At 37.5% G+C, this 72,089-nt stretch overlaps 2 protein-coding genes, 2 long non-coding RNA genes and 1 pseudogene across 5 annotated transcripts; 2 read left to right on the top strand and 3 right to left on the bottom strand.

Moving 5' to 3' along the window:
- Positions 1 to 6,368: 6,368 nt before the first annotated feature.
- On the bottom strand, positions 6,369 to 6,907 carry LOC133880553 (uncharacterized). The gene is made up of 2 exons (XR_009902326.1): positions 6,783 to 6,907; positions 6,369 to 6,704 (listed from the first exon to the last, which is right to left on the bottom strand). It is a non-coding gene; the product is annotated as an uncharacterized LOC133880553 (long non-coding RNA).
- A 20,965-nt stretch (positions 6,908 to 27,872) lies between these two features.
- Positions 27,873 to 37,429, top strand: LOC133880550 (putative disease resistance RPP13-like protein 1; annotated as a pseudogene).
- Positions 37,430 to 37,976: 547 nt separating this feature from the next.
- On the bottom strand, positions 37,977 to 40,141 carry LOC133880552 (uncharacterized). Its single transcript, XR_009902325.1, has 2 exons — positions 40,038 to 40,141; positions 37,977 to 38,779 (listed from the first exon to the last, which is right to left on the bottom strand). It is a non-coding gene; the product is annotated as an uncharacterized LOC133880552 (long non-coding RNA).
- Positions 40,142 to 40,678: 537 nt separating this feature from the next.
- On the top strand, positions 40,679 to 47,570 carry LOC133880549 (putative disease resistance RPP13-like protein 1). Its single transcript, XM_062319502.1, has 3 exons — positions 40,679 to 45,105; positions 45,193 to 45,426; positions 47,113 to 47,570. The coding sequence occupies exon 1, from the start codon at positions 40,763 to 40,765 to the stop codon at positions 45,047 to 45,049; it is 4,287 nt and encodes a 1,428-aa protein (XP_062175486.1). The 5' UTR covers positions 40,679 to 40,762; the 3' UTR covers positions 45,050 to 45,105; positions 45,193 to 45,426; positions 47,113 to 47,570.
- A 366-nt stretch (positions 47,571 to 47,936) lies between these two features.
- Positions 47,937 to 69,956, bottom strand: LOC133880551 (probable inactive purple acid phosphatase 27). Of its 2 annotated transcripts, XM_062319504.1 has the most exons (13): positions 69,607 to 69,956; positions 68,577 to 68,664; positions 52,303 to 52,569; positions 51,894 to 52,002; positions 51,283 to 51,397; positions 50,999 to 51,131; positions 50,712 to 50,899; positions 49,833 to 50,019; positions 49,670 to 49,737; positions 48,722 to 48,812; positions 48,428 to 48,616; positions 48,263 to 48,343; positions 47,937 to 48,184 (listed from the first exon to the last, which is right to left on the bottom strand). In XM_062319504.1, exons 1-13 carry the CDS (start codon positions 69,939 to 69,941, stop codon positions 48,116 to 48,118), a joined length of 1,920 nt encoding a protein of 639 aa, XP_062175488.1. In that variant the 5' UTR covers positions 69,942 to 69,956; the 3' UTR covers positions 47,937 to 48,115. The 2 variants fall into 2 exon arrangements, with proteins under 2 accessions (XP_062175488.1, XP_062175489.1); XM_062319505.1 differs by lacking the exon at positions 48,428 to 48,616.
- Positions 69,957 to 72,089: the final 2,133 nt, after the last annotated feature.

Raw genomic sequence — 72,089 nt, 5'->3', positions numbered from 1 at the left:
GGATCAAAAGGAGTTGCCAACAAGAGCTACATTAGGCACTCTACCTTCGATAGCACATCAGGCTCCACGGCATCAACAGAGGTTTGCTCCTGCCAATCAGAGTGGCAAACCAAAGAAGAACAAATCAAGGCGCTACAAGAGAAAGCCACAGAAGCCCAATAGCAGCCATGGCTATGAAGCATTGTTGAGCCTAATACATGGTATGCTAAGGAGTATGGCCAACATGGGCAAAATCTGCAAGCTACCGCCACAGGTAAAGCAGGTATGGGTCAGGAAGGATGAGACCATTCACCCCTTGAGGGGAAGTTGACTCACCTAGTAGGTGATGTTTCCCATGCCTAGGATTTTGGTTCGTAAATCCTAGTGCATGTCAGGTATGTTTGCATTGCATTGTTTATCTTGTCATATCTTATTCATGCCTTCCATTCTGTTTGAGGAACCGTTTATTTTGTCCCCATATTTTCTCTTATTGTCTTGAGAAACATCTGCATATATTTTTGGGGATGACAATTAAAGCACGTCGGGTGGCTGCTTTTCTGTCTTGGTATTTCTAAACCTCTCTCCATGAGGACAGGTTTGGTTTTACCTTACATGCTGGGATTAGATGTCATTTCCTTTTCTAAGCATGTGTTTGTTGTTTTTTTGTTTATCGGTTTTCAACAAAAAAAAAAAAAAAAAAAAAAATTGGAGAGAATTTGCAGGACATTTTTTTCTTGGCTTTTCATATATAGTATGTGTTTTCACCTGATATCTCAATTTTGTTAGCATTAATTTACTCTGCTTGGATATAATTGAGAGTTTATGACTATATTGGCCAAGTGTTTTTCCTGTTTATGCAAAAGTAGGATAGCTTCTTTCCTCATGCAGTGAAAAAGTGCACTATCCCGAGCTCCCCTAAAGGTACATCTTTCCTTCTCTGATTCTTTGCTTTTGGAAATTTTGGATAAGAGAAGAAGTTCTTGATAAGATAGCCAAATTGACCACAGGCTAGTTGAACCTAGCATCTATAAACTCTGGCACTCCCTACAGTTTGCAGTACCATAAGATTCGAGCAGTAATTCATAAAAAGTTATGTTTAAATTTGTTTAATCACTACTTATGTGCTTAAACTTACCTTGCCCTCTATGAGCAAGTAAAAATTATATGTGCTGTATCTTAGGGGGAGTGTATCAGATGAGGGTGTCTAGGCCCTAGCAAGCTATAAGGTTTGACTTTTGGCTAATCTGTCTTTGATTTTCTCTCTTGTTTAGAAAATCTAGTTGCTCTTTGTCATGTCTTGGAAAGTCATACCTTGTGGGAAAAGAGTCTCCACGCACACACACACACGCATTGCTTGAGTTGAGTTGCCTATCTGAATTTTCTGTAATCAGGAAAAATTATTTTTGCTAATTGAAATCTCAACTCTCTTTCATATCTCTGTTTAGTTTTGAGATGCTCTCTGATTGTGCTATCAATGGATTATACATGCGTGTTCTGAAACTGACTTTGGAAAAATTATTTTTCTACAAATTTTCCTCAAGTTTCAGATTTTCAGTGTGAAGTATTTGGACAGACTTATTCTTACGTCCAAATGAGAGCAGTCTTGCCATATGCCGACCTAGCAATTGCACATCCGGTTAGGATCTCTATAGGTTTAAGACTTGCTTCTCTTTCTCTGCCATACACACATCTTTTCACTTTTATTTGATTTATCATGGCATATTGTGTGTTTTTCTCGTGGATCTCTCCTGAGATTTTGTCATTATTTGCACATCTCTTTTCATCCCATGATCTTCATTATGTCTTCCGTTATTCTTTTAAGTCTTTGTGCTTTTAGAATATTGGAATATTTGTTGAGATATTTTCTTGAGATATTGTGCATGAAAATCCTTTTCTGTCTGTGTGCTAGAATGATCTTTTATGCTTTATGAATAGCTGCATTGCTTATATTTCTCTTTGGCATCCATTTGACAGCTGTCTTAAATACCACAATATTTTTGGAACTAACAGGATCTAATGGTATTTTTGGAGATATTTCTGATTGGTTTTGACTCAGGAATATGACATCCAGCGGCTCCCAGCACAGTGATTGGCAGATGCATCCTTTGGAAAACTGACTATTGTTGAAGTCGGATGTTCAAATTCTAAAGGTCTTGGGATTTGATACTTGGAGGATTTCTATTGCTCTCTTTTGGGCCACTTGCAGACTTTTCTCTAGTTTCCTATTGCTTAGGGATTTAGAATGTGTTTTTGTCTGTAGATATTTTTACTCTGTTTACCCTTGTACTTTTGAAACATTGAGGGGGAGTAATTTTTATTTCAGTTGGTTGTTTTTATTACTCTGTTTACCCTTTGTCCCATTGTGACAAAATGGGGAGTAATTTTTATTTTTGGACCGGGAATGTATTTCCAAACCGGTCAAGTGATTTTTGTCCCAGAATGGCCAAAGGGGGAGTTTGTTAGTATTTTGGCCTTATTTTGTGTTTGGACAAAATCACTTATGTGTAAAAGATGCTGTAAACAGGGATTCCACTTTCAGAGTGATGTCAAGATTCGAAGAAATTCAAGTTCCCTGTCCGTCCGAACGATGTGTCATCCCGCCCGGATGCTCATCTGTCTACTGCTCCATACGTCCGGACGATGTGTTATCCCGTCCGAACGCTAGACAGTCCAGCATCATATGTCCGGACGACGTGCTTCTTCCGTCCGGACATTCTACTATATCGAGAAGTTTCTGTTCCAGCCTGCTCCGTCCGGACGTTTCAGCAGCAAGTCCGGACGCCCATCAGCACTCGATCAGTCACTAATTCTTTCCAAATTCCAAGGAAGGGAAGATCAATCAACCGTCCGGACGATGTGGTATCCCCTCCAGACACGTGTTTCCATAAGGCAAGAATCGCAGTTTAAATTTGACCGTCCGAACGCCTGACAGCTGTGGTCCGGACGATGGTGCATCATATATGGTAACTGACGATTCGACTTCAACCGTCCGGACGTTTGCTCCTCTTGGTCCGGACGCACGCACATCATATATGGAAATTGCGTGCTGAAGTTTAGCCGTCCGGATGCTCCTGCCCCCTGGTCCGAACATGCGAAGCCTGATATGGAAATAACTTGCAGCGGACGTGCGACCGTCTGGACGATCGAGCCATCCCGTCCGGACGATGTTCTTATACAGGAAAGATTTCTCCCCGGAAATTCCGAAAATATCCTGTCGCATAGTTGTCCGTCCAAACGTCCATGGTCCTCAGTCCGGACGGCTCCCAGGCAAATTATGCCTGACGCTCATTCTGACCCCCAGACTATAAATAGGGGTCCTTGGGCACTTAGACCTGCAAGAATTCGGTGTGAATTCCATTAGAGCTCAGAGACGTGATATCTCATCTGAAGCCGTTTTTCAAGTGTACTGCGCTACAAGTTGAAGTCTATCTTAGAGGTCGGCTCTAAGATAAGGAGTTTCATTGAAGACCCCTTCAGGTAGGTGAACCTGGTTGGGAAGCGTTCGTGTTGGGTTACACGTCAGAGATCAAGGTACGACCACTACATCTGTACATGTGAGTGTTACTATCTTGTATCTAGCTTTGTCTTCTGAATAGTGGAATTCTTGGGTTTGACTGCTCCGGAGTGGGTTTTCTCTTAACTGAGTTTCCACTTTGTCAACAAAAATCTCTGTGTCATTTACTTTTTGCTGTACCTTAATTTTTGTTGACACTTATGCACACACTTTATTTTTAGAAGTCATTTCAATTTTTCAACCTGCAACACTTAAACTCGTCGAGATTCGGTATTGTAGAATGCTGAAGTCAGTGGCGAAAAGCTTCCATCAGAACTCTTCTCTCGAAAAAATTCTCATTATGAGTTGTGAAAACCTTAAATCCTTACCGGACAGAGGATTGCTCCCATGCAACCTTAGACAGCTGTGGATTTTCTGTTGTGAGAAAATGCAGGCCCTACCAAACTGCATACACAGCATCACCTCTCTTCGAGAATTGAAGATAGTAAAATGTCCAGGTGTGGAATCCTTTCCGGGAGAAGGCTTTCCCACGAACCTAACATCACTTGAAATTAGAGATTGCGACATCACTGAAGCCTTGCTTGAGTGGGGTGTTGCAAAAGCTTACCTCTCTTCAAATTGATCGTAGGTTCATCTATGACCCAAAACCAGAAGAGTAGAATCGGCCCATGGATCAATACGACCTAGAGATTTTGTTTTACAAATAAATCCAAAGGTCAGTTTATTGCCACATCAGCTCTTTTTGTTGCGGCTGCTCTTTGATTTCCATTGCTTTCAACTAATTCAAGGTCTCCATCTCCAGAATAGGTGGCTCCTTTGTTTGTCTTTTGAGTGTTTGCGTTGGAAAGAGCCTCCTACTGCTGTTCCTGTTGGTTTGGTGAACGGCATCGTAAGTGTTTGTTCAAATGCTCAAGCGACCAAGCAGAGAGAGAAGGCTTTCGACCATTGAGTTTTTCATTACTAATTGCCATGTTGCTGATCGTTACAGATTTTCGAATCATTACAAAAAGGTATGTAATTAGATATTTTCTTCTTTGTATTGTTTCCTCCTCATTCAAAGAACATATAAATGACACAAAAATAGTAGACATTTTTCAAGTGAACTGAGATGGGTGAAATGTTTTTTGTGAGTGGTTTTACGCCAATAGATAGAGAAAATCATGTTATGATCAAGCTTTTCCCAATATGTTTGAGATTTGGACCAGAAAATGGAAAATATCTCATTCTGATCTTTCGTTTGTGCGCAAAATAATCAAATGCATTCCATTGCATTGGTATTATCAAATAAAATTTGAATAAATAACATCTTAATTATATTACGTGGTTCACTGCCTCTGTAATCTTATTGGAGGGAAAAGAATATTGACTGGATATTTGTTTTATCATTATATCATATTTTGAAAATTTTATATACAGACAAGTGTGTGTGTGATTGAACAAAAAATGTGTTCTATTTGAGTGACTCTTTGTTTGTGTGAAAAGTTATGATCGTCATTGATTTTTTAGATCAAGCTGACATTTGCAGGTGTTAAATTGCATATTGTTAGAGGTGTGAACTTAAGAAGCTAATATATCTCATCGAGGGCGACCTTAAATTGACATTTTGAAGCTGCCAAGACTGAGAGCATCAAAATAGCGTAAGCATTTTTATTTACAAAAGTGCATCACAAAGCCAAGTTTCTTTTTACCATATATATATAAATGTTGTGTGGGAGATTGAACCTTGTCTGATATATCATCATAATCATGATCACTTTGTGATGATTTGATTTCTCCCTCCATTCCAAAATGAATGTTCAGGTTTCAAATCCTGCATTTGGTATATGGTGTTGTGCTTGTTAGCCTTTTGGATTAAATAGTATATCTGTAAACTTCAATTTTTTTCTGATTGTATTTATTATTAGTTCTTTTATTTTTGCGGCATGCTACTTTTTGGAATGGGTTGGATTATTATTAGTGATGGTTTAACTGTTTAGAATGATGTAGACATTGCTTTTATTTATAGAAAGAAAAAACAATAGGTTGGATATGATGCTACACATTGTCTTGCTATTAGTTAGATTGCTAGAACATATAGAGTAAGAATCAACAATAGCTTCTTTATCCTACTAATCACCATCTCTTTAACTCTATCTTTTTACTAGGAGGAGGGCATTGGCGAATGAAAGGAGATGCTTAGGAGGCAGAGCAAAGATGTGATAGTCTAATTGCTAATTCTCTCGTACCAAACAAGGATTCATTGGTCTTGATTCTTGAAGCTTATTTTTAATGAAAGCAAAAGCAATAAGCAATTTATTGTCTCAACAAATATATCTCCCTTAGTTTGGGGCAGTTGAGTTTTGTTAATTCTCACGTACTAGACAAGGATTGATAGGCCCTAAAGCTTGTTTTTTATGAAAGCAAAAGCAATTTGCGATTCATTGGTTACAGTGGACCTTCATATTATGCAATGTAAATAAGATTGGCAATTTCTGTATGTATTGTAGAAAAAGCTTCTGATGTTAATCAGTGTTCTGTATATTGGTCAGGACTAGAAATTTATTTCACTTTCTTTAATGAAATGGTTGGGAAAGACAAGTTCCTAAACCAACCGATCTTATTCACTTCATTTTAGACATTGATGGCATGATTATCTTTTGTTTAACCATTGGAATTAAGGATGGCATTTTCGAACCAATTCAGCCATCATATCTGTTTGTAGATAAAATTGGACACAGAAATACAGAATGAGTCAAAGGCAAAAACGGTTTGAGATGCAAACATAAAAACATCCCTCCGTGGAGTTCATAAAAGGTGGAAATGAGAAAATTAAAGGTCTTGGAAGTTGGGTAGCCTTAATGAAATGTCTAACGAGAACGGCATATGGATTCAGCCATTGGAGAATTTTCACTTCCTATTATATGAGCTTAGAAGCTTATTGTTTCTTGATGAGAACAAAAGAGATGTAGCTCCCCTAGACACTTACGAAAATTGAATGAAATAATGAGTATGGATTTATATTCCATTGAAGCTCATCAAGTAATCAAAGAGTTGGGAAATATTTCCACAAAGCACATCAACATTTTTTTTTGTAAAGAAGTTGCAAGATATATTTTGCAGCGGGAGAAGGTGCTCCATCTCTTATCTCTGTAACCACAATCTTTCATGAGGAACCTTGAGTTTTGATGATGCGGAAGCTATCTTCAACTTTCTTTGTATCTGAATTTACAAACTGCAAAAGTGAAGGAAATGAGTGAGACAACTTATATGCATAAGGGTAGATTCTAGCTAGAAGTGCATGCATACCGACCTCTAAGTTTAATTCTTTCTTTGTTGCATGCCCTTTCAAATATCCATACTGAGAAATCCTAGATAGACTCCAACTATCCACCTGCGCCAATGGATAATACCAACTTCACTTATCAGACATATGCATACATGTGTAAATCTGAGAGCTAATCCAAGATCTACTCACAAGATTTGAGAACTCATCCAGGGTAAATCCAGCCATGCCAATAACTGCGTGCACTGGGGCACTATAATTGCCGTGTATCATATGTGTTGGAAACTAACAGGCACAATATAAATTATATTCCAACATCATGAGTTCACTTTCCTTTCTTTGAAAGGGAGATGTCTTGGATTCAACTCATAGGAACAGAGGGATTTTACGAGGATTTAACCTATATCTGAAAATAATTGTAAAAACATCAAGGCTTGCTATATTAAGGTGGTGTTCTAGCCTCTATATTAAAACTCATATGAAGACTCTCTCACGTGTTATCTGCCCAACACGTTGTAGTAGACTATTATGTGAGGCTGGGAGTGTCTTTCATCAAAACTGTTTGGATCCACGGTATCCACTTAATTAGTAATGTAGGCACCGTTAATTATACGAGGAAGAACAATACAACACTTCAGGTCTAGTAAATTTAGTTAGTAAGGGGTTCATTTCATAAATTTTGTTATAAAAATTGCAGGATTTGAATAATTTGGAATGTGGTGGAAAGTATTTGCCTATGATGCAGCAATAAGGCAAAGATGAACTCTTGTTGATTGGGTCAAGTCGAGCAAACTTTCACATATATGAGTAGGCTTGTTATATATGTACATTGCCTGCAAATTTTAATACAAACATGTATATGTACAGTTAGGATTCAATATACAGACTCTATACATCTATTAAGATTTATCTTTGTAAGGAAATATAGAACTGGCAATATCAAATAATCTCCTGATGGGTTCATCTAAATCATTAGTTTTTCTATGAATAGGAAAGAATATAATAATAAAGAAAAAACCAAAGGAACAATACACATGACAAGTTTTCCTTGCTAATAGCAGCAGCAGTGGCAGCCAACACAAGAAAAAAAAAAACCCATCACCACCACTAGCAGTCCTCTCCTTCGCCATCATCAGAATAAGGGAGTTTTGGTTTCTTTTTAACCGAAACTCACATATTCAGCTGAAGTTAAGTCAGGTTAGGGCTACAAATAGGTTGGTGGGCCTCCTTTGCCCTGAAACAACCCTTCAACCATCCATCAGGGGGGGCAGAAAATAGAATTCCGGCAGGAATCCGACCAAACTGGCCTGGGCCTTTCAAAATTGGAGGATTTTTTTTTCTCAAATTGATTGCATAGAGGCATGTTTTCTGATATGCTTTTTCATTATATGACGTCAATTGAGGTGATTTTGGTTGGATTAGGGTGAATTGAAAATTTTGAGGTTAGGGATTCAAGAGGCAAAAATTGGGGATTTTTATGATTTGGCCCTAATTAGTCAAAATAGAAGATTGAATTTCCTTATTGAATATTATAATTACATGTTGGATCATTCCATTTTATTGGGTTAAGATGAATTCGTTGAAATTTCAAAATTTGTACAATTGGGATTTATGTTTGGTCAAATTAAAGGTTGGGGATTTAGTATAGTTATATTCAGGATTCCTAAATTGATGGTTTATGCTGGAAATTGGAGCTTTTATTAGTCCCTTTTTTTGTCTCTCATGTACATTGTTGCATCACAGAAGAGGAATACAAGGAGAAATAGGATCATCCTAGAAAATAAAGGAAAGCAGAGAGGGAAAAAAATAACTTCGAAAAAGATTTAGATCTCATGCATTTCATGAGTAATGGATAGCGTCGAGTTAGAGAATACTTGGACTCCACCTACTCAGGCAGATGTCTGAACAATTTGAGCTCGAATGCCTTCTCATATGAGTATGAGGTTGCCCATTTAGGATAAATATTGACAGCAATTTTGTCGTCCAATTGCTGGCAATTCCAATAATAAATATTTGAGTCTTTATGGGGCTCCCTATCCAAACAAGTTTCACGTAATTCGCTTACCAACTTGAATATATAGGTAGGTCGATCCATAAAGACTCTATTATATATACTGCTTGAATTGCTAACAATCCAGACAATAGCTTACTGGATTTTATCTTGTTGAAATAGGTCATACACCGAAGCTTATAAAATTCTTGTGTTTGTTTTATTTTATCCCTCTATTCTTTTATATTTTCATTAGCATTATCTTTTCTTTCATGTACTATAGAAAAGCCTTTGAGAAGAACCATGGGACAGGAAGGAAGGTGCATGGTTGGAAACAGTTGAACAAAATTGCAGACTCTCTTTTGCATTTATAGCAAACAAATAGACATGACAAAATTGCAGGCTCTTTTTTGCTTATGCTTAACTTTATCTCTTTTTGAGTAGCTCTTTTGTTGCAAAAAAAATTCTAGATCTAGATATCGTCTCACACCCAAAGTTGAAACTCATTATTTATATGTATATATTACTCTTTAACCCCAAAAATAAAAAAATAAAAATAAAACTCTTAAAGTTTTCGTCAACGCGAACATTTTGGTAGACTTTTTTTTTTATTTTATTTTTTGAAGTAATTGGCAAGTCGTTATCAGAGGTGATAGGCAAGTTGCAACATTTTGTTATATTTCAGAAAATTAACAAAAACAAAATTTACAAATACGAGATATTTATAAGGGATAATTGCACCATTGGTCCTTGTGGTATGCCATAATTATTTTTCACTCCTTATGGTTTAAAAAGTTCATGGGAGGTCCCTGTGTTATGCAATAATTACGTTTTACTCCCTGGGTCGATTTTTCGTCCACCATTTTGACGGAATCTGTTACTCAACCCTATTTTCTGGATAGGGCATCAGCCACCCTATTTTCTACACCTTTCTTGTACTCAACCACAAAGTCATACCCCAATAATTTGGTAATCCGTTTCTGCTGGAATGGAGTTCCCACCTTCTGTTCCAGCAAAAATTTAAGACTCTGCTGGTCAGTTCTAACTACAAAGGACTGTCCCAACAAGTAGGGCCTCCATTTTTGTATAGCTGTGACTAAGGCGAATAATTCCATCTCATAAGTTAACATGTGGAGAGCCTTCCCTTTAAGGGCCTTACTAAGGAAGGCAATTGGGTGGTTATTCTGCATAAGGACAGCACCAATGCCACTACCACTCGCGTCACATTCTATGAGGAAGGGCTAGGAGAAATTAGGTAAAGCGAGGACTGGGGCTTGGGTGACAGCCACCTTGAGGGCCTGGAAGGCGTCTTGTGCCGAGTCTGTCCAAGAGAAGGCATTTTTCCTGAGCATTGCTGTGAGAGGAGCAGCTATGGAACCATAGCCTCTAATGAATTTTCTGTAATACCCGGTTAATCCGAGGAAGCCCCTCAACGCCTTGATGGTCTTAGGAAAGGGCCAGTCTACCATTGCTTGTATCTTCGCAGGGTCAGCACAAACCCCTTGTGCCGTAACCACATGTCCCAAGTATTCCACCTCCGAACAGCCAAAAGTACACTTGGACATCTTGGCATAGAGTTGTTGGTGCCTTAAGAGATCGAGGGCCCGAATTAGATGAGTGAGATGAGTCTCCATATCCCTACTATGTATTAATATATCATCGAAGAACACCAGAATAAATTTCCTTAAGTAAGGCTGAAATATGTGGTTCATGAGGTATTGGAAGGTGGAGGGAGCATTGGTTAGCCCAAAGGGCATAACCAAGAACTCGTAATGGCCAGCATGAGTTCGAAAGGCTGTTTTAGGGATGTCAGCCTCCACTACCCGAATCTGGTGGTATCCAGACCGTAAATCTAGTTTGGAAAACACCTGTGCCCCCCACAATTCATCTAATAACTCGTCTACAATAGGAATAGGAAATTTGTCCTTAATAGTCACCTTGTTCAACGCCCGGTAGTCCATGCACATCTACCATGTGCCATCCGCCTTGCGCACCAATAGGACCGGGGAAGAAAACGGGCTGTGGCTAGGGCGTATGACCCCTGATTCTAATAATTCCCGCACGATCTTTTCGATCTCCTCCTTTTGATAAAACGGGTACCTGTAGGGCCGGACTGAAACTGGTTGGGCTCCTTTGATTAAAGGAATAGAATGATCATGTGCCCGGTGAGGAGGCAACCTTTTCGGTTCTTGAAAAACATCCTCATAATCCTTGAGGATTTCGTCCATGGGACCAGGTGGTCGTAGCTGTCAAGTAGCAGAAACGGGAGGGTGTAAGTGCAACCCCGGCGTCCCTGGACTCAGCATTTGTAGCAACACCCCTTTTTTCTCATGTCTCGTGAGTTTAAAGGAGGACCCTTCTTCCCAACATAGACCCACTCCTTGCCTTAGGCTGTGTAGGGCACAGGGGGCCCCATAGAAGGAAAACTCCATCTTGAGGATTGAAAAATCCCAAAAAATAGGCCCCAAGGTTCTGAGCCACTGAATTCCAAGGACCGCATCGCACCCTGCGAGGGGCAAAAGGAAGAGGTCTATCTTGAACACATGGCCCTGTAATTTGACCTCCATGGCTGTGCTTCGTCCCGGGCTTGTTACCGTCTGCCCATTAGCAACCTGAACAGTGATGGTGTCCCGTTGTTGTGGGTGTATGCCCAAGGTGGTAGCCAATTTTGTGTCAACAAAATTGTGGGTGCTGCCTGAGTCGATGAGAATGATAACCTCCTTGAAACAGATAATGCCCACAATCCTCATAGTCTTTGGGCTTGGGGTCCCGGTAATAACGTTTAAGGAAATCTCGGGAAACTCTTCCAAAAAAAATTCCCCTGGGTCCTCTTCAAGGGCCTCAGTCTGTTTCTCAGTCTCCACCTCCTCCGCTGCCTTACCCTCAATGATGAACAGTTTGGGTGATACACACACATGGCCACAGGACCACTTGGCATCACAGTAAAAACAGAGGCCTCTCTTCCGCCTATCCTCCATTTGGGCCTGAGATATCTTTTGGATGGGCACAAGGGCCTGGCTCCCATTGGAGGCCCTCTGTGGGTGCTGCCCCAATCACCCTGGCGGCATTGCACTCTGTTTAAAGTAGTCATGTTGCACCCCCCGGTTGCTGTTAGCCCATGAGGCTCCCTTTATTGCTCCCAACGGCAGCTCAGTACTCATGCTACGGTGGGAGCGAGAAAATTGGGTAGATCTCCAATTCTGCCGGCCGCCCTTAGAATAGATACTCACACACTCCTCCTGGATGCGTGCCAGAGAGTAGGCATCCACCAAATTCTTGGGGTGGAACATCCGAAGAGGTAACCGGATCTCTTCCTTTAACCCACCCAAAAAATAGCTCCGTTTATGAGCTTCAGGGAGGTTCTAGACTTTTTGAGCAAGTATATCAAACTTGTTCTTGTAGTCTTCCAACGACCCATCTCGTTTCAGATTAGACAGGTTCTCCATGGGATCATTGTAAGACCTCTGTCTAAACCGAATTTGAATGGCTTCTACAAATTCTAGCCAAGAAGAGACTGTGTTACTAGCCTTAAGTTCTTGGAACCAAACTAACGCCTTACCGTCCATGTGAAATGCAGAGATGGATAATCGTTGAGTATCCGGGGTATCATAGAAGTCGAAGAACTGCTCCGCCGGACATCACCATGTCTCCGGGTCATCATCGTCAAAACGTGGAAACTCCAAGCGGAAGGGTTTTGGTTTAATGCCCTCATCAGTGCGAGTATCATCTTTAAAGCCGCCACCCCCACTGCTGGAAGCAACGAGAGAATCAGGGAATCGTTGCCCAAAAATTTTTAGCCCCCTAGCTGGACTGGAGCCATCAGGGACGAGTTGCTGCACGAGCTGGGTGAGCTGATCAATCGCAGCACGAGCATTCTGCATTTCAGTACGGGTTTCACCTTGCGCAACCTGAAGCCAGGTCATCTCTGCACGGGTAGCTATTTCAACCTAGAGCTGCGTCATCTGACCTTGTAAAACTTCCAGTTTTTGTGTTTCTTTGGCCATGGTAGCGGATCGAGTTTTCATAAGGGAAAGATCAAGGGCTCTGATACCAATTTGGAACAAATCTAATCATTGTTCGCTAATTGTTAAGGGAATTTGGGATTTAATGGTAATGGAAATTGAGAAATGATAATGGAAATTGAGAGATTGTATTGATGGGATTGGAAAATAACTGATACAGCTGATTCGAGGATGCTAACCTCCAAACAAAATCACTGTTCATCCAAAAGATACCCTAGACAACCCGCCCCTGGGACTTATATACGCCCCTTACAAAACGCATCCCCTTGAACATAAAACGATTACAGGAAAGAAAGCATAAAACGACACTAAAATAACCATAAACGCTGGCTACTCAAAACACACCGCATGGCCTCATCTAGAAGCCTAGCTGGACCGCACCCTTTAGCAACCCACTCACAAACTGCCACGCAACTGGTACTTCCCAATTCAACTCTTCTATTCTTCTCTCTTCCTTCTCTCAAAATCGCACCTTTACTCCCTTCCTTCTCCAGAGAATTGTTGTGTGACAGCGCGGCCACCCCCATTGGCTGGGGGTGGCTGGGCACCCCTAAACCCTTGCTGGTTTTTTTTTTTTTTTTTTTTGAATTTTAATTTTTTTTTTAAAAAAATAAGTTTATTTATTTATTTTTTAATAAATTTATATTTTTTATTAAGATGAACACGTGTCGCCATTAAGATGGCGACACGTGGCGCTGAAGTGGTATTTGACTGAATCTGTCAAAAAATTTAACAGAATTTGACGCTAGGGATCGATTTGTAATTATTGCATAGCACAGGGACCTCTCATGAACTTTTTAAACCATAGAAAGTGAAAAATAATTATGGCATACCACAGGGACTAACGGTGCAATTATCCCTATTTATAATGACTGGAATTGTTTATTAATTTTTTTTCTCTTTTGTTTTTTAAAATAAAAATACTAACAAATAACTAAAAATATAAGATACCCACAAAATATTTAAAAGGACAGAAATTTCCTACAACCCACATATAAAATTGACATGTGTCCCTTGGCATCACATGCTTTTTTAATAGCATTAATAAAAAAAAAATATGTGTTTCTCACATGTTTAAAGAACATGTGTCATTTTTATTTGTAGATTGTAAATTTTTTTTTATAAATCAGTTTGTAGGAAATTTTTATTCTATTTAAAATTATTTTCACCTTTATATCACATTAGAAGTTTTTTTTTTTTTTTTTTAATTTTTTTAACAAAAAACAAAAATCATGCTCCAAAACACATTATCCGAAAATATAAAATAAAATAATAAAAAATGTAAATCAAACAAGAAGGAAAAGGAAGAAAGCAATTTCGAGGACATTGCTTTAGAAAGAACGATGAAGTGCACGAACAATATTTTTTGAAGTGAAAACAGACAAATATTTGAAAATTTGTAATAATATTCACATGTATTCTCTATAATTATTGACGAGACTGTTTGTTCTTGGATAGGTGTAATTGAGTTTATTCAAGTCATTCCAATTAACTTCTCCAATTATACTCATATTAAATTATAGAATTTTTGAATTAAACGTCATCAATTGCACAAAAAAACGCCTTTTAGAATAAATGAAGAAACAAATTAATTCCTATAAATTGTTTGTGTACTAAACTCAAAAGTAAGAATAATTCTGGAGAAAATCAAATGGCTAAGAAATATATAGGGGTGGTAATGGAGTTGATTATTCTGACGGCATTTCAAGTACTAGCTAATGATCTTATCCTATCCTCTCTATGCACCTCTTCATTTCCCAACAGCTTTCTCCATCCCTCTCAACTTGATACTCTTGGTCGTGCTGGCAAATTAATTTATTGCCTTCAAAAGGAACTTGGAAAGTGTAAAAAAGAACATGCAACTGGAAGCCTTGAATTTAAGGAGTGTTTCATTCGTCATTTTTTTCCAGACATTAAGGTGATTACAAACAGTATATTGATTTCACTACCAAAAAAAAGGGTTTTCTGGACGGTTTTTTTATAGACGGTTTTTTAAACCGTCTATAAAAATAAAATTAAAGTCGTTTTTTTTCTAAACCGTCAGGAAAAACAAAATTCCAGTCGGTTTAATTCAACCGTCGTAAAAAATACTGACGGTTTTAATAAAACCGTCTGAAATTGTAAAATTGTGGATGGTTTTATTTCAAACCATCTATAAAAATATAGACGGTTTTAAAAAAACGTCCGTAATTTTAATTTACAGACGGTTTAATATAACCGTCTATAAAATATCGACGGTTGTTAAAAAACCATCTGGAACTGTAAAATTCCGAACGGTTTTTTAACAACCGTCAATAAATACATAGACAGTTATTAAAGAACCATATGGAATTAGAGATTCCGGACGGTTTTTTAACAACCGTCAATAAATACATAGACGGTTGTTAAAGAACCGTCTGGAATTAGAAATTCCGAACGGTTTTTTAACAACTGTCCATAACCTAATTTGCTAAAAGCAGTAAAATCACGCACTGTCTCACGCACGATCGATCTCACTCTAGCTCTCTCTCTCTCACTCTCTTTCTCTCTAGCTCAGGATCTCTCTCTCTGTCTCACCCGGCCGGCGGCCGTCTACCGATCCAGTCTCCGGCGCTTTCTCTCTCTCTCTCTCTCCCTCTCCCCCTCTATCTCTCTGTCTCTCTAGCAGAGGATCCGCCCTCAGCTTCTCCGGCCCCTATATATCGAGTAGACGCCGGCCCGTCCTCAGCTTCTCCGGCGACAGACAAGTCCCTGCAGCTAGCAGCCCCGGGGAGCCACACCCCCGATCGACGCCCGGTGCGTGTAAAGGTAAGTGCTTCAATTTTGTTTACTAATTTTTTATTTTTTATTTTTTTTCTGTTTGTTGTTTTCTGAGTTTGTACTTTTAGTTTATATGAAAAGTTTAGAATAATTAATTAATGGCATTTTACAACAATATTTCATGTGTTTATCAAGGGCATTTTATCATTTGTTTTTCCTAATTTTTATGTCAAGCCTTGTGCATTATTAATCAATTAAGTCCTAATTAAGAATTTCTTAACCCTAGTTTAAATCTGGGTATTGCAATAAGGTTCCGTGCATCTTTAGGTTTATCCAAGAGAGAGAGAGAGAGAGTTGGCTTGTTCAATGAAGGCACATGGATGCATGTGAATCATGGTGTATATATATGTATAAAGGAAGAAATCAATGAAAGCAGCAGAGTCCACAGATCATGTGATTTTTCTTTTTTCTTTTTTTCTTTTTTGGGAGAGGCAAAGCAAAGCCTACAATAAAACAACATATATATATATATATAAAAGAAAAAAAGATGATGTGGTCCTTAACTGAAGCATGATGACCAAATTGGGTCGAAAAACCCTTTTGATAGGAAAAACCCATGGGGCTGTGGTTGTGTCTACATGTAAAATGCACCACTTTTATTGGTTAATTACAATGCTACAAGTTGTTGATCCAATACAATGTTTTGAGTGTTGTGACAATTCACATAAAATCTAAAATTTATGACTAAATTGTGACATCTTAAAAAGTTAGTGGTAGGTGGCCGAATTATAAAGAGGCTTGGGAGTGTCAAATTTTATATTGGTTCTTTATTAGATCTTCATTAAATGAGATTGACCTTTATAAATAAAATTTTAAAGAACTTTAATTGTAATTTAATTAATCTTTTTGAAGTGATAGCGTACGTACCTAGTGATGTTTATAGAAAAAAAAAATCATAAAATTTTCTCCTTTCTTGTTGACCAACAAATTGTAGGTAGGCAAGTCTGAGATGTGAGAACCCACATGTCTTAAAAGAGACTATTAACAAAAGAAAAATAGAATTAGCAAAACTGTAATTTCAGTGACCAACCAACCATTTACCTTGATAGATGGGTCGTTTCTTGTTAATCAAAGTGAAAGCATTCGCGTTTTTTATTTTTTTTTTTATTTTTAATTTATAGATAGGATTGGAAATAAACAAGAAAACTAAACAATACAAAACGAAAAATCAAATACATGACCCTTGAAAAGGGGAGGCTACAAAAAGAACGAATTCAAGTTTATTATCAATAATATCTTGGTTTTCTCTATCAACGTGCGTGTTGGTGTTTGTGTATTGAGAGTACAGTTTCTCATATTCCACACTTGTTATTTCCTAATGATAGAGCCTAAGAAAAATCTGATTTCTATATATTGTGAGGCCTTCAATTCTATTTTTGTTCTAGCTAGTCCACCCATATATATATCTTCGTATTATCTTGAGTTTTTCTGCTCTTGAGGTATCTTATTTCGAAATATTTGGACTATTTTATGATGTAGTTAGAAAGATGGATAAGAGTTGGATGAAGTTGCCGCGAAGTTCGCGAGAGTATATTCGCGGGGTTATGGCGTTTGTGAAATTTGCACGTGAACATGATAAGAGAAAAGGGGTCATTGTGTGCCCTTGTAAGAAGTGTTTGTTGGGCAAATCATGGTCCTCTGAAGTTGTATTTGCTCATTTAACGTCAGGTGCCGAGATTATTGAGGGTTACACGGAGTGGATAATGCACGGGGAGTCACTTGTCCCTCCCGTTGATAATGAGACAATATATGAAGCTCCCAGGACGCTTCAAGTGGATAGCATTTCACTACATGGGGGGTCCAGTGGGATGCAAGACATGCTTAATGACGTTTTTGCGATGCACGATGTTTGTGTGGAAGCCGGTGGATCTGAAGTGAGAGTTGAAGCCGAAGCCGAATATGTGGATGTTGAACTTGAAGACTCTAACTGGGGGCTGAATAAATTTGAAGAATTGCTAAAGGATGTCGATACACCACTCCATGAAAATACAAAACATAGCAAATTGGGGGCTATTGTGCGTCTATATAGTATTAAGTGTATGGGCAGTTGGAGCAATACATCATTCTCCATGTTACTCGAATTCATCAATGAACTGATGCATCCGGATGCAAGTTTGCCTAAAGACACATACGAGGCGAAAAAATACTTGAAGGATTTGGGCCTCGAGTATGAGAAGATATCGTCTTGTCGTAATGGTTGTATGTTGTTTTGGGAGGAAAATGAAAAGTTGGACAAATGTACGTTTTGCAATGAGTCCAGGTGGAAGGATGACTTAACTAATGAAGATGGGTCGACAAAAACTTCGAAAAAAAAAACCAGTCAAATGTTGCGTTGGTTTCCTCTAATACCAAGGCTGCAGGGGTTGTTTATGTCACATTATACATCGCCATATATGACGTGGCACGCTTAAGGCCGTACAAAAGACGGTGTGTTGAGGCATCCGGCCGATGGAGAAGCATGGAAGACATTCGATTCACGTTACCCAGTATTCACATCAAAATGTGAGGCTAGGTTTAGCGTCAGATGGTTTCAATCCTTTTGGGAACATGTCCTCCAGTCACAGTACTTGGTCGGTAATGTTAGTACCCTACAATTTACTTCCTTGGATGTGCATGAAGCAACCGTATTTTATGTTAAGCTTGATTATCCCTGGTCCAAATGCACCAGGACAGAATATAGATGTGTACCTAGCGCCCATTGTAAGTGAGTTAAAAAAACTATGGGAAGTAGGGGTACAAACTTTTGATGTAACATCGAAAAAGTATTCACAATGCGTTCGGCCTTGATGTGGACGATAAATGACTTTCCAGCATATGGTGATTTGTCAGGTTGGAGTACACATGGACGGAAACCATGTCCTTGTTGTAGGCATGAAACGCAATCAACGTGGCTAACTTATGGTAAAAAATTCTGCTTCATGGGACATAGGCGATGGTTGCCTCCGGATCATCCATGGCAAAGAAACAAGAGACGATTCAACGGTGCACAGGAAATGGTTGGTCCACCCAAAGTGTTGGATGGAAATGAGATCATGAGACAATTAGAATGTGTTGTCAATCGGGCAAGGACCGGACAAAAGCTGCCGGCTGGGGAAGTTGATTAGAAGAGGCGAAGTGTATTATACGATTTGCCTTATTGGAAAGATCAATTACTACGCGATAACATTGATGTGATGCACACCGAAAAAAATGTCGTTGATAACATAATTGGCACACTATTGAAAATGACTGGTAAAACCAAAGACAACCACGAAGCACGTTAAGACTTGTGTAAGATGAAATTGAGACCAGAGCTTCATCCATTTACTGCGGAAAACGGCAAAACACTTTTGCCTGCAGCTTGTTTCACAATGACGAAAAAAGAGAAGACTGAATTCCTACAAGTGTTACATGATGTTAGAGTGCCAGATGGATATTCTTCAAATGTGTCACGTTGTGTCAAGCCGAAGGAATGTACTATTGGGGGTTTGAAGAGTCATGACAATCACATAATCATGCAACAACTCATGCCAATTGCACTTCGAGGAACCTTATCGGATGAAGTTGTGAGGCCTTTAATCGAGCTGTGTGGGTTCTTTAGGGACATTTGTTCAAAAACATTGCGGGTGGAAGATTTGGATCATCTAGAGAATCAAATACCTATAATCATGTGCAAATTGGAACGAATATTCCCTCCGGGTTTTTTTACGTCCATGGTGCACGTAATCATACATTTGGTACATGAATGCAAACTCGGTAGACCGGTACACTACCGGTGGATGTATCCCGTTGAAAGGTAAATTTAAAATTATGTTAACTATTAAATGTGTTTTCAACCGAATGACTTATCACAATAGAAATTTTTTATGTGGCGGTCTCATGGTCTGACTTTAATGTAGGTGCCTTGGTAGATATAAACATACCGTTCGTAATAAGGCCGCACCCGAAGGGTCTATTGTAGAGGGTTACTTTGTAGACGAATTGTTGATGTTTTTCTCACGATATTTAGTAAACGCGCCAACAGTCCACAATAAGGCCCCAAGACACCAAGATGAATCGAGAGGGGCGAGCAATTGGATAAAACTTGATAAGATCACGTTTGAGCAAGCACACCGATATATTTTATTCAACTCTGACAATTTCCTCCGATTTCGCACGTGAGTTACATTATTAAATAAGTATTGTACGAATCTAAATACATTCAAAAGTAACCGAATACATGTTTTGTTTACGTATAGGATGCACATGGAGTTGCTAATGGAATCAAACAATAGGGAACGTACATCGCATCAACAATTGGAGAAGCAATAAAGGGACCAATTCTGTAGCTGGTACAAGTCATACGTAAGAAAAATGTTGGTTTGAACTTTTATTTGTCTATAAAAGACACATGAAATTATTTTTAAAATAAGGTGTCCAAATCACAGGTTGATAAGTTGGACAAGGCAGATAGAATGGAATTGGGAGAGAAACTTGTAAGTCATGCCAAAGGTCCAATGTTCGATGCTATAGAATATAAGCGGTATGTGGTTAATGGCGTTTTATACCGTACCTTGGATGTCGACGAAGAAAGAAAAAGTCAAAACAGTGGAGTGTGTGTCACTACTGAAGATGGTCCCACCTACTACGGTAAGTTAACTCGAATAATCGAGGTTACATACTACGATTTGACGCGGTATGTGCTTTTCAAGTGCGATTGGGCCGACATTCAACCGAATAAGGGATACAAAAAGGATGAATATGGATTCGATCTTGTAAATTTCAAGAACCTAATACACACGGGGGCACGAATAACCGATGATCTGTTCGTACTATCGAACCAAGTATCGCAGGTGTATTATGTTGAGGATCCCAAAAATCCAAATTGGGTTGTTGCTGTAAGGACAAAACCAAGAAATGTGTACGATGTTGGCAGTGATGAAAGTGATGATTATGCTGAGGTTGATAGTTATCATGAGCACAAGCCTTTCAATGTCAACGTGACGGGAGACGTTGGTTTTGATGACATTAATTGTGCATGTACTAATGTACCAGCCACCGAAGCAACATAATAATTGTATGTATGAATATGGTTAAAGTATTAATGTTTTTCTTATAGTCGTTTCACTTATATTTTTTATAATGAATATATGGTGTCTATATGGTGTCTATAATGAATTACTTATCATCGTTTCACTTAATTTTTTAAGCCTCACGTTTTTGTTGCTACATATTGATAATTTTATTAACTATTAAATGTGACCCATTTTAATATGTTTGCAGGTAGACATGGCCCCTAAAAAAAGGACGCCGCAACCGAGAGCGGATTTTTGGACACCTATAGACTGCACACCGGTTGAGCGACCAGTTATAGGGTCAGACGATACGACATAGGACCCTAATGAGACACAAGGGGGCATAGATTCTCAGTATGTACTACATGAGCAACCGGTTGTAGGGTCATACGATACGACACAAGACCCTAACGAGACACAAGGGGACATAGATTCTCAGCATGTAGTACATGAGCAATGTGTAGCACCTGACGTGGAGTTTGGATCAGTTGATGCATCAGGACTTGATATTTCACATCACAGTGGTACTACACGGGTGCCGCGTATGTTACGGGATGGGAAAGTTTACACAATAGGTATAAATTATCTTTATATTTGATGATAGTCAATAACGTTGATAATCTTCTACTAATTTAGTAATGATCAAGTGTGGTGACATAAATTTTTTATATGAGTTGCAGATGAGCAGGGTAGAAGAAATGTTAGGACTGTTGGTAATCCTAAAGATATATGGCACATACCTGATGGGGAAAAGGTTGTGATCGAATTCAACCTATCCTACCAACCAACCGGCCCGGGGGTCGAGAAATTTAGATGAATTTGTTGAAAGATCGTAAGAAATGGTCGATTTGTCCAGTTGCATGGTAACTAGAGGACATTGCCATTGGAACGGAAGTAAGATATGTGGCAGACCCTAATGGTATGAATCTTTTTTATTTCTTTTCCATGCATGTCAATCACTTTTTATTTATAGTTTTGTAGCCTTGCATTTCCAATTAAGCTATGGGATATCATTTTTTTTGTGTAGAAAAAAATTTCATTTTGAGCCTATTCACCTACTCCCAGGCATTAAAAGATTAACGTTGATTGACCTAGCAAAGAAAAGGAGGCAATATAGGTAAGAGATCAAGAGGAGTCTCGGGTTGAAACAAGGTAATACCGTACAGTCTGTGGTCAGTAGGGCAACAACAGCGGACGTCTTCGATTCAGAAGACTTCGAACTGGAAGTTGATACGTGGTTGTCTTCGGTTGATCATGTATTTTCATTTATTTATTTATTTTGTTGAAGAAATCCACATATATGATTATATTCTTTGTAGAAGAGAGCGTACAAGTCTAAGGCCAGCCGTGCCAAAAATGCACTTCTTCACACTTTGGGATCGAAGAGCATTGCACAGGTTGCATGAGAAATGGTACGTACATATAATAGATAAACGTGCACGACTTGTATGTACTGTAGTAATATAATAAGCTTATAACTGACAATGTTAATGATATTGTAGGAGGAATACATAGGAGAAACACCGAACAGAGATGATATGTTCATCGTCTCGCATACCAAGAAAGATGGGAACCTTGTGAATGCAGCGGCTGAAGAAACTATCGTAAGTGGTAAATACGTAATATTAGTTTTATCATCGAGTTCTCACCCTTGGATGTTTTGTGCAGGCGAAGATGAGAGAAATTATTGAGAATCAGTCGCCGGCAGAACGAGTTTGTTCACAGGGGTCAATCTACTGGTCGCATAATGATGCGTGTGCACAAGTGTTAGGACGAGAACATTCCAGTCGTGTACGAAGGGTGGGGCTAGGGCCGACTCCCGGTAAATCCACCTCTTATACCTCCGGACAAGGATCGATTTCTAGTTCGCCTACTCCCAAAGAACTAGAGATGGCTGCTGAGATGGAACGTTTGAAGACTATGTATGAAGCGCAAAACATCAAACTGCAAGAGCAAGACCATCAATTGCAAGAGCAAAACAACAAGTATGCAGCGCAACAGGAATAACTGGCAGCCGTCAAACGTATGGTAGCTATGATTATGGCAGGGAAACAACCATCAATGGGAAACAGTGAAGAAGGTGGTGTTTTGCTTTACACTTCTTTTTTTATTAATCAGTGAGTAATTGTCCCTTCTAACTGTTTATTGAGCTTGTTTTATTTTTATTTCAAATTTCACGAGAATAATTTATGGTTGAAGTTGAATGTTAATAGTTAAGAGGAATGTTAACTATTATATGGTTAATTAGGTTGAATCTTGGAATCCTTGTGAACAAGTTTTTTTTTTTTTTTTAATCTTTGGTAATATAAATGCTGAAATGGTCTTGATGTATAAAATACCATCATTGTTTTCTCCATTATATCATTAGCTCAAGTGATATTGGTAATTTAAAATGAGTTACTTAATTCCTAAAGCTACTACTAGTTGAAGGATCTATTCTATCATTTGGAATGAAAAAAAATAAAAATAAAAGAAGTTGCTTGCATGAGTATATAGGTGATTATATTATAATCATTAGTTGTGTTGAGTTTTCATCAAGATGATTCTTACCTAACAATTTGGGATTTGTATACCTATATATTGCAGCAAACACTAGATGAGAAGCATAAACGAAGAAGATGGTTGAAGGAAGCAATGCACATAGGGCTATAACTCGGATTCTCCTTTAGGCTTGCGTCCAAACGGTTTTTTCTGGACGGTTTTAAACCGTCCAGGAAAATTGGTCGGGAATTCCATTTTGCGGACGGTTTTCCAAAAACCGTCCGTAATTACGGACGGTTTGGAAAAACCGTCTGGAAATTGTTCTGGACGGTTTTTTCCAAACCGTCCGAAAATAATTCCGGACGGTTATAGCAAAACCGTCCGTAAATAATTCTGGACGGTTATAGCAAAATCGTCCGGAATTATTTCCGGACGGTTATAGTAAAACCGTCCAGAATTATTTCTGGACGGTTGTAGCAAAACTGTCTGGAATTATTTCCGGACGGTTTGGAAAAAACCGTCCGGAACAATTTCCAGACGGTTTTTCCAAACCGTCTGTAATTACGGACGGTTTTTGGAAAACCGTCCGCAAATGGAATTCCCGAACAATTTTACTGGACGGTTTAAAACAGTCCAGAAAAAACCGTCTGGACCTATTTCCAGACGGTTTTTTTTCCGATTTCTGGACGGTTTTAAACCGTTCGGAAATCCTTTTTTTTTTTTTTTTTTTTGTAGTGTGTCTACATGCGATTAGGTTTGTCGATTGTCATCATCTAATACTTGTTACTCAAGGTTGTATATTTATGTATGAAATAATTAAAGGTTAAATATAATTTAGCCTCTTCAACCATCATTCATTTTTTTAATAAAGCATTACGAAATGGCAAGTGTTATGCTTTAGCCATTCAAACTACTAATTTGTTGCAACTTAGCTTCATTTGTTAGTTTTGACTGTTATGTTGGATGAAAAATCAAATTTGACAAAAATGTTCTGAAAATACCAAAATTGCCCTTTGTCATTTTTACTAATTAATAAATTAAAAAAATGAAAAATATTGTTTATTAGACTGTTAAGTCTGTTATACAACTGTTATATAATTAGAATGTTATGGCAATAAAAATCAACTTTTGAATCAACAAAGGCTTGTGAAAAAAAATAAAAATTTGATGATTAATTTTTACTAGGGAAAACTTCACTTACCACTCATGATCTTTCATTATTTTTGTAATGATACCCTTAAACTTTAAAAAGTGTCAATTTAGTATATACATATTTCATTTTATTTTTCAATTTTACCCCTCCATTAGAATTTTTGGTTAAATCTTGTTAAAATTTTCAAAATTTCTTTTTTTTTTTTTTTAAAAAAAAATAATAATAATTCAAATACTTAGGCATGAGTTTTTTTTTTTTTTTTTTTTTTTTTTTTTTTTTTTTTTTTTTTTTTTTTTTTTTTTTTTTTTTTTTTAAATCCTTACCAATTCCTAAATTCTTGCATTTTTTTCCAAAAAAATGGGAGCTGTATTTTATGAAGTTTGACATCGTTCCGTTAGGAAGATTCATGCATGAGTATTTTTGCTAATTCTGTTAAATCCTAACTAACGCTTAAATCCTTGCAAAAAAAAATTTTTCCTAAGAAAATGAGGAGTGTTTTATGAATTTTGTCGCCCATTAATTAGGATTTAACAAAAATCTTAACGGATGGATGAAATTGAATAAAAACTTAAAAAATGAATACATTAAATTAACACTTTTTAAAATTACAGGTACGATTGAAAAAATAATTAAAAATCATGAATGGTAAGTATAATTTTTCCGTTTTAGTATTATATCATTGAGAATCTCAATTATATTGGAATCTATTAAAAAGCAATTATCTTTTATAATTTAATCTGGTAGACTTTTTTAATTGAAGACTCACGCGTGATTGAGAATTGTTTAAAAGGCACGCACGCATATGTGCCGCACTTATCTAGGGAGAAATACTTTGATGTATTAATATAAATCTCTCCCAAACGTTATCACCCTGGTTACACCTTCCATGTCCAATAAGAAATACTTCCATGATCCGCGTGATCTTAAAAATTTTTGTTAAGATCGAGGAGGACCCTTGCCTTTCTTTTTAGGAAAAATTACACCGTTAGTCCCTGTGTCCCTATGGTTTAAAAAGTTCATGGGAGGTTCTCGTAGTATGCAATAATTACAAATCAATCTCTGGCGTCAAATTCTGTTAAAATTTTTAACAGATTCCGTTAAATGCCACGTCAGCGACACGTGTCGCCATCTTATTGGCGACACGTGTCTATCTTAATAAAAAAAATATAAATTTATTAAAAAATAAATAAAAATACTTATTTTTTTTAAAAAAAAAAAAAAAATTCAAAAAAATTCAAAAAAAAAAAAAGCTGCAAAGGGGTGGCCCCCAAAGGGGTGGCCCAGCCACCCTTTCAACCTTTTTTTTTTGTTTTAATTTTTTGTTTTAATTTTTTTAAAAAATAAGTATTTTTATTTATTTTTTAATAAATTTATATTTTTTTATTAAGATAGACACGTATCGCCATCTTATTGGCGACACGTGTCGCTGACGTGGCATTTGACGGAATCTGTTAAAAATTTTAACAGAATTTGACGTCAGGGATCGATTTGTAATTATTACATACCACGAGGATCTTCCATGAACTTTTTAAACTATAGGGAGTGAAAAATAATTATGGCATACTACAAGGACCAACGCTACAATTTTCCCTTCTTTTTATAGAAGTTGGTTCCCACCTAGCTGGATCCGGTTTTTAGTGTAGTTTAGTAAGGGCGTGTTTGGATTCTTGACGTCCTTCTAAACTCTTCGATCGGTGGGTGGCAATTGAGAGTCTGGTAACCAATTAAGCACTCCAACCATTATATAAATGCAATTTTTTTATCTTTTATTTTTTATTTTCAAAAGAAAGTGAAATCAAGGGAAAGGAGTACGTGTTCAATATATATATATATAGCAGAGAAGATGAGGATATATATGTGTACACATGACTGCATGCATGTATATGGACGATGTGCATGCCATATATATTTATAGTTTCTCGTACATAATGTGATAATTAATGTTTGCTGAAATCAGTGAAATATATACCTTTATATTTAGGGCGACATAGATATCGATGACATTAAGGTGAGGAACCACCTTACCACATAGGCAAGATGGTGAAAAGTTGTATATTTAGGTGGTAGTCAATCATTACTCATATATATATATATGAGTAATGATTCACTACCACCTAAATATACAACTTTTCACCACCTTATCTATGTGGCAAGGTGGTCCCTCACCTTAATTTATTTTTAAAAAATTAAAAAACTCAAAAATTAGTGGGGGACCACCTTGCCACATAGGCAAGGTGGTGAAAAGTTGTATATTTGGGTGGCATTGAATCATTACTCTCTATATATATATATTCCATAAAACATAAGTCTTTATCTTAGTTTAATCCATATACATTAAAAAATGTTTAAATCTTTGTTCTCATAAGTATACACGGTTTAAAATGAAAAGTATAAAAACAAAAAAAAAAAAAAAAAGAAAAGAAAAATACATAGTTTAATCTAAATATCAAAGCATTAATACAAAATTAGTATGAATCTTTGTGTGATACCTATTATATTTCAATACAAATAAAACGCCAATAATTTTAAACATTAGGGAAAAAAATACAGAGAAAATAAACATTTTTTATGAAAATCTATTCCCATAGGTAGACATGGTTGAAAACGAAAAGTATAAAGAAAAAAAAATAGTAGGAGAATATCTAAATTCTAATTATAAAAATGCATAAAATACAAAGTCCTTCAACCTCCACAAAAAAATAAAAAAGAAAGCAAAGTCCTTCAAAAAAATAAAAAAAATAAAATTATGTATTTTAACACTCTGTTCTTCTCTTGAATGTCGTTGCTGGATTCTCTTAATTTTTTCACAACTCAAAATGTTTCAAACCCTAAAGAGAGAGGTATAAATAATCAATCTAAGAGAGTAATATGACTTTTCAGCTTACTTGTACATTTTCTTTAAAATTAATGCATGCAATACCTATATGGTCAACTATGGATAGTTAATATAGTACGTTTTTAGTTTTAAATTTTGTCTCTCTATAATTTTGAAGACTCGTAAATTTTGAAACCATAATATTGTACAATAAAATTTTAAACTTAATGAAAACTCTTATAAGGAAACCCATAATATTACACAATTTAACAGCATTGACGTGAAGACAAGTTCAACGACACTGTTAGCTTCGTCAAAGTCATCATCTCAAACGAAAATAATAGAAATAAAAAAGTTCAATGATAAGCAAGTTGCTCTTAAACTAATGAACATAAATAAAAAATTAAAGTTGCTCAATTCAATGTATCGGAATGAATAAGTCAAAAGTGGTGATAAGCTGCATGCTTTTAAACTATTGAATACTAATCAGCAAGTTTCTCTGAAAATATATATTTTTTTAAACAAAATCGTGGAAGATGTTCAGCTTGGGAGTTGGGAGTTTAAAAAAACAAATGATGGTTCGAACCCACAAGCAACATGATGCATTTTTTAAGCAATTTTTCAGGAAATTTTTGTTCTATTTAAAATTATTTTCACCTTTATACCACATTAGAAGGTTTTTTTTTTTTTTTTAAACAAAACACATTATTCTAAAAAAAAGTAGAGCGACTTGAGCCAGAATTTATGGTAGATAAATGGGTGAGAGTAGGTGGGAGGATAATCATGTATTAGTTAAAAAAAGAAAAGAAAAGAAAATATGCAAATTGAGAAAGATCCCAGCAAGCACGCCCATTACTTCCTCAAAGCATGCAGTTTTGAATCCTTGGAGTAACAACTTTTGAGACTGCCCGAGCTTTCACACAAGATTCCATTCACTTTTGCATCGTTTCCAGCTGATTCATTCCTTCCTACCAAGAAAACCATGAACACTGCAGGAGAGTCATCGTTTGTTTCTTCAGTCAAGAAAGTGGGAGAGCTCCTTCTCCCTCCCTTCATTCAATCGCTGTGGGATCAATTGGTGGTTCCCGATTTTTTGGACTTCGTACGCGGAGCAGGACTTGAAGAAAATCTAGACAAGTGGAGGAAAACGCTGTCAAGAATTCAGACAATGCTTGATGATGCCGAGGAGAAGCAACACAGTGACAGGGCTGTGAAAGAGTGGTTGGATGATCTCAGAGACTTGGCTTACGATCTCGACGACATTGTCGATGAGCTCACCACTGAAGCATCGAAAGCTGAAAATCAGGATCGCCCAAGTAAGGTACGGAAACTCACCCCAGTTGCTTGGTTTACTCGTTTGACTCCAAGTTATTTTAAGATCAAAAGTAGGCTAGGGTCAAAGATAAAGGAGATCACTGATCGATTCAATGATATCGAGACACGGAAAAATCAACTGAATTTGAATCAAACTGCTGATGAGAGGTCGTCAAACAAAAGGAGATGGACAGCGGCGCCAACTTCTGTAATGAATGATAGTCATGTTTATGGCAGGGAAAAAGATAAAGAGGCTGTGCTTGAATTGTTGCTGGGTGAAAAATGTAGTGAAGCTGGAGTTTCTGTGATTCCTATTCTTGGCATGGGAGGAATAGGAAAGACAACCCTTGCCCAGTTTTTATTCAATGAAGAAAAAGCTAAGTGCAAAGCTTTTTTCATTTGAAAGCATGGGCTTGTGTTTCTGAAGACTTTGATGCTGTTAGGGTGACAAAAGCAATTATAAAATCGGTCACCTCTGCAAGCTGTGACGAAACTGATCTGAATTTGTTGCAAGTCCAACTCCAGGAGGAACTAAAAGGGAAGAGGTTTCTAGTCGTTCTTGACGATCTGTGGAATGAGAACTACCATGACTGGACTATCCTATGTGCTCCTTTCCTAGCAGGAGCTCCTGGAAGTAGGATTGTCATCACAACTCGCAATCAGGGAGTTTCATCAATGACGAGTACCATTCCAGCCTACTGTTTGAAAGTATTGTCAAATGATGCTTGTTTGTCTGTATTTACCCAACATGCACTTGGGACAAGCAACTTCAGTGCACATCCAAATCTTAAAGATATTGGTGAAAAAATCGTTGAAAAATGTAAAGGCTTGCCTTTGGCAGCAAAGACCCTCGGAGGCCTCTTGCGCACTACGTTGGACTGTTATGAGTGGGAAGGTGTACTAAAGAACAAGATATGGGATATACCAGAGGGGAAAAGTCCAATTGCTCCAGCTCTTATGTTGAGCTACCATCATTTGCCTTCACATTTAAAGAGGTGCTTTACGTATTGTTCAATATTCCCTAAGGATTATGAATTTGAAGAGGAGCAGTTAGTTTTGTTATGGATGGCAGAAGGAATAATTCAGCCACAAGGAGATAAGCAAATGGAAGATTTGGGTAGTCAGTATTTTCACGATCTATTGTCGAGATCATTTTTTCAACAGTCAAGCACGAAGAAATCAAAATTTCTAATGCACGACCTTATCAACGATTTAGCCCAATGGGTTGCAAGAGATATATGCTTCAGAATGGAGGATAGAATTCAGAGCATCAACAAAGGAAAAATTTCCAAAAAAGTTCGGCATTTGTCTTACCTGGGTGACAGTTTTGATGGCGCTAAAAAGTTCGAGGATTTTTCTGAAAACACGTGTCTACGTACCTTCATGCCTCTTATGCTACCTTTTATGGGGAGTTGTTATTTGACTCATGACGTTCCTCTTAAACTGTTGTCGAAATTACCATGTTTAAGAGTGCTCTCTTTGAGTGGGTACTGCATAGTTGAGCTACCAGATTCAATTGGTGATTTGAAGCACCTACGGTATCTTGACCTCTCTTACACTCGAATTAGAGGTTTGCCTGAATCAATAACCTCTCTCTGCAACTTACAAACACTGCTATTGAAAAGTTGTTCTTATCTAGAGGAATTGCCTCCAAATTTGGGGAACTTGGTCAACTTGCGCCACCTCAACATTCTCAATGCCAAAAAACTGGAAGGGATGCCTCCTCAAATAGGTAAATTAACTAGCCTCCAGACATTGTCTAATCTAATTGTGAGAAAATGCAATTGCTTCGCGCTAAAAGAGTTAGGTTCTTTGTTGCATCTTCAAGGGACACTCATTATCTCAAGATTGGAGAATGCCATTGAACCCAAGGATGCAAGCGATGCAAAGTTAATTGAAAAGCCTAATCTCAATGAATTGTGCTTGGAATGGAGCGCCCATGTGGATTGGTCAAAAGATAGAGCAAGCGAATTAAACGTACTTAACGTGCTACATCCAAACAAGTCTTTGAAAGAGCTCACTATCAGGTGCTATGGTGGTAGAGAATTTCCGACTTGGTTAAAAGGTTATTAATTTCCTCATTTGGTACTCCTAAGGATTGAAAACTGTAAAAAGTGCACATCATTGCCACCAGTGGGCCAACTACCATCACTTAAACACATTTTCATCATAGGCATGGCTAATGTAAAGAATGTTGGTAATGAGTTTTACGGGGGTAGTTGCTCACAACCTTTTAAATCCTTAGAAACTTTGTATTTCAAGGATATGGAAGAATGGAAGAGGTGGAGCCGTAATGGAGAATTTTCACACTTGCGTGAGCTTTCTATTATAAATTGTCCCAAGCTGTTGGGGAATTTTCCAAACCACCTTCCCTCACTACAAAATGTTGTTATAGAAAGATGTGAGCAGTTGGTGGTTTCAAATGCAAGATTTCCGGAGCTTTGCAAACTACAATTTGAGAATTCAATAGGGGTGGTACGCAAAAGTAAGGTGGACTTCACCTCACTAAACTTTAAGTCTCTTGCTAGAATTTCGAACTTCACATGTCCAAGAGAAGGGTTTATGAATGTAGAAGAGCTAAGGATTGCAAATTGTGAGGAGCTAACGCCATTATGGTCAAATGATGTGGGATTACTAAAACCCCTCCCCTGTCTTAGTTATATGATCGTTGATAACTGCCAAAAACTAGTTTCTTTGGTGGCAGAAGAAGCAAAAGAGCAATCACAGCAGGGTATGCCATCCACACGCAATGACATGAAATCTTTACCCAAGGCATTGATGTACAACAACAAATGTCTTGAGCGTATTCGTATTTATAAATGTCATTCGCTGACACACATTGCAACAGGCCAACTACCTCCAACTCTAAAACAGCTAGTGATAAAGGATTGCGAGAATATACGGATTTTGCTGGACGAGAATGATACCAATAGTTGCTGTAGCAGCACACCTCTTCTTGAGTACTTGGATATTTGGAATTGTCCATCCCTCAAATCCTTAACATCTAGCGGAGAATTACCTGCAACACTTAAACTCGTCAAGATTTGGTGTTGTAGAATGCTGGAGTCAGTGGCGAAAAGCTTCCATCAGAACTCTTCTCTAGAAATAATTCTCATTAGGAGTTGTGAAAACCTTAAATCCTTATCGGACGGAGGATTGCTCCCATGCAACCTTAGAATGCTGCGCATTTTCGATTGTGAGAAAATGCGGGCCCTACCAAACTGCATACACAGCATCACCTCTCTTCGAGAATTGTGGATAAAAGAATGTCCAGGTGTGGAATCCTTTCCAGGAGAAGGCTTTCCCACCAACCTAACATCACTTGAAATCAGAGATTGCGACATCACTGAGGCCTTGCTTGAGTCGGGGTTGCAAAAGCTTACCTCTCTTCAACATCTTAAATTTGGAGGTGGATGTCCGCATCTGGTGTCATTTCCAGAAATGACGTTGTCTGCCTCTCTAACCAGCCTCCTCATCAGAAACTTGCCGAATTTGAAATACCTATCTTCAGAAGGCTTTCGATACCTCTCATCTCTTAAAAAACTACAAATTGGTTGGTGCGAAAAGTTGATGTCCTTTCCAGATGATGGTCTGCCTCCCTCACTCCTGGATCTTCGCATCTTTTGCTGTGAAATGTTCACATCCTTTCCGAAGGATGGTTTGCCTCCCTTCCTCCAGCAACTTTATATTGCAAACTGTCCTCTGCTGAAAGAACACTGCAAGAAAGATCAAGGACAAGAGTGGTCCAAGATAGCCCACATCCCTCGCGTTGAAATTGATGGTAGGTTCATATATGACCCAGAACCAAAAGAGCAAAATCGGCCCATGGATCAATACTACCTAGATATTTTGTTTTACAAATAAATCCAAAGGTCAGTTTATTGCCACATCAGCTCTTTTTATTGCGGCTGCTCTTTGATTTCCATTGCTTTCAACTAATTCAAGGTCTTCATCTCCAGAATAGGTGGCTCCTTTGTTTGTCTTTAGAGTGTTTGCGTTGGAAAGACCCTCCTACTGCTGTTCTTGTTGGTTTGATGAACGTAGTGCTATTCTTGCTGGGGTTAACGGCTTCGTAAGTGTTTGTTAAAATGCTCAAGCGACCAAGCAGAGAGAGAAGGCTTTTGACCATTGAGTTTTTCATTCCTAATTGCCATGTTGCTGATCGTTACAGATTTTCGAATCATTACAAAAAGGTATGTAATTAGATATTTTCTTCTTTGCATTGTTTCCTCCTCCTTCAAAGAACATATAAATGACACAAAAATAGTAGACATTTTTCAAGTGAACTGAGATGGGTGAAATGTTTTTTGTGAGTGGTTTTACGCCAATAGATAGAAAATCATATTATCAAGCTTTTCCCAATATGTTTGAGATTTGGACCAGAAAATGAAAAAATATCTCATTCTGATCTTTCGTTTGTGTGCAAAATAATCAAATGCATTCTATTGCATTGGTATTATCAAATAAAATTTGAATAAATAACATCTTAATTACGTGGTTCACTGCCTCTGTAATCTTATTGGAGGGAAAAGAATATTGACTGGATATTTGTTTTATCATTATATCATATTTTGAAAATTTTATATACAGACAAGCGCGTGTGTGTGATTGAACAAAAAATGTGTTCTATTTGAGTGACTCTTTGTGTATATTCAATTTATATTTGTTTGTGTGAAAAGTTATGATCGTCATTGATTTTTTAGATCAAGTAGACATTTTCAGGTGTTAAATTGCATATTAGAGGTGTGGACTTAAGAAGCTAATATATCTCCATTCTCCTTTCTCCAGAAAAAATTGCTTTATGCCATGGAGGTAAGGTTTTAGGCTGAAAATTTTGGGATGATACCTGTACCTTTTACGAAAAATGTCAGAAAAAGTCCCCTGATACCTGTACCATTGCCCGTCGATTTCCTCAACCTCCTGGGACCGCGATTTTCGTGAGGCTCTAGAGAGCCCTAGTTCAAGATTTGGACTCGCCTGGACGCTCTTTCCCCCTCCAACTCGACCTCTCTCCATGGCTGCTTCATCCTCTGCACAACCAATCACAAACCCGTAGGTCTCTATTTTTTTTTTTTTTTTTTTTTTTTTTTTTTTTTTTTTGAGGTAGTTTGTGGGTTGTTAGGCAACATTTCTATCTTAAGGTTGGGTGTTCTCTACTCTTTCCCAACATAAACAAGTGATTTTTTCTTTCTTTTTTTTTAAGAGATCAACCAAAAGTTCTAAGGGAAAATGAAATACTGGACTAAGAGGGAGATGTATTTGATGTGCACTTTTTTTGCTATGTTTTAACGTGGCCAAAATTGTAGACATAGCATGGACTTTGCTTGTCAATTTAACCTTTAAAGTTGCTGGTTCCTTTTCATTATTATTATGTTTTTAAAGGTCTCCATTTAGTCTGTACCCTCCTCTAGTTTGTGAATGGCCTGGCACATTTGAATAGGACTGAAATTGATGAACTGCTTAACTTAATTTTATCAGTTTGACCAGCTGCTTCATCGAAGTGTCTGAACTGGCAACATGTATGTTTTATTTATGAAGTTCTGTGGACAATTGTTTTTTTTTTTTTTTTTTTTTGTATTGTTTGAGAGGCTGTGGAGAATTACCATGTTATTGCATGTTCTATTTATGCAGTTCTGTAGACAAGTTAAATGTTATATTTTTTTTTAGGTAACTGATGGGTTCAATTTTACAACACCTCTTGTTGATACAACGAATATATATACGAATCTCTGGAATTTTCTTGGTAAGTAACAAACTTATGAATGTGAAGAAATTTTTTAGCACTTTCTTATTTATTTCAAAATCAACTTTAATTTTGAAAATATGTTCAGGACATCGATATTTTTATCGTCACTTGGAAACATTTCAAAGGCCCGTTATGTTGGTGCAAGTTTGAATAGTGACATTGATTATGATTTTTGGTGGGTTGGCGTTGTTTGGAGGATGACCTAATATTGTCAAGTTTGAAAGATCATTTTGTGTAATTTTAGTATCTTTCTCATTTTGTGTAACTTATCTCTATAACAGAAGATAAAGGAGCCACAACTGCCTATGCAATGCTATGATTCAAAACTGTTTGAACAAGATAAGAGGTTGATCAATTGTAGATGAATGGAAGACTTTGCATCATTATGTTATTTTAGCTTGTTTCTGATTTATAGCCTTTTGGCATAAATATCAAGCTGGTAGATTGTGAACACATTACAGTATCAAGCTGTTGAAACCATGTCAGGGGTTGGAGGGAGGGTTGAGTTTTCCAGTATGACTTTTATTTGATGATGATAAGCATCGCTAGAGGAATAAAGATTATCCTATCCCTGCAAATTTAACTCGTAAATGAGAAGAAGTTCAGATAATAACAGAGTATCGTTCTCCAGCATTTTCTGTTTGGGCTTTACCTCCATCTTACATATATGGTTGTAGTCGTAGTTCCTATTACTTATCTTAAAACCCACCTAGTGTATCATTCTCTCATCTTCCTGGTTTCATTTTTTTTTAGTTTGGTTTCTGATCATTTTATTGTGTCGTATTTGCCAAGGAAAAAAGAGTATGACCATAAAGAAAATATTGAAATTGCATAATAAAACTCATTCAAGGGGAAAAAGCAACATACCTATACCCAAACAAGAAACAACACATACAAGTCTCACCAATTCCATTCGTTTAAAATTCTCTCTCTAGCTCTAGCTTTCTCAGCCCAGTGTAAGAGCTGAAAGTATTGCGAAAAAATTTGTATTTTTCCAATTTATTATGTGTTTTAAGATGTAATTTTGATTTTACCTTTGCAGGAATTGTCAAATAGCCTTAAAGAATCGATTGGAATCGTCAAATGTCCTCAAAGAACCGATTTTATTTTGCCTTTGCAAGGTAATTCATTTTTCCTTTTTTGTTTTGTAATTATTGAAGGCAATTTGTACGAGTGCATAATGAACAATCTTCCTCGTCCTTAGTTATTTTCTGGGTTGGATTTTATCACTTTCGTCCTTAGGAGGGAACAATACTGGGTATTCGTCAAAGCGTACCCGGAAGTGTTTTTTTCACTGTTTGTGAGGAATCTTAACCCTTTGGTTAATTTGTTTGAGTTAGACAATTAGTTGTGGTTCTATTTGAATTGGAAAATTGGGTTTTTATGTGAAACCAATGGCAACTTCTTTTTTTTTTCTTCTTTTTTTTCTTTTTTTCTTTTTTTAAATATATATATATTTGGAGGGAACTCTTTCAATCAAGTGTACGTATTGTGTAGGAAAGGTAATGTATGAGGTTAATGATAACTGGTTCAAAGTTTCTTTAATAGAGGGGAATCTGAGATGCATTAAGTGTTTTGTTGGATGTTGCTTGGGTTTATGAATTTTGAGATAAAGTAACTATTTTTGTTGCCTAGTCGTGAGTTTAACTAGGACGAGCTCTAAGTAGGTTTTTTTTTTTTTTTTTTTTTTTTTTTTTTTTTTTTTTTTTCAAGAGTTCTCTCTCTCTCTCTCTCTCTCTCTCTCTGTCTCTCTGCATACCCCCTTCAAAAAAAAAATAAAAAAAAAATCATTGAGTTATACAAAAGTAAGATGTACTTCTTAAGGCTGAAGTGAAATATTTTAGTTAAATGACCATAAAAAATGTATTCGAACTTGTATGGCCACTTAATTAAGTGCATTCCTTCTCTGTAGGATATAAATTTCTTTTGTGATTCTCATTCTTTGCTGTTAATTTATCTTCTATATGCGAGATACATTGTAACTAATGAATAACTTGGCTTGCAATTGGTAGTTCATAGCATCTGCACCCACATTGTTCCCACCAGAGTATGTCCAAGAATTTCAGAACTGTTTTGATAGGGCTCCTGCAGTTCCTTTTGAAGACATTCAAAGCATTTAGCATTTTGAATGTTGACTTGACTCCTATTGCTTCAGCCTCAATAGCACAGGTTAATATCTTCTTCCCCCTCTGTTTTGCCTCTTTAAATAATATATTTCTCACTGATTTAGATTAGAATTTACCATGTCTGGGTTCATGGTGCAAGGCTTAGAGGATCCCAAGAGGATATGTTGGTGACATATCTTAATTTTGTTTACATTGTTGCCATATCTTAATTTCCTATGGTTTTAAACCTAATGTTTTTATCAACAATGTGGTTTAACTATTGATTATCAGAGGTTATATTTCTAATTTATAAACTTGTTTACACTATATACTTTAAAACTGGAACTTGCAACCTTTCCATATCCCCTCAGATGATAGGTTAGCACATTTAATGAAATAAATTCACTATAATGTAATATGGAAGTAATATGTTAGATTTGTGAACTAATTCTCGTCATTATTAACATCAAGCATTTGTACATGAAAGCATTCTTGCATGTAACACATAATACATTTAAATTACAGGATTTGTTGGACGTATGTCTCCAAAAACATGGGCTGCTATGGAAGTATTTTTGGCATCAATTGCAACTGAAGAGTATGAGTCAATGGCATCGGTCTTGATTGAAATTGGGGCTACAAACAAGGATATTGATTCTAGGGCCTTTGCAAGAGACTTGGAAAAGATATTTTCATCAATACAGGCAAGACCTGTGTACGTATGCAGTTGACAGTTCATCACCGTCGGGGTGAAAATGAACCAAACAACTTAATTGAAGATCAAAAGAACGTCTACATTTGCCTCATGAGGAAGATGAAACTTCTTCCGAGTGAAGATGAACCAAAGTAAAAACTTAATCGAAGATCAAGCAACGTTGCAATGTATGTTGTTGTGTTTCGGTACTATTTTGAGGTCTTTTATTTATTTATTTATTTTTTTCCCTTTTTGTTCTTGTAATTTTTCTTCTGTAATGTTTTATCTCTTTGCGAAGGCAGCATTGAGCCCAAAATTATCAAAGTCTGGTTTTAGAACCACAAGTAGATGTAAATATGTTCAAGATGAAATTACATTCTCTTTGTCATTAATATATTTTTCTTTGTAGTGGATTTTACTTTGAACCTCAAACTCCATTTTTGTGGAAGACTATGGACCACCCCAAGATATAGAGATGTTTTAGTTATGCATATCCAAAAATGACCTTGGATATGTGAGAAATTGATGGGATTTGTGTTCGTGAAATATTATGCTTATCATGAGTTCTAGACAATTGAACTTATTAGAGACATTCCCAAATCATTTGACATGTAAACTTTATAGTTTGTAATTTGTTGGAAACTAACATCTTACTTGCTAGTAGATCAACTTTACTATTTGTATGAAAAGTTGCAGATGTACAGAACTTCAAATTTCATGTGCAAATAGCTGGCATTCTTTGGAATTTCTTGAGGAAATGATTTTGTGTCATATGCAGCTGCAATTGTGCATACACATTATTCTTTCATTTAGGATTGTGCTTGCTTTGAGTTCAAATTTAACACTTTTGTAAAATTCAATATGGCAGATTGGCCAACCAATACAAAAATGTAATGATATCAGCTCAACTAATTTTTTAGTTCAAACTAATTGAACTTGCAAACCATAAATTTCCCCTTTCAATCATCAAGAACAAGCAAACCATAAATTTCCCCTCTCAATCATTAATAAATCATTCAATATATCACTTCCATATCCACAAATCAAAATCCAACCAAACACCAAAAGCACAACAAAATGAATCATAGCACCATAATTATCAAGAAAACATATTCCAACAACTTGCCACAATTGCGCGGTGGAATCACCAAAATTACACTTTGATCCCATTTTCCTTCATACTAACAAAATTACATTACAACATGTCAACAACAAGTACAATACATCATTTACAGGCCAATCGCATGGAATTGATGACATGCATCAGACGATAGATACTTGAGAGCTTATCACTTTTAAATTTAGGCAAGCACCGCATATGGTTGAGTATGTTATACACTTGATCGAATATGAGCCGCACATGCACATGCATTGCAATCATCGGGTCTGTTGGGATTATGGCATTAGCTACATCTGTCATCGAAGCAGTTTTCGAACTAGGTCATTATTGATCTCACATGCTAATTGCTGCAAAAGTTATAGTAGTACTTCTTGGTTCAAAGGGAGAGGAACTTTTGACAATAGCCACCGTAGATCAACTTGAAAATAACAAAAAATACTACACAAGTTCAAAACCCTAATACTTGTTTCAACCAAAATTCTCATCCACAACATTTGTAAGGGTAAGCTAAGCACATTTAAATGATCATATCACATCTATTCACCTTCTAAACAGCAAATGATCATCTAATTGCTCCTATATCGTGTAGAACATTGAACAATAACAATGAGAAGTAAAATAACTACCTTGGAGCTTAGCCAAGACACAATAGACACATCATTTCTTTGTAGAGCTGCAGTGAAAGCCTCCTTATATTTGTGTTCAAATGGCAATCGTGATAACTCATATGTTTTATCAACCGGCACCCCAACCTAATGAGTATATCCCTTGTAATTAATACAACCAACTTAAATGGGATTTGAAAAAAGTGGGTGACAAAGAAAAAAGTGGCACATATACACTTAGAAACAATCAACATAGTTGAACAACAATGAAACAATAAATTATACAATCACCGAGTCGAAGCAAAATTAAAAAGCAAACAAAAGTTTATAGTCTAACCAATTTGAGGGCCAACTTGGTTGGCCACAATAAGTAACTAAAAACACAAAGATAGAACAGCTTTTAATCAAAATGGGTGCCAACATTTGGATTCACTCAATGTAGAAAGTCAAAGAAAACCTAAAACAATTATCAATTGCCTAATAGAAAGAAAGAAAAAACTTAAGTTTTTGGGATAAGTGGTGATTTAACAATAGAATTTGAATAAAAAAAATTACTAATGAAAAACTAAAAGTATATTACTCTTCATAACACTTTAAGCAAGATCTTATTCACTTTTATTCATTTTTATGAAAGAGGTGAGAGTAACATAAACACAGAAAAAAGTATAAACTTCTATTAAAAAAAAAAACATATATTTTAAACAAATAAAATAAGTTTATTTGCTTTCTCTTTTTTTTTTTTTTGATAAAATAAAACATAAATAAAATTAAAAGGATAACAATTATTGCGTGAGTGCTATCTACACAGCAAAGAGCTGGAACACAGATGCAAAATAAAGCATCTACAAACAACCAACAACCTATACAATCTATGTATCCCAATAGCTTAATTATTTAATCAACTGTATCAACACTTCAACACCAACAAACAATCAGAAATCCACTTCTCAATGCCAGCTCTTCAAAAGAACAACAAAGACCAAAACCAGCCAAAATACAGAAAGTTCAGCACACCCAAAAAAATCTAGCAGCAACACCAGAATGCTAAACCAGATCACTTTGACAGAAAATGTATTGGGCCACATTCTCAAACACGCTAGAATTTGCGTTTCAGGCTAAATTAGACAAACAATTGGGATGCATATGTAGGTTCAGTTTCGTCTCCAGAAAGGACAATGGGCATATAGTATAACACAATGATATAAGACTGCTAAAACATATAAGCTTCAAGTAGAGAACACGAATGAACACAGAATTCATAACAAAAAATATCTAACTTTCAAGAACAAAAATATCTGACCCAGCTAACTTGCATAGTTGTATCGTCATTTAAATAAAATGTCTTTTATTTAAACAGTTTAGAAGAGAAAAGCCAGCTAATGAGAAGATGCAGAGAAAGGTATACCAGAAAGGTTGTGGAATTCTGGCGGAGAGGCCAGCGAAGAGAAACACCAGATTTGCGGGTCAATACAAGAGGAAATCAAAGGAAATCAATGAAAATAATGGAGAACACCTTACCTCTTTTGGTGGCCTGGATATTCGGTGGTGAAGGGAGGAGAGGGAGGAGCACGGTGGAAGAGAGAGGTGGCATGGTTGGAAAAAAAATTGAAATCCGTGGTTGCTGGATACGGAGTTGCTGTGTCACCAGTGCTCGGCCTTTGGGTCGGCGTTGCTGCACGTGGTCGGCGGGGGGTGGGGGGAGAGGGAAGATGGACTTGAGCCAGAATTTGTGGTAGATAAATGGGTGAGAGTACGTAGGTGGGAGGATAATCATGACAATTAAAACTAAGAAAACAAAAGAAAATATGCAAATTGAGAAAGATCCCAGCAAGCACGCCCATTACATCGGCCCTGTTCACAAACCCCTTTCCCCTCCCCTCCCCTCCCCTCCACTCATTTTTTCCTGTCTGTGTTTGTGTCGATACGGATGATTTTTTTTCCTGTTTGTGTTTGTATCGATACGGAATCATCCACAAACAGGGAAAAATGAGTGGATGGGAGGGGAGGGGATGGGAGGGGAAAGGGGTTAGTGAACAGGGCCAACTTTTGAGACTGCCCGAGCTTTCACACAAGATTCCATTCACTTTTGTATCGTTTCCAGCTGATTCATTCCTTCCTACCAAGAAAACCATGAACACTGCAGGAGAGTCGTCGTTTGTTTCTTCAGTCAAGAAAGTGGGAGAGCTCCTTCTCCCTCCGTTCATTCAATCGATGTGGGATCAATTGGTGGTTCCCGAGTTTTTGGACTTCGTACGCGGAGCAGGACTTGAAGAAAATCTGGACAAGTGGAGGAAAACGCTGACAAGAATTCAGACAATGCTTGATGATGCCGAGGAGAAGCAACACAGTGACAGGGCTGTGAAAGAGTGGTTGGATGATCTCAGAGACTTGGCTTACGATCTCGACGACATTGTGGATGAACTCACCACTGAAGCATCGAAAGCTGAAAATCAGGATCGCCCAAGTAAGGTACGGAAACTCACCCCAGTTGCTTGGTTTACTCGTTTGACTCCAAGTTATTTTAAGATCAAAAGTAGGCTGGGGTCAAAGATAAAGGAGATCACTGATCGATTCAATGATATCGAGACACGGAAAAATCAACTGAATTTGAAACAAACTGCTGATGAGAGGTCGTCAAACAAAAGGAGATGTACAGCGGCGCCAACTTCTGTAATGAATGATTGTCATGTTTATGGCAGGGAAAAGGATAAAGAGGCTGTGCTTGAATTGTTGCTGGGTGAAAAATGTAGTGAAGCTGGAGTTTCTGTGATTCCTATACTTGGCATGGGAGGTATAGGAAAGACAACTCTTGCCCAGCTTTTATTCAATGATGAAAAAGTGCAAAGCTTTTTTGATTTGAAAGCATGGGCTTGTGTTTCTGAAGACTTTGATGCTGTTAGGGTGACAAAAGCAATTATAAAATCGGTTACCTCTGCAAGCTGTGACGAAACTGATCTGAATTTGTTGCAAGTCCAACTCAAGGAGAAACTAAAAGGGAAGAGGTTTCTAGTCGTTCTTGACGATTTGTGGAATGAGAACTACCATGACTGGACTATCCTATGTGCTCCTTTCCTAGTAGGAGCTCCTGGAAGTAGGATTGTCATCACAACTCGCAATCAGGGAGTTTCATCAATGACGAGTACCATTCCAGCCTACTGTTTGAAAGTATTGTCAAATGATGCTTGTTTGTCTGTATTTACCCAACATGCACTAGGGACAAGCAACTTCAGTGCACATCCAAATCTCAAAGATATTGGTGAAAAAATCGTTGAAAAATGTAAAGGCTTGCCTTTGGCAACAAAGACCCTCGGAGGCCTCTTGCGCACTACGTTCGACCGTTATGAGTGGGAAGGTATACTAAAGAGCAAGATATGGGATATACCAGAGGAGAGAAGTAGAATTGTTCCAGCTCTTATGTTGAGCTACCACCATCTACCTTCACATTTAAAGAGATGCTTTGCATATTGTGCAATACTCCCGAAAGACTATGAATTTCAAGAGCAGCAGCTAGTGTTGTTATGGGTGGCAGAAGGTATAATTCAGCCACAAGGAGATAAGCAAATGGAAGATTTGGGTAGTCAGTATTTTCACGATCTATTGTCGAGATCATTTTTTCAACAGTCAAGCATGAAGAAATCAAAGTTTCTAATGCACGATCTTATCAATGATTTAGCCCAATGGGTTGCAAGAGATATATGCTTCAGAATGGATGATAGAATTGAGAGCATCAACAAAGGAAAAATTTCCAAAAAAGTTCGGCATTTGTCTTACCTGGGTGACCATTTTGATGGCGCTAAAAAGTTCGAGGTTTTTTCTGAACTCACGTGTCTACGTACCTTCATGCCTCTTATGCTATCTAGTATGGGGAGTTGTTATTTGACTCATGATGTTCCTCTTAAATTGTTGTCGAAATTACCATGTTTAAGAGTGCTCTCTTTGAGTGGGTACTGCATAGTTGAGCTACCGGATTCAATTGGTGATTTGAAGCACCTACGGTATCTTGACCTCTCTTACACTCGAATTAGAGGTTTGCCTGAATCAATAACCACTCTCTGCAGCTTACAAACACTGCTATTGAAAAGTTGTTCTTATCTAGGGGAATTGCCATCAAATTTGGGGAACTTGGTCAACTTGCGCCACCTCAACATTCTCAATGCCAAAAAACTGGAAGGGATGCCTCCTCAAATAGGTAAATTAACTAGCCTCCAGACATTGTCTAATCTAATTGTGAGAAAAGGCAATTGCTTCGCGTTAAAAGAGTTAGGTTCTTTGTTGCATCTTCAAGGGACACTCATTATCTCAAGATTGGAGAATGCCATTGAACCCAAGGATGCAAGCGATGCAAAGTTAATTGAAAAGCCCGATCTCAATGAGTTGTGCTTGGAATGGAGCGCCCATGTGGATTGGTCAAAAGATAGAGCAAACGAATTAAACGTACTTAACATGCTACATCCAAACAAGTCTTTGAAAGAGCTCACTATCAGGTGCTATGGTGGTACAAAATTTCCAACTTGGTTAAAAGGTCATTCATTTCCTCATTTGGTACTCCTAAGGATTGAAAACTGTAAAAAGTGCACATCATTGCCACCAGCGGGCCAATTACCATCACTTAAACAAATTTTCATTGCAGGCATGGCTAATGTAAAGAATGTTGGTGATGAGTTTTATGGGGGTAGTTGCTCACAACCTTTTGAATCCTTAGAAACTTTGTATTTCGGGGATATGGAAGAATGGAAGAGGTGGAGCCCTAATAGAGAATTTCCACACCTGCGTGAGCTTTCTATTATAAATTGTCCCAAGCTGTTGGGGAATTTACCAAACCACCTTCCCTCACTACAAAATGTTGTTATAGAAAGATGTGAGCAGTTGGTGGTTTCAAATGCAAGATTTCCGGAGCTTTGCAAACTAAAATTTGAGAATTCAATAGGGGTGGTACGCAAAAGTAAGGTGGACTTCACCTCACTAAACTCTAAGTCTCTTGCTAGAATTTCGAACTTCACATGTCCAAGAGAAGGGTTTATGAATGTAGAAAAACTAAGGATTGCAAATTGTGAGGAGCTAACGCCATTATGGTCAAATGATGTGGGATTACTAAAACCCCTCCCCTGTCTTAGTTATATGATCGTTGATAACTGCCAAAAACTAGTTTCTTTGGTGGCAGAAGAAGCAAAAGAGCAGTCACAGCTGGGTATGCCATCCACACGCAATGACATGAAATCTTTACCCAAGGCATTGATGTACAACAACAAATGTCTTGAGCGTATTCATATTAATAAATGTGATTCGCTGTCACACATTGCAACAGGCCAACTACCTCCAACTCTAAAACGGCTAGAGATAAGGCATTGCGAGAATATACGGATTTTGCTGGACGAGAATGATACCAATAGTTGTTGTAGCAGCACACCTCTTCTTGAGTACTTGCAAATTTTTAATTGTCCATCCCTCAAATCCTTAACATCCAGCGGAGAATTACCTGCAACACTTAAACTCGTGAAGATTCAGAGTTGTAGAATGCTGGAGTCAGTGGCGAAAAGCTTCCATCAGAACTCTTCTCTCGAAATAATTCTCATTATGAGTTGTGAAAACCTTAAATCCTTACCGGACGGAGGATTGCTCCCATGCAACCTTAGACAGCTGCAGATTTTCGGTTGTGAGAAAATGCGGGCCCTACCAAACTGCATACACAGCATCTCCTCTCTTCGAGAATTAAAGATAGAAAAATGTTCAAGTGTGGAATCCTTTCCGGGAGAAGGCTTTCCCACCAACCTAACATCTCTTGGAATCGGAGATTGCGACATCACTGAGGCCTTGCTTGAGTGGGGGTTGCAAAAGCTTACTTCTCTTCAACATCTTGAATTTGGAGGTGGATGTCTGCATCTGGTGTCATTTCCAGAAATGACGTTGTCTGCCTCTCTAACCAGCCTCCATATCAGAAACTTGCCGAATTTGAAATACTTATCTTCAGAAGGCTTTCGATGCCTCTTATCTCTTAAAACACTAGAAATTGGTTTGTGCGAAAAGTTGATGTCCTTTCCAGATGATGGTCTGCCTCCCTCTCTAACCAGCCTCTACATCAATAACTTGCCGGATTTGAAATGCTTATCTTCCAAAAGCTTTCGATACCTCTCATCTCTTAAAGAACTAAGAATTGGTTGGTGCGAAAAGTTGATGTCCTTTCCAGATGATGGTCTGCCTCCCTCACTCTTGGATCTTCGCATCGCTTGCTGTGAAATGTTCACATCCTTTCCGAAGGATGGTCTGCCTCCCTTACTCCAGCAACTTCATATTGCAAACTGTCCTCTGCTGAAAGAACACTGCAAGAAAGATCAAGGACGAGAGTGGTCCAAGATAGCCCACATCCCTTGCGTTCAAATTGATCGTAGGTTCATCTATGACCCAGAACCAGAAGAGTAGAATCGGCCCATGGATCAATACGACCTAGAGATTTTGTTTTACAAATAAATCCAAAGGTCAGTTTATTGCCACATCAGCTCTTTTTATTGCCGCTGCTCTTTGATTTCCATTGCTTTCAACTAATTCAAGGTCTCCATCTCCAGAATAGGTGGCTCCTTTGTTTGTCTTTTGAGTGTTTGCGTTGGAAAGACCCTCCTACTGCTGTTCTTGTTGGTTTGGTGTACGTAGTGCTATTCTTGCTGGGGTTAACGGCATCGTAAGTGTTTGTTAAAATGCTCAACCGACCAAGCAGAGAGAGAAGGCTTTCGACCATTGAGTTTTACATTACTAATTGCCATGTTGCTGATCGTTACAGATTTTCGAATCATTACAAAAAGGTATGTAACTAGATATTTTCTTCTTTGTATTGTTTCCTCCTCATTCAAAGAACATATAAATGACACAAAAATAGTAGACATTTTTCAAGTGAATTGAGATGGGTGAAATGTTTTTTGTGAGTGGTTTTACGCCAATAGAGAAAATCATATTATCAAGCTTTTCCCAATATGTTTGAGATTTAGACCAGAAAATGGAAAAATATCTCATTCTGATCTTTCGTCTTGTGCAGAATAATCAAATGCATTCCATTGCATTGGTATTACCAAATAAAATTTGAATAAATAACATCTTAATTACGTGGTTCACTGCCTCTGTAATCTTATTGTGATAAAATTCTGGAATTGTCTCATCGTGAACCACGCTGTTGTAGTCACCACTATCCTGATTGCTTCCCTTGCCCAAGCTCCGTGCACCAAAACTTAGGGCCTATGTTTGATAACTTCCTCTTCCTCTTCCTCCCCTTCCTGGTGAAGACAATTCAAAATTAAGCCAATTCATTTTCCAAGTTGACAACAAAACAGAAGAAAGACAAATTGGTTACTGAAAGAACACCATGCCAAATGAAAAATAAGTTAATTAAGTACGAAAGTTGAATTATGCGCATACAATTGTAAGAGCTAGCCCAATTTTTTTTTTTTTTTTTTGGTATCAATCAATTATGTTGTTACCATATGGTTTGACATGAATCATAAAACAAATGATTAGTTACAGACATTATCCTAGTAGACATAGCAGTCATAACTCATTCATCACTACAACAAAGTAGAGACCAAGGGCCAGTACAATTGCCATAGCCACTACAGAAGTTGCCATTGTTTAAAACCTATTTTTGGCCCGAAACTAGCTGTGTCTAGGAGAGCTTAAGGTGACCTAAGAACACCCTTGACTCAATAAACAATGAATCAGAGATGCCTACACATGCCATTTTTGCAAAAGCATTATAATCAATGGCATCTATCGCACCCATCATCACAAAACCTAAACAATAATATATATATTTCTCCAAAAAAAAAAAAAAAAGAAAGTAAATAACATTAAACTCTGTAGGAACATCTTAATACATGAACTGAAAAAAAAAAGAAAAAAAAAAGATGAGGATTACAAACCGTAGCCAAACCAACAGAGAGAAGCAATTTTAAATCTTCTGGTTTCCTTCTACTTTCTCAGTAACCAAACAAAGGGTATGGGAGAAAAGCAAACCCTTGAGGACATTGAAGTTGTTTCTTAGGTATACGATATCTGTTCTTTAATATAGCCTTTAATTAAATATAGGTAGTGGCGGTTCATTGATCTCAAAAATAATTTAAGTAGTTGGGTAACCCAATCATCTAGGCTCTTCGGACTAAAAATCAAGCGATTTCTAAAAATCCCATCAAAAGTAGCCTTTTGGATTAAATAGTATATCTGTAAACTTCTTCAATTTTTTTCTGATTGTATTTATTATTAGTTCTTTTATTTTTGCGGCATGCTACTTTGGAATGGGTTGAATTGTTATTAGTGATGGTTTAACTGTTTAGAATGATGTAGACATTGCTTTTATTTATAGAAAGAAAAAACAATAGGTTGGTTATGATGCTACACATTGTCTTGCTATTAGTTAGATTGCTAGAACATATAGAGTAAGAATCGACAATAGTTTCTTTATCCTACTGATCATTGTCTCTTTAACTCTATTTTTTTACTAGGAGGAGGGCACTGGCGCATGAGAGGAGATGCTTAGGAGGCAGAGCAAAGATGTGAAGTCCAATTGCTAATTCTCTCGTACCAAACAAGGATTCATAGGTCTTGATTCTTGAAACTTATTTTTAATGAAAGCAAAAGCAATAAGCAATTTATTGTCTCAACAAATATATCTCCCTTAGTTTGGGGCAGTTGAGTTTTGTTAATTCCCACGTACTAAACAAGGATTGATAGGCCCTAAAGCTTGTTTTTTATGAAAGCAAAAGCAATTTGCGATTCATTGGTTACAGTGGACCTTCATATTATGCAATGTAAATAAGATTGGCAATTTGTGTATGTATTATAGAAAAAGCTTCTGATGTTAATCAGTGTTCTGTATATTGGTCAGGACTAGAAATTTATTTCACTTTCTTTAATGAAATGGTTGGGAAAGACAAGTTCCTAAACCAACCGATCTTATTCACTTCATTTTGGACATTGATGGCATGATTGTCTTTGTTTAACCATTGGAATTAAGGATGGCATTTTCAAACTAATTCAGCCATCATATTTGTATGTAGATAAAATTGGACACAGAAATACAGAATGAGTCAAAGACAAAAATGGTTTGAGATGCAAACATAAAAACATCCCTCCGTGGAGTTCATAAAAGGTGGAAATGAGAAAATTAAAGGTCTTGGAAGTTGGGTAGCCTTAATGAAATGTCTAGCGAGAACGACATATGGATTCAGCCATTGGAGAATTTTCACTTCCTATTATATGAGCTTAGAAGCTTATTGTTTCTTGATGAGAACAAAAGAGATGTAGCTCCCCTAGACACTTACGAAAATTGAATGAAATAATGAGTATGGATTTATATTTCATTGAAGCTCATCAAGTAATCAAAGAGTTGGGAAATATTTCCACAAAACACAGCAACATTTTTATTTTTTTTTTGTAAAGAAGTTCCAAGATATATTTTGCAGCGGGAGAAGGTGCTCCATCTCTTCTCTCTGTAACCACAATCTTTCATGAGGAACCTTGAGTTTTGATGATGCGGAAGCTATCTTCAACTTTCTTTGTATCTGAATTTACAAACTGCAAAAGTGAAGGAAATGAGTGAGACAACTTATATGCATAAGGGTAGATTCTAGCTAGAAGTGCATGCATACCGACCTCTAAGTTTAATTCTTTCTTTGTTGCATGCCCTCTCAAATATCCAAACTGAGAAATCCTAGATAGACTCCAGCTATCCACCTGCGCCAATGGATAATACCAACTTCACTTATCAGACATATGCATACATGTGTAAATCTGAGAGCTAATCCAAGATCTACTCACAAGATTTGGGAACTCGTCCAGGGTAAATCCAGCCATGCCAATAACTGCGTGCACTGGGGCATTATAATTGTCGTGATCATATGTATCTATCCTATTTTTATCTTTTTTTGGCAAAGCCTTGCATTCGTTTTGGTAAACCGAGCAAGATCTCTCATAATTATGTACATGGCCAAAGAGAACCAGATCAACCTGGTAAATAGCAGCCAAACAGAGCTAATTTCATACCAAGCCAAGCAAGGGAAAAGTAAATTTCATATATAAGAAGTGAAAACTTGTTAGGCCAAAGGGACTTACTTTGTTTTCCAAGAGTAACGGTTCTACTTCCTCAACAAATCTTTCGTCGACGCTAAAGGCATTATCTGAGGAAGAATACATTGGTCTATGCCTGCAATTTACAAATGTTACAATTTATTCTAACGCTAATGTATGAAATTTGAGTGCATAGTTACAAGATCAGATAGTTTAATGCAGATACACATATTAAGTAAAGAAAGTAACAGGCACAATATAAATTATATTCCAACATCATGAGTTCACCTCCCTCTTTTTGAAAGGGAGATGTCTTGGATTCAACTCATAGGAACAGAGGGATTTTACGAGGATTTAACCTATATCTGAAAATAATTGTAAAAACATCAAGGCTTGCTATATTAAGGGGGTGTTCTAGCCTCTATATTAAAACTCATATGAAGACTCTCTCACGTGTTATCTGCCCAACACGTTGTAGTAGACTATTATGTGAGGCAGGGAGTGCCTTTCATCAAAACTGTTTGGATCCACGGTATCCACTTAGTTAGTAATGTAGGCACCGTTAATTATATGAGGAAGAACAGTACAACATGCCAGGGCTAGTAAATTTAGTTTGCAGGGGAAATTAAGTTCACCTTAATAAGGGGTTCATTTCATGAATTTTGTTATAAAAATTGCAGGATTTGAATAATTTGAAATGTGGTGGAAAGTATTTGCCTATGATGCAGCGATAAGGCAAAGAGGAACTCTTGTTGATTGGGTCAAGTCGAGTAAACTTTCACATATATGAATAGGCTTTTCTTCTGTTAATTTTTCTGCTTTTTGTTAATGTAAAGGAAAGTTCAAATGCTATGAAGAAACAGGGTAACTGAGGCAATTGAATGCAAGCACGCTATCATTTGCACAGGCAACAAACACACATGCACAGTCAAAGAGCACATCCAAGAGCACCAACATTATTCGGAAGACCAATGTAAATATATATTTACGTACCCCATGAAAATCAACCAAGGAGTTTTTGATCGATCAACGGAAGCCATGTCCTTTTTCATCCACTCATACTAAAAGATTTGCACATATTTGAAAGAAGCTAGGTTATATCAAATTAGATTTGGAGATAAATATAAGGGATATAAAAGCGTTTGATTAATCTAACCTGCTTAGAATTTTGTGACCAATCATGTTCAGTAGAAATCACTATGAAGTGAACGCTTGCTTGTTCTATGGAATACCATGGCTTATCCTTTGCTGGCGTTGGCATGGGAAAGTAAGTTTCATATGGAATTCCGCATTCTCCTCCTGAATCAGGAGTAATATATACTGATCCCGAGTCTATGTAATCTCTGGAAAAGAAAGAAATGTGCATTTATAGCAGCAAACCCCACGTGCATGTCAAGAATAGTTGATAGTTAAGCCAAGAAGTAGGCTTGGGAATGTATATAATTCAAATTCCAATGTTGATGACTAACAAGAACACCATGAAAATTGTACGATGAGTTAGTACATAATTCAAAACCAGTATTCAAGAAATTTGACCAAGAAATAAGGTCCATATATAACAGAAATTTAAAAATTGCTCACAATAACGTTGAAGTCATCTCCCTTTTGGGATGTGTTTGTAGCCATTGAATTATTTGGATACAAATTCAGGTTGCATGTTTTGAAATTGAGCTTTTGCTTCAGCTTTTGGAGTAATATCTCGTGATATAGAACAAGAAATCTTAAGAGTCTGAATCCTAAGATTTCCCTTCTGGTTGAAAAATCAAAGTGTATAACTCAAACATGAGGAAATGATGAGGCCAACGTAGTAAGGAAGAGAGTTGAAATAAATGAATTTGACTGTCGTCTAACAAAATGTAAAGCTTATGATATTTTTCTATTAATTTCCCATCCTCTTAAAGAGATGAAAGAACTTTGTTAAACCAAAATCCCATTGATAGATCATATTTAGTAAGAGATTAATGATGCATGCATGTACTTTTATCAGGAATGACAAGTAACAATGCTTATTCAAGTATGCAGATGAGAAAGCTACCTCTCATGGTTTCCAATTGCAGTCATGTAAGAAACTCGTGATGCTACAGGGCTTATTTGGTGAAGGAAAAAATCCCATTCAACTAAAAAGCCCGTGGCATAGCTTATATCTCCAATGTGGAAGATTGAGTCTATCTTGTTAGAATCTACTTCATCGGCCATGGCTTCAATCACTGAGAGAGACCCTGGCTATGTGTCACAAAATAAAAAACAGGGTCAATAGGTATTGTGAAAGCAAAATTTCGGGTCTTACTATATATTTGTAGCAGCAAATTCATCCTATCCTACTTGAATGTAGTGCTCGGTAGAAGCATCACGAGGAGCCTTTCCCATATCGCCGAATGCTAAGAACTTGAGCTCATCTGATCCTCCTGCAGGTGGAGTTCGAAATTGGATTTGTTCACTCCAACCAGCCGAGTCACTACATAGAGACCAGCACACCACACAAATATATATGACGAAAGTGACCAACAACTAGGTGATGGAGCAGTGTTATTGAATCAATTTGGAGTAAGAATAGCATTTTCTTTTATGAAATTATCAGTAGTTGGTGTAAAGAAAGTTGCTAAAACCTTCCATATCTGTAGGAGAAGGTGCTTGAAGGTTCAAGTCCTGTCATTACTGCAGAATGAATGTATCCTGGGTCATGCCACCCAAAGTCCTTTGCTGGACTTGGTAAAGTTGAACCTGTCAATTTCAGAACAAAGGGGCAAAATCTAAGTATGAGAAAGAGGAAGGAAAATGGTGTGTGTGTGTATATATATATATATATATGGTTATCTATATCTACGTAATTTCAGGTTTGGACTTCACTAAAATATGTTGTATTGGCTGCAATATGTTGTAATTGCCCCCCTTTTTCACATGATGTTCAAGAAAGAAAAAAAAAACAAATTTAATAAAGGTTGTCCAAAGAGAAGGGCACTAACAAAAAGTAGTACATATACAAACTTGATCAAAATGATGGTTAACTTTCAAAATTAGCTATGCACAACGTACACTATTTTGAGTTGGAAATGATTGCTAGATATAGCAGCACCAATTATAATGTTACTGATTGAATTTGTGTTTTATATTACCTTGGTGAGATTTTAATATATCAGTTGTAGAGAATAGGATGTGAGGTTTTAAATCCTTATGTTTGGGACCAAAGGAAAAAGCAAAAGTATGTTGCAGAACTCACTACACATATTATCTTGTGAAAATTTAGTAACTTCTGATGTCAGTGTTTTTCCATCACCATATTGTACTTGTTGAGGTTCCATATTGCCACTAACCCATGTTAATCTCATCTGCATAAAAAATCATCAAATTAGAATTATGCTTCATATGGTTTCCTAATAGATTAAACCAGCTGCATGATGCCGATAAAATCAGCGGCAACAGGTGCACCTTTGCCTGGCTTAGGATTTGACAATTTCTCAGTTTTGTTACAGAAGTTGTTCTTATGACTCAAACTCAAGTTTGCAAGATCATCACTCTTAAGCCAGTTAATCCACCATGAAAAAAACAAAATCACTAAAATTATTCGTTCTGTATGGATTTTCACAGTTCATATATCAAATGCTAATTGCCAAAAGGTGGCCACTCACCGATCTTCCAGTTGAATCTATACTTGAGATATGTCCATACAATGGCTTCTCTGGATTGGCAAAACTGATAGGGCCAGACCTACTGAAAACGCAAGGGGTCTCGAATCCCCCGCCAAAAAACACGAATTCGATGTCGGTTCTGATGTTAATAACATGAAATGTTAACGCACCACTGCAACTGGTCACTACACATTTACCCTTGCTATGTTTCTTGCATTGTTTCTTCTTGCAACTGAGATAGCCTGGATCATTCTTCATGTACATTGCCTGCAAATTTTAATACAAACAGGATTCAATATAAAGACTATACATTTATTAAGATTAATCTTTATAAGGAAATATAGAACTGGCAATATCAAATAATCTCCTGATGGGTTCATCTGAATCATCTAAATCATTAGTTTTTCTATGAATAAGCACAACAAGTTTTCCCTGCTAACAGCAGCAGCAGGGGCAGCCAACACGAAAAAAGAAAACCCCTCACCACCACCGGTAGTCCTCTCCTTCGCCGTCATCAGAATAAGGGAGTTTCGGTTTCTTTTTAACCGAAACTCACATATTCAGCTGAAGTTAAGTCGGGTTAGGGCTACAAATAGGTTGGCGGGCCTCCTTTGCTCTGAAACAACCCTTCAACCGTCCATCAGGTCACCAGAAAATAGAATTCCGGCAGGAATCTGACCAACCCGGCCCGAGCCTTTAAAAAGTGGAGGGCCTTTTTTTTTTTTTTTTTTTTGTTTTTTTTTTTTTTGTCTCAAATTGATTGCATAGAGGCATGTTTTCTGATAAGCTTTTTCATTGTATGACGCCAATTGAAGTTATTTTGGTTGGATTAGGGTGAATTGAAAATTTTGAGGTTAGGGTTTCAAGAGGCAAAAATTGGGGATTTTTATGATTTGGCCCTAATTAGCCAAAATTGAAGATTGGAATTGCCTTACTGAATATTATCAGTACATGTTGGATCATTCCATTTTATTGGGTTAAGATGAATTCGTGGAAATTTCGAAATTTGGATAATTGGGATTTATGTTTGGTCAAGAAGTTGGGGATTTAGCAGAGTTATGTACAGGATACCTAAATTGATGGTTTATGCTGGAAATTGGAGCTTTTAAAATTCCCTTTTTGTGTCTCTCATCTACGTTGTTGTATCACCGAAGAGGAATAAAAGGAGAAATAGGATCATCCTAGAAAATTATAGAAAGAAGAGAGGGGAAAATAGTACTCCAGAAAAGATTCAGATCCCATGCATTTCATGAGTCGTCCAAGCTAAGTGCAGACCCCCTTTCACGCACGTCATGCCCAGCTCACTCCCACAGCTCATCAACAACGTGCTGCCTTCTTCACCGAACACCCAGCCGTTGATCAGTTCCAGTTGCAAGTGATCTCATCTCAACCCTTTAGGCAGTCTATAAATAGAGAGGTCCCTTCATCCATTCACGCATATTTCTTCTTCTCTCTGTTTTTCTATTTGCTGCAACTCTCCTCTCTTCGCTCAATTCTCTCATTCTCTCTATTTTTCCTCTCTGCATCTCTCTTTTCTGCAATATCTCTCAGTCCTTGTTGCAGAGAAACAGTTTTCTCCCCTGTTTCTGTAAAAAAAAAAAAAAAAAGCGAAGTAGGAAAGAAAACCTCTCTCATTTATATATATGAGAGCCCCTTTGATAAGGAAGGGCTGTAAACCTTAACATTTACAGCATCCAATAATTATTTAACACGACAGTTTTAAATACAAGATAGAATACACACGAGAACACCGGATTAACAACTCATCGTCTGTCATCAACAAAAGGAGTAATCATTTTCCTCTTCCTTCTCAAAAACACCAGATCCACCCACACCATCCGCCGAACGCCATCGAGAAAAACAGAGCAAGAAACATCCTTGAGAAGATAACACCACCGGGAACAACCATGAGCTTTTGGATATCACCATGAAAGTCAAATGGGTATGTGGAAAGGTCCTCAGTGGAAGAGAACTGACCTGGGTTCACATAGACTTCCACTATGAGGTTGGTGCGCTTGTGGGCTTCTTTGATGAGTGATATGTGGCCCTCATGGAGATAACCCATGGTGGGTACCAAGCCTATGGTCTTGCCTTGGGCTCTCATGGCTCTTGACCATTTCCTTCCTCATCTGGTTTTTGTCTGTAATTATCTCTGGCTCCTTGCCTGCCATCGAGAATTGGGGTTAGGATTCGTGTGTTCCTTTTTCGAAGAGTGGGATTTCTAGGTCTTTTGGATTCAAGCGATTCTTGAAATTCTGCAGTGAAAAGGGTGGGAATTGATAGTAAGAGATTGAAGGAAAGCTGTATGCTTTACGTTTCTGTAAAGGACTATGAAAGGAGAAATCAAAGAGACCAGGATTTGATGAGGGAATTTTTTTAATGTCAGAAATGAGTATGCAGCGGCTTGGTCGAAGTCGCAGGAGTTTCCTACACAGAGAGACGGTGTTCTTTTGATTGATGAGTTTCAAATGTCGGTTGTCTCGAGAGAAGATTCATGATCCGGTGTTTTCGACTTAAACTATGTTGGTGTAACAAGCTTATGTGGCCTAATACTATTGGAGGCTGTAAAGGACCTAGTTTACACCATGTCCTTAGTAAAGTTATTCTCTATATATATATATATTATATATTTATGGACTGAATGATATATATGTTTAAAAGTATATTTTTTTAAAAATGGTATATTTTGTAATATATTTTTGGGTAACTTTCTAAATTTTCATTAATGTGATTTTCAAGTTAAAAGTATTCTAATGTCTTTAGTTGTGTTTTAACCGGGTATTCCAAGTGGCGTATTTAAATAATAAATCACGTCGTTGTGATGTTAGAATAAAAAGTAATGTTTTATAAAAGCGTTGTTATGCCACCCAAAATTCGAAAAGTGTTTTTAAGCATTAGTAACACTAATGCCGTTATTCCATTCAAATTTTATAAGATTAAAATAAGAATTATTTATACTGTACCGTTTTAGTGCTTTTAAAATATAAAACTCATTAATTATATTAATGGAGTCACTATGTCAATTTGTTACAAAAGTAGATAAGATGTTATAAGTTTTACTTAAAGGGTACTGTGGATAATAATTAATAAATGCTGGAATAATGTCTGTATAAAATATGTGGTAATATAATTAATCTATTTTATATGCCGTTATAATATCTAAGCAACATTATAAATTGGGTTAAGTGGTTTAAAAGTTGAAAGTGATAAAAGTGTCAAAATAAGTTCTTAGTATTTTATACTAATTTATTATTGCATGTATATAATTATGCAGTTATCATTTCTGTGAATACTTTCTGAAGCAGGAAAGAACTGTGAGTATTCTTACTCACTGAGGATCATACGTAATTGTTTTCTATAATGTTGTGATTTCTGCTTTATTATATGCATAGGAATAGTATATTGTATACTGTTAATAATTCTGATACAAAGTTAATAACAAGTTGGTTGTTGGGATGACCAATGGACAGGCAAACCGCCTATGCGAAAAACAATTATAAATACAGGTTGGCTGTTGGGATGGTCAATGTTCTAAGCAAGTTATGCTTACTTAATTGACTGTCGAGATGGTCAATGTACTTGGTTGTCAGGATGATCAATGTACTAAGTATGCTACTTTGACTACTAGTGTGGAAAAGTTAAGAAAACATGGTAAGGGAGTCTGTGCTCCAATAATTAGCCGCTTAAACGAACAAGGATTTAATGTCCATGGTATGAGAGGAGTGCAGAAGAAAATAATTAAGACTGTGCATATAAAATTGTCATTACATCATATTGTTGCATCGTATATTGTTAAATAAATAAGTAATCATCATATTATTGAAAGCAATGGACTCACTGGGTATTTTTGTATTATTGTTTCTCTTTGTATTATATATTAATACAGGTTATGAGGAAGATGAGTATCAAGATTGTCCAGACCCTTAGGTGATCTTAATGACAGTATCTAAGACTAGGATGCCTCCCATTTTTAGTGGACTACTTTGTTTAGTCCATTATTATAATATTCCGAAAACGATATTTATATTTATTGATATGTAATAATGATACAATGAGTATTTTAATTGTAAATTATTTGTGCTATATGTGGCACAAGTATTATTTTATGTGTAATTACTTAATTACATTATTTCTATATATTTTGAAGTATTTTTATTAGAAGTTCTAATGTGTTATCATTAAAAAAAATATATATATTCTGTTGCCAATTTATAACTTTGATGATGTCGTAATGTTATGTGAAAATTGAAATTTTCACTTACGCCTTTTTGTAAAAGGCGGGGTGTTACAGTAATGGACAGCGTCGCGTTAGAGAATACTTGGACTCCACCTGCTCAGGCACATGTCTAAACAGTTTGAGCTCGAATGCCTTCGCATATGAGTATGAGGTTTCCCATTCAGGATAAATATTGGCAGCAATTTTGTTGTCCGATTGCTACCAATAAATATAGGAGTTTGGGCCTCCCTATACAAACAACTTTCAGGTAATCCGCCCACTTGCTTGGATAGGTAAGTGATAGGTCGATCCATAAAGACTCCATTATATATACTGTTCGAATTGTTAACAATCCAGATGTAACCTGACTCTGATACCACTTATAATATATTTGAAATCTATATATGAATTTCAAGGGTTTGATTTATGGAATTATAATGAAAATTGAGATGAAAATAGAAATGAATGATGATTTGATGAAATAATTAAGATGGAAGAACAGTAAATTGATGAACGAAATCTGTATTGAATTTGGATAGAAATTGACTATTCAAGATGTCTGGTCTCCAGAGCTATTCGAGGTGCTCAGCCTCCAATTCACAAATCACTTCTCAAATAATCCCTACAATTAAACTTCTGGGCCTTATATACACATAGCCCTTAAGCTAAACTCTAACAATTGAAATGGGCCAAGCGCATCCAACCCATCTACTACTAATGGTACTGTTACACTAGACAGCAACTTACTGGTTTGAAACCTTCCACACTTACACCCTAACTCCATCCCTCTAGGAAGATAAATGCTTGACATCTCCACTCTTTTTTTCTTTTCTTTTCTTTCTTTCTTTCTTTCTCTTTTTTTTTTTTTTTTTTTTTTTTTTTCAGAATTTAGTTCCAACCTGATGTGTCACAATCCTGTGAGATTGTGGCACATTTTTCAAAATGATAAATTTCATGAAATTGTGATACATCATGTTGAAACCAAATTTTGAAAAATTCGCCAGTGAACAACAGGAGTAAATTAAACCTCGAAAGGGAGTAAATTAAACCTTGGAAGGGACGAAACGATGCCTTTATGAGAATTAGGGCATGCTGTATGAGCTGCTACATACATGTCTAAGTTACCACATTGATAATAGCCATTGCCACCCTTTTGTCTTTTTTTTTTTTTTTTTTTTGACATGTCTACATGAGAGGAGAGTGGAAGAATTCGAACTAATGACCTCCACTTTATGAGGCATGGTCTCCAGCCAATTAAGCTACCCCTTGGAGAACGTGAACATTATGGCTTCTTGAAATTAAATGACTTTATTATCTACGTTATAATAAATGTGGTTTCCACTCGAATATGCTTTGCCTCTACTACGCCCACAAACAATTATTATATCAATATACATAGTATCAGTACCTGATGAGTGCCAAATATTGTATATTTGGACCCCTTGATTTGCGCTAGTTAGACCTTTAGCCTTGTTATCTTCTAATGTTTTGGGTAGTTTTTGGTGTTTTCTGTTTTTGTAGGACAATAAGAGAGGAATGACAAACTTCATAAAGAAATAGCGGGAAATTCGGATGCAGCAGACCACTACATTTAGACTGATCATAACAGGACCAAACGATATCCGTTTTGGGAGTTTCTTAGGTCTAAATTGAATTTCAAGATGTCAGCTTTCCAACGCAACAAGTTTCAGCCAATTTGGAGACCCTGACAAGTCGATCGATCGAACTTAAAAGTCGATCGATCGAAATGTCGATCGATCGATCGAATTTTCCCAGAAAAAGCTGAGTGCGCCAGAACAGAAAGTCAAAAAGCATTCCTTAAATTCCACTACAGAAAACACGGATTCCTTGTTTTGTGGTTGTCTCCAGCTGTAGTGGAGCACTAGAGGAGGGTGGAAGAGTCATTTCTTACCATGGCTTTCTTCTATAAAAACCCTAGCCATTCCCTTTGTACAAGAGTAGTGTAGAGGAGAGTAGATTGTGAGAGATTGTTATATATTGTGGTAGAGAATAGAGTAGAAATTCTGTAATTAGGTTTAATTTCGTGCTTCTTGTAGTTTAAATCAGTAGTTTATTTTCATATATTTTCTTCTTGTAAAACTTCTTCTTTTACTTCCATGGATGTTCATCATGTTCTTGTGGTGTTCTTAGTCATGGAGGGGTAGTAACCTCAACTAGGGTTGAGGATGAAACCTTTCCATTGATAACACTCACAATCTTGGTGTACCACTTGCTCATTTAATGATATATCTTGTTAGTTGTTCAAGTTCCATTCATTTAAAGCTTTATCTTTTGGAATGAATGTGATTTTTGGTGGATAGAGGACATTTTATGTGTTTCAACCAAGCTAATACATTGTTTTATCGGTTTGAATGAAGATATCCATTGTGATTGAATGATACATTGGATGTTTGGATTTCAATTGGTACTCTTTGTGATTTGTCAAAGTGTTGGATTCATTTAATGGTTCTTTGGGATGTGGTTAAGAGACTTGAATAACACCCTAAGCTTAATGTTCTTTGGATGTTCAAGTGGAAACCAAGAGTGTGAGTTGTAGGATTTGGTTTGGTGGATTCTTTAACCTTAGTTTCTTTTAATTTGCATATTTCTTTACATTTCTTTTCCTTAGTCTTTTCTTGAATCAAGCATCAAACTTTTGGAACTAGGTTAAAACAAGGTTAATTAAGCAAGATACCAATATTTGACCATTTCTCTGTGGGATCGACCTCGCACTTGCAATACGCTATATTGCATAACGATTCGTGCACTTGCGAGTACAATTTAAGACACATCAAGTTTTTGGCGCCGTTGCCGGGGAAATCGGTTCAAAAATTGGTTTTTGTTTGATTGATTTTGTTTTTCTACTAGTTAGATAGATTTTTGTTTCATTTTTACTGTTATTTAGTTTCTGTGTTACATTCTAAGTCTTTCGTTTGTTTTTCCCGGACCTGTTCTGCAGCTTCTGCAACTTTCTGGATAACCTGGAGAATCGATCGATCGATAATAAATTCGATCGATCGAAACTCGATCGAGCGAGTTTTCATCTGTCTTAAAGTAGATCGATCGAACATATATTCGATCGATCGAAATACACTTCGATCGAGCGAATTTCCTGCACAACAGCAACTCGGAACAAGGTAAGTATTTCTATTCCAGTATTTTTTTTTTTTTTAGTCCATTTTGTTCATAATTTGTTTCTGTTTAAAGGTATTTTGCTGTTTGTTTTTCTTTTGATTCATTATAATTTAGTACAAATTTTGTGTATTTTGTGTTTCATATTATCCTCAATTTGTTTTATTTTGTTTTAAAAAAAAAAAAAAAATTTTGTTTTTGCTAGTTAGGGTCTACTTAGCTATCTAAGGGCAATGTCAAGGTGAATTCTGGCAAGGATTGGTCTTGGGATTTAAGTGTGTCCATTGTGACCCCCCTCACCTACCTGGGAATTAACCTAGATTGTACTTTGGAGAACTTTGTTCCCCACTAGCAAATTGTTTTCTTTATTTATTTTTGTTTGCTTGTCTTTGGGGTAAACATTTGTGTATGCTTGGTGTATGCTTGGTAGAAGATCATTGAACTTAGGCTTGACACCTTTAGATCCCGAAATTGAAAGAACTCTTAGGAGAAATCTGAGAAATTGTGTTGAGATGGGAGATAACAGGGATCCTAATGAGCAACCAAGGGGGGAAAATTTGGAGCAACCAAGAGCGGAAAATGTGGACTACACTAGATCACTCAGGGATTTATTTGCACCCGTTGCAACGAACTCTGCGTCATGTATAGTTTTGCCACCCACCAATGCCACCCACTTCGATCTAAAACCGCATGTCATCCAACTCTTGCCCTCATTCCATGGCTTAGATCTCGAAAATCCTTACAGCCATGTAAAAAAGTTCAAAGATATCTGTGCTACTTTCAAATTTCAGAACTTTTCTGAGGAATCTGTACATCTTAGACTTTTTCCATTCTCTCTTCACGATAGAGCCAAGGCATGGCTAGATTCAAATATGCCTGGTTCTATCACATCTTGGGATAACTTGCTAAACAAGTTTTACAACAAATTTTTCCCAATGTCCAAGGTGAATGAATGTAGAAAGGAAATAAGCTCTTTTACTCAAGAGGAGGATGAAAAATTTTTGGAGAGTTGGGAAAGATTTAAAGAAATGTTGATCAAGTGTCCTCCTCATGGATACGAGAAATGGAGACTCGTGCAGTTCTTTTACCAAGGATTGACTCAATCCAGCCGCAGCATGATTGAGTCAATGAATGGAGGCGCATTTCTGAGTTTGACGGGAGAAGAGGCATATCGGACCTTGGATCAGTTGTCCGATAACTCCCAACAGTGGGAGTTCTCAAGCTATCGGGATAGATCAGCTCGCATCCAAAAGAAGGGAGGTATCTATGAGGTGAAGGAAGATGTGGAGCTTAAGATGAAGTTAGATGCCCTCACTAAGAAGGTCGATGCCCTCGTCATAGGAAAATCCATCCCCTCATCAAACCCATTCCACGTGGATTGTTGTTCCATCTGTGCTAGTCCCATTCACTTGGCACAGACTTGTCCTTCTTTGCCAACGTTTGTTGAATCATCACTGGAACACGTCAATGCTTTCAATGACTTTAGGAAGCAATCCAATGGACCATTCTCTGAAACTTACAATCCAGGGTGGCGGAACCACCCTAACTTTTCTTGGAAGCAGAACCAGCCTATGTCTCAAGGGGGAGCTCCTCACCAATCTCACACTCAATACCCCCCCTGGATTTAATCAGCCGGTTCACCATCAAAGCCGTCCATCCCAGCCAGCACCATCATACCAAGCCCCGACTCAAGCCCCTGCCTCTTCTTCAAAATCTTCTTTAGAGGACTCTCTAAATGCATTCATCCAGTTTTCTAACCAAACCATCAGTGAAGTGAAGAATGCCACATTAGTGAACACCCAATCTATCAATGAAGTGAAAAATGCCACCATGGTAAACTCTCAAGCAATTGCTAAAATGGAAGTTCAACTTGGGCAAATGGCAAATCAGTTGGGTGAGAGAGAGAAGGGGAAGCTTCCCAGCCAGCCCGAACCAAATCCAAGGATGCAGTTCCACGAGGGAGGATCATCAAATACAGGGCATAGGCAGGAACATGTGCAAGCCGTTGTCACACTAAGGTCAGGGAAACAAGTGGACAACCAAGTAGTTCAACCAGAAGAGAACCCTGCTGCACTAGGAGAATAGGGAAGCAGAAGCGTCGAGAAAAGAGATGCCGAGCCATCTACTACGACCGTAGAAACTCCTCCTCCTAGGCCATTTATACCTAGGGCGCCTTATCCTGATAGACTTCTCGCGCCCAAGAAAGGAGGAACATTCGAGGACATTCGGGAGGTATTCAAACAAGTACAAATCAACATTCCATTCTTGGATGCCATCCAGCAAGTGCCGTCTTACGCCAAGTTCTTGAAGGACTTGATCACCATCAAGCGGAGAAACAATGTCCCAAAGAAAGTTTGTTTGACCGAGCAAGTCAGCTCCATCCTCCAATGCAAGCTGCCCATCAAGTACAAGGACCCTGGATGTCCTACCATCTCTTGCACGATAGGAGTCAGCAAAATTGAGAAGGCCCTGCTTGACCTAGGAGCCAGTGTCAATCTCCTACCCTATTCAGTTTACCTGAAATTAGGATTAGGAGAACTGAAGCCCACCTCGATGACATTACAATTGGCTGATCGGTCAGTAAAGACACCACGGGGAATAGTGGAGGATGTCTTGATTAAGGTGGATAAGTTTTACTTCCCCGTGGACTTCATAGTGCTTGACACAGAGCCGGTTCTGAACGTTGGAAATCAGATACCGGTAATCCTAGGGCGACCATTCTTAGCTACGGCTAACGCCCTGATCAACTGTAGGACGGGGGTGATGAAGATCTCTTTCGGCAACATGACGGTGGAGCTGAACATTTTCACCATCGACAAAAAGCCGAGGGAGTACGATGAGATCAACAATGTCTGCTTGATAGAGGAAATCCTGGAGGAAAGCATTGAAGAATCAAGCATTCAAGACCCCCTGGAAGCATGCCTTGCTCAATTTGGAGAGGATTTGGATTTGGATGCCCTGCTCGAGCAAGCAAATGCTGTTTTGGAGTTTGCTCCTCTGGAGAGCAAAAAGGAAGAGGAGGCAGCAGTACCTGAGCCTCCAAAGAAGGAACTTAAGCCCTTACCAGACAATCTCAAGTATAAGTTCCTCGGTCCAGCAGAGACTCTGCCTGTAATCATAGCTTCGAATCTTCACACCGCTCAGGAGGAGAGGTTGTTAGAAGTCTTGAGGGAGCATAAGGAAGCTATAGGCTGGACCATTGAAGACATTAAGGGAATTAGCCCCTCGGTGGTGATGCACAGGATACACTTGGAAGAAGACACCAAGCCATCGAGGGAGCCACAGAGAAGGCTCAACCCGACCATGCAAGAAGTCGTCAGAGGAGAAGTCATCAAGTTGTTGGATGCTGGCATCATCTACCCTATCTCTGACAGCAAATGGGTGAGCCCCATTCATGTCGTGCCCAAGCGAGCTGGAGTTACAGTTGTGCAGAACAAGGAAGGCGAGTTGGTTCCAACTCGAGTACAGTCTGGATGGAGAGTCTGCATTGACTACCGCAAGCTGAACACCGCCACCAGGAAAGATCACTTTCCTCTTCCATTCATTGATCAAATGGTGGAGCGGTTGGCTGGGCACGAATATTACTGCTTTTTGGACGGTTATTCTGGATATAACCAGGTCCCTGTGGACCCTGAAGACCAAGAGAAGACAACCTTCACTTGCCCATTCGGAACGTTCGCCTACCGACGCATGCCCTTTGGCTTATGCAATGCACCCGCTACGTTTCAGCGGTGCATGATTAGCATCTTTTCTGATATGGTGGAACGTTTTCTGGAGGTATTTATGGACGACTTCTCGGTGTTTGGGTCTTCTTTTGAGGAGTGTTTGCACCACCTCACATTGGTTTTAAAGAGGTGTAAAGAGAAGAACCTGGTGCTCAACTGGGAGAAGTGCCATTTTATGGTACAACAAGGAATCGTGCTCGGGCACGTCATCTCTCGTCGGGGGATTGAAGTTGACAAGGCGAAGGTAGATCTGATATCCAACCTTCCTCCCCCACGGACGGTAAAAGAGGTTCGCTCTTTTCTGGGCCATGCAGGATTCTATCGGCGATTCATTCAAGATTTCAGTAAAATCGCCCGGCCCTTGTGCAAATTGTTGGTTAAGGAGGCCCCTTTCATTTTTTATGAAGACCGTAAGAAGGCATTTGGGGCCTTGAAGGCGATTCTGACGTCCACACCCATCATCCGGCCCCCAAGTTGGGGTACACCTTTCGAGGTCATGTGTGACGCATCAGATTATGCCGTTGGAGCTGTGTTGGGGCAGCGCATTGACAAACTTCCCCACGTCATTTACTATGCAAGTCGGACTCTGAACGACGCCCAGCTGAACTATTCGGCCACTGAGAAGGAGCTGCTGGCAGTCGTGTTTGCTTTGGATAAGTTTCGATCTTACCTATTAGGATCGAAAGTCATCATCTACTCGGATCACGCGGCATTGAAGTATCTCTTTTCCAAAAAGGATGCTAAATCTCGCCTCATCCGGTGGATTTTGCTCTTACAAGAGTTCGACATTGAAATTCGGGATAAGAAGGGTTCCGAGAATGTGGTGGCGGATCATCTCTCAAGGATTACTGTGGACTTCACAGACGAAGCCAACCCCATTTCTGAGACTTTCCCCGATGAGCAATTAATGCATATTGCTCAGAATCACTCACCATGGTTTGCTGACATAGTGAACTATCTTGTCACCGGTCAAATGCCTTTGCATTGGGGACGACAAGACAAGTCCAAATTTATGTCCATGGTGAAGAATTTTTTTTGGGACGATCCTTACTTGTTCAAGTATTGTCCCGATCAGATCATTAGGAGATGCATTCCCGAGCCCGACCAATCCAGCGTCATCTCCTTTTGTCATGATCATGCTTGTGGAGGCCACTTCAGTTCGAAGAAGACCGCTGCAAAGATTTTGCAATGTGGATTTTACTGGCCTACCATTTTTCAAGACGCTCACGCTTATTGTGTTGCATGTGAGCGCTGTCAGAAGCTAGGGAGTATTTCACGTCGAAATATGATGCCCCTCAACCCGATTCTTATTGTTGAAATTTTCGATGTATGGGGCATTGATTTCATGGGACCTTTCCCAAACTCCTTTGGCTATCTGTACATTTTGGTTGCAGTGGACTACGTGTCCAAATGGGTAGAGGCAGTTGCTTGCAAGACCAACGACCACCGAGTTGTGATCCAGTTTTTAAAAGACACTATATTTGCTCGCTTTGGTACTCCTCGAGCAATTATTAGTGATGGTGGAAAGCATTTCTGCAATCGGGTCTTTGAGCAGCTGATGAAGAAATATTGCATCACGCACAAGGTTGCCACTCCTTATCACCCTCAGACGAGTGGACAAGTGGAGGTTTCAAACAGAGAAATCAAGAGGATTTTAGAAAAGACGGTGAACCCATCAAGGAAAGATTGGTCTCTCCGGTTGAATGATGCATTATGGGCATACAGGACAGCATTCAAGACACCGATTGGCATGTCACCTTACCGTATCGTATACGGGAAAGCATGTCATCTGCCTGTGGAGTTGGAGCACAGAGCCTACTGGGCCATTAAGCAGCTGAATTTTGATCTCACAAAGGCCGGCTCACAGAGGAAACTCCAACTCAATGAATTGGAAGAATTGAGGAACGATGCCTATGACTGTGCTAGGATGTACAAAGCACGAATGAAGAAGGCTCACGACCAGAACATATTGAGACGATCTTTTGAGCCTGGTCAGAAAGTCCTTCTTAACAATTCACATCTGCATCTGTTTCCAGGAAAGCTCCGATCTCGATGGACAGGCCCTTTCATAGTTCGATCAGTGTTTTCGCATGGGGCCATTGAGATTGAGGATCCAAAAAATGGCAGCACGTTCAAGGTGAACGGGCAACGGCTGAAGCCATTTTTGGAGTTACAAAGCTCGGAGGTGGAGACGACTCTTTTAGAAGACCCAAGTTACTCGGAGTGACTGTCGTCAGAATGGAAAGTCTGGCTGAAGACTTAAAATTTAGCGCTTGTGGGAGGCAACCCTCATCATTTTTTTGCCCCTATCATTTGATTTTCTTTCTTTAGTTGTGTTTTTCAGGACAGTGTCTACCGTTCAAGTTTGGGGGAGCGCTTCTCTTACAAGCATGCCTAACTTGCATCACCCTTCGGTATTGTATCTCTAGCACATTGGGGACAATGTGTTATTCTAGTTTGGGGGGTGGGATAGACATTTCTGTCTATTTTCATTTACTTCTTGCTTTGTTGCCTTGTTAATATTCATATTTTCATTCTTGCTTTATTTAAAAAAAAAAAAAAAAAAAAAAAATTATTGTTAGTTGAGCATGGTTACATCTTACTATGGTTTGCACCTCATTGGTTTGATTAACATGTTGAATTTTGCATATCATTAAAATCTGAGATCCTTTGACTCATCTTTGGATTAAAAGAGACTTGACGTGTTTAATTTATTTAGCACAAGCACATTAGCATTGTTTCTGTGGGGTATGAGGTTTGAATTGAGATTTATATGTCTTGAGATTTGCAGGATAACTTGTTGATGAAACCTTGGCAAATCTAAAAAAAAAAAAAAAAAAAAATCACCAATTTGACTTCTCATTGAGTAACCGGGCCCCTTGCCTCATTAAGCATTGGGTGTTCGCGTAAAAAGAGGAGAATTTCAGCTTGGATGATTGTTTGGCTAGTCTGACTTCGTAGCCTTTTTGACTTGAGTAATTAAGCCCTTAGGGATGTTTTACATCTAGTGCCCTAAGACCATCTGGTTTGGGAGCCACTGGCCCAACACTCGTTACATGGGTCAATTAGAAAGCTTAAAGGAGTCAAACATTGCACAGCCAACACAATAATAACAGTAAATAGTAATGAATGTAAAATAAGCCTTGGTTATTTGACGGGAGTCCTGCGAATTTTTGGATATATGTGCTTTAAGGAAAATCGAAACCCCATGACTCTATGCTATTCACACTTTACACTTTTGAACATGTGTTGTCTCAATTTTTCCATCCATGAGTTGATCGATTTTTGATAATATGACAATGTGACATTCATTTTGTTAAACATGCTCATGATGTGTGAACCACGTGTTTTAAATGATGATTTTCGCTCAATTGATAATATGGCAGTTCAATGTTTGTGGGTGTCATTTCTGGCCAATCCTCACGAGACTTCACTCGTCCACTAGGGAGTCCTAGGGGTTTAAAAGGCTTGTTGCATATGCTAAATGCAATCGTTTCTCCCACGAAAGAGGACTTTAATGCTTTGATTTTGTTTTTCATTTTGTTTTGCTAAGGGACTAGCAAAATGTAAGTTTGGGGGTATTTGATGAGTGCCAAATATTGTATATTTGGACCCCTTGATTTGCGCTAGTTAGACCTTTAGCCTTGTTATCTTCTAATGTTTTGGGTAGTTTTTGGTGTTTTCTGTTTTTGTAGGACAATAAGAGAGGAATGACAAACTTCATAAAGAAATAGCGGGAAATTCGGATGCAGCAGACCACTACATTTAGACTGATCATAACAGGACCAAACGATATCCATTTTGGGAGTTTCTTAGGTCTAAATTGAATTTCAAGATGTCAGCTTTCCAACGCAACAAGTTTCAGCCAATTTGGAGACCCTGACAAGTCGATCGGTCGAACTTAAAAGTCGATCGATCGAAATAAAATCGATCGATCGAAATAAAATCGATCGATCGAATTTTCCCAGAAAAAGCTGAGTGCGCCAGAACAGAAAGTCAAAAAGCATTCCTTAAATTCCACTACAGAAAACACGGATTCCTTGTTTTGTGGTTGTCTCCAGCTGTAGTGGAGCACTAGAGGAGGGTGGAAGAGTCATTTCTTACCATGGCTTTCTTCTATAAAAACCCTAGCCATTCCCTTTGTACAAGAGTAGTGTAGAGGAGAGTAGATTGTGAGAGATTGTTATATATTGTGGTAGAGAATAGAGTAGAAATTCTGTAATTAGGTTTAATTTCGTGCTTCTTGTAGTTTAAATCAGTAGTTTATTTTCATATATTTTCTTCTTGTAAAACTTCTTCTTTTACTTCCATGGATGTTCATCATGTTCTTGTGGTGTTCTTAGTCATGGAGGGGTAGTAACCTCAACTAGGGTTGAGGATGAAACCTTTCCATTGATAACACTCACAATCTTGGTGTACCACTTGCTCATTTAATGATATATCTTGTTAGTTGTTCAAGTTCCATTCATTTAAAGCTTTATCTTTTGGAATGAATGTGATTTTTGGTGGATAGAGAACATTTTATGTGTTTCAACCAAGCTAATACATTGTTTTATCGGTTTGAATGAAGATATCCATTGTGATTGAATGATACATTGGATGTTTGGATTTCAATTGGTACTCTTTGTGATTTGTCAAAGTGTTGGATTCATTTAATGGTTCTTTGGGATGTGGTTAAGAGACTTGAATAACACCCTAAGCTTAATGTTCTTTGGATGTTCAAGTGGAAACCAAGAGTGTGAGTTGTAGGATTTGGTTTGGTGGATTCTTTAACCTTAGTTTCTTTTAATTTGCATATTTCTTTACATTTCTTTTCCTTAGTCTTTTCTTGAATCAAGCATCAAACTTTTGGAACTAGGTTAAAACAAGGTTAATTAAGCAAGATACCAATATTTGACCATTTCTCTGTGGGATCGACCTCGCACTTGCAATACGCTATATTGCATAACGATTCGTGCACTTGCGAGTACAATTTAAGACACATCAGTACCGCTAAAGTTACTACAGTTTTTATTACAAAATTCTTATAAACTGTCGTGTTAAGTTTCAATATATTCATGTAATACTTATCATATTTACAAACTACGTGACACTCATTTTAGTATATACGAGGTAGGCAAAGATTAACCCTTAAACAAACAAATGAAGATAGTAAAATTTGCTTGATGTTCAGAATGATCATCGATCACTATGTTGATTACCTTGACAGGATAATGGCAGAGTAGAGGTAGTGTGCTAAGATCGCCAGTTTGTGCATAAAGAACCTCATTGAATGGACAACTTTCAACACTGCATATATGTCATCAAAGAGAACGAACGAATTGAAGAATAAAAATAAGAAAAAATGACCAACGCTCGACAAACTCTAAATGAAAGTTTTTTTTTTTTTTTTTTTTTTTTTTTTTTTTTTTGTAAAAAGAGAGAGAGAGAGAAAAAACTTTCATCACCATTCGTGATGTTTCGTCACTTTTGTAATTATTTCCTTAAACTTTAAAAAGTCTTACTTTAGTGTATCAATCATTCAATTTTTTATTTTTTATTTTTTAATTTCACATGTTCGTTAAGATTTAAATTAAAGGTATTTTAGGATTTTTGACACCCTTCCATTAAGATTTAATGAAAAATTATAATGGATGGGTGAAATTGAAAAAAATTGAAAGGTGAATACACCAAATTGACAATTTTTAAAGTTTATGAGTATGTTTGCAAAAGTGATAAAAGATCAAATGTAGTAAGAGACGCTTTTGAGCTTTTCCCAAAAAAAAAAAAAAAAAAAGGGGAGAAATTCACTTACAACTCCTGATCTTTCATAACTTTTGCAAAAATGTACCGAAACTTTAAAAAGTATCAATTTAGGGTATCAATCTTTCAATTTCAACTTTCCGTTAGAATTTTCCGTTAAATCCTGTCAAAATTTCCAAAATACCCCTCTTTTTTTTTTCCAAGCAAAATATTGTTAGGATTTAAGTATTGGTCAGAATTTAATGGAATTTGCAAAAATACCCGTCGCTGAATCTTTGAAAATTTTTATAATTTTTTTTTTAAATAAACACATGGGTATTTTTGAAATTTTGATAAGATTTAACGGAAAATTCTAACGGAGTGTTGAAATTGAAAAAAATTGAAAAATTGAGACTTTTTAAAATTTAGATACTTTTTTGAAAAAATGATGAAAGATCAAGAGTTACAAATAAAGTTTTTCCAAAACAAAATTGATGAATATGATCTTACTTAGAATGAGAAGGTGAAATCATGGCGACCCAATCACGGTCCGAAGGAAACAAAACTCCACTAACGGTAACCGTGAGATATTCTTCATCTGAAAGTTTGGAATTCGAAGTGACATTAACTTGGAGAAAAGGGCTTGTGTCCGGGCACTCCATCAACGTTCTTCTATTTAACAGCCGGAAATCTGAGATTGCAGTTTTGCTTTTGTGCATGGCCATGGAGTTGATATGTGAAGGGTGCAACGACCATGACAAAGAATGAGAAGAACTGAGAAAGAAAACGACTAATACGATGAAGAGTCTCAAAACCCAAGAAGAATCACCGTAAGGAGAAAACATGTTTGGAAGCAAAGAAAATTTTGCAAGTCTGAGGGAGAGACAGCAAGTTTATGAACATGACAGCAGATTCTAAGGTTGGAAGATAATGTGGTTAAGAATCCAACATCAGAGAGGCCGGTTTGGTTTCTTGACGTAACGTACATCGTCGGTTGCTTTGATGATTGATGTTACTGAGGTGCATGGCTAACTGCATTTTGTCTTTTATTTCTTTTCGTGAATTTTGTTTTTTCTTTTTTATCCTTCTATTTTGACTTATTTTCAATAACTTCCCACAATTTTGTCTCTCTTTCTTTCCCACAAGTTATATTAGAAGTCAATTTTGTTAATTAACCTTCGTCTTTGACTATAGAGTTGGATAATATATTACACAGAGAGCGAGTTTGGGGTTAAAGTGTAAATATTTGAAAAGTATTTGCTTGGACAAGCCTAAAAGTCTAATTGGAAACAATTTCAAGCCCTTATAGTATCAACGTACAATTCAATTAACTAAGTTAGGTAGTGGGGGACATACATCAGTTAATGTAGCACAAATTATTTGTTAGACTAATTAAAGATATCACATCCCTCCCTTGGAAGAAAGTCTTTTGTGGGGTTGCAACTTGCAAGAATGACACGAAGTATTCGTTTTTTCACTCATGTACATTAGGATTGAATAGAAATTTTCTACAAACCTATTTGTAGGAACTTAAAAGACACATGTCATTTTTAAAAGTTGGTTTGTATGAGTTTCCTACGATCCAATTTGTAAGAAATTTGTGTTCGGTAGAATTTGGCTTGAGTAGACTTAGGCCAGGACCGGAACCAAAAGTTTTTATTGATGGGGCCAAAGCATGAATAAGAAGTATATATGTTAAGATTGGAACCAAAACATGAATTACTTTTTAAAGGGCCCGCGGTGAACTAATTTTTTTTTTTGCCCAAGGATATATAGAAAAACAATTTTATATAGAATCTTTTAAAAGTGGGGAGAGGCTGTGTCCTATATATTATGGTTTCCCTTACGTTTGTCTCTTATTAGGCCCATTGGAATTGGAACACGTATCCATTTTGTTATGTTATGGTCTTACTAGTGGACTTTGATGGGCCATCACGGCTTCAAAACAGATTACTCATCAAAGTCCATTAGTATCTTATCATTGGGGGTGCATGGGTCGTTACAATCGGATTTTAGCTACTATTGCTGGATTCTGGTCGTACTAGTCAGATTCTGGCCAGTTTCACCGGAACCTGTGTTTGCCGAACACTGGCGAAGGTGGCCGGAATCCAACACAAATAGCCAAATTCCGGCCACTTTAGGCAGAATCTGGTCAACCAAAATTCGGTGATGATGGTCGGGTGAAGCCAAATTTCGGCACCGACTGAATTTCGGCCTCTTTTTTCAGGAATCTAGGTTGTCGGACTCCAGCGATGGTCACCGGAATCCAGTTAGTGCCACTGGATTCCGATAATCGGATACCAAAATTCGTGGACCTTTGGCAATAAATTTGGGCTACCAACAAACTCCAATATCCAGCGGTTGTTGATTCCCACAAACGTGCGTGCAAGAATGAAGAGTTTAAATCTAAAAAACGATTTATAATTTTTAAAACCGTAAATTATTTTTCTGAAAATTAAAGAGGACTTAAGATTTTATTTCACATTCTTTACTGAAATTATCTGCGAAGACATGTTCAGGAGCCAATCGATCTTGTTCACTTTGACTATTGTACAATTGATATAGTCGATGCTACAGCTGTAAATCAATGCCATGATTAACTTTGTCTAATTAATTAACCATCTGAATTAAGGTCTAAGGACAACATTATTCAAGCCATTTAGATTGTCATATTGTCAGTAAACATAATTGAGAATATACGATCATCCTAAATAGTAACAAAGAAATGGACAGAAATAAACTCTAGAAATACGCGCCTTTGCCGGTGGACACAAGGAATAAACCTTGGAAGGGAAGGAACGATGCCTAATAAAGCCATGGCTTCTTGACGTACGTGACTTTGTTAGTTACGTTATAAATGTGGGCATCTTATCTAGCTTTTGTTTTCCCATGCTTCTACTCCCCAGTTATTTTTAAAAAATAATTTTTGTTTTTATATAATTTTAAGATTTTTTATAATTTTATGAAGGGTATTTTTGTTATTGAATGGACAT

This window comes from Alnus glutinosa, chromosome 10, assembly GCF_958979055.1.
Source record: "Alnus glutinosa chromosome 10, dhAlnGlut1.1, whole genome shotgun sequence".
In the NCBI taxonomy this organism is placed as follows: domain Eukaryota; kingdom Viridiplantae; phylum Streptophyta; class Magnoliopsida; order Fagales; family Betulaceae; genus Alnus; species Alnus glutinosa.
Note: the sequence above shows the minus strand (reverse complement) of the source record. Positions and strands in the feature narration are given on the sequence as shown.

What these genes read in the sequence shown, in the direction of transcription:
- LOC133880549 (XM_062319502.1), top strand. Translation starts at nt 40,763, where the DNA reads ATGAACACTGCAGGAGAGTCGTCGTTTGTTTCTTCAGTCAAGAAAGTG.
- LOC133880551 (XM_062319504.1), bottom strand. Translation starts at nt 69,941, where the DNA reads ATGTTTTCTCCTTACGGTGATTCTTCTTGGGTTTTGAGACTCTTCATC. An exon ending in TTCTCCTACAGATATGGAAG is followed by an intron (nt 51,132 to 51,282) that starts GTTTTAGCAACT and finishes GTCTCTATGTAG; the next exon opens with TGACTCGGCTGGTTGGAGTG. An exon ending in AGAAAGAATTAAACTTAGAG is followed by an intron (nt 48,185 to 48,262) that starts GTCGGTATGCAT and finishes TCACTTTTGCAG; the next exon opens with TTTGTAAATTCAGATACAAA.